The sequence below is a fragment of the Numenius arquata genome, chromosome 5 (genome assembly GCF_964106895.1).
Source record: "Numenius arquata chromosome 5, bNumArq3.hap1.1, whole genome shotgun sequence".
Classification (NCBI taxonomy): Eukaryota; Metazoa; Chordata; class Aves; order Charadriiformes; family Scolopacidae; genus Numenius; species Numenius arquata.
In genome coordinates, this window is record NC_133580.1 from 61623470 (window position 1) to 61695558 (window position 72089).

The window sequence follows — 72089 nt, forward strand, 5'->3', positions numbered from 1 at the left end:
GTCACCAGGACTGAGCTTGCCAGCACCAACTCCAACACCCTCCCATTCTCCCGTGGCATCCCGAGCCCAGCAGCCTGCTGTCCAATGCTGGATTTTACATCTCATTGCCACACTGCCCCGTGAATCAGAGGCACCCCTTCCCAAGGCTCCACAATTCCACTTCTCCGAATTACCTATTTTAAACTGTCAGCATCAAGCCAGAGATTCCTGAGCTACCTTGGTATTTACTTTATTTTCAACAGGAACAGCAAATACAAGCATCTGTCCGGACTGGGCATAACAGGAACATACTCTGATATTCAAAGCAGTCAACACACACAGAAACTCACTGCTGCTTTTGTCCAACAACCCAAGCGTGGATGGGAAGAAGCAACATGAACATAAAACCAGAGCCTTCCCTGAACACCAAAAATTGCTATATTAAAAACATACTTATCTCGCAACACCGCTCTCACATCATCAATCTAAATTAATAAGTAATTTCTGATACGAAAACGTGAAAGTAGTAAAAACAACATAGTGCACAATACATTGCCTGCTCAATACAGGATTTATTTAGCAAGTTTTACAAATCGAGATGCACCAAAGCCAACCTAAAAAAAAATTAGAACCCGAGGCAGCGGGTGCTGCAACCCACAGCTTTGCGCTCACGGAACAGACTCCTCTCCCTCCTGGACACTCAACGCTTTCTACAGTTCGGCTGCAAGACAGAGCTGCCTCCAGCCAACAGTGAAACCCCAGCCCTGCTCGACAGCATTGCCCTGGCACAAACCAGCAAGCGAATGGAAGAAATGACAGCCTGCGCAGCCTCAGAGAGTAGCTGTGAGGTACAGGTGGGAAGCAGACGCACGATCAGGGCAGATTTTAAAATCTGAAACTATTTCATTGCAAACACGGTAATACCGTTTTGGGCAAAACAGAAATATTTTCAAATGAACTACTGTCATTTTTGATTTTTTCTGTTATTAGAGCTGCGTGCTCAGTAAAGTTTTTTAGTATTATACGTTAATGATCCATCTTACAACTCCTCTGTTGGTAGGGTTTTTTTCTAAATCGGAGTGTAACCGATGCTGAAGTCCTAAAAAAAAGGTAGGAAGGCTCAGGCTAAGTTGGCACAGCTGATGAGCGACGCTATTCTCCTGGAGAAAGAGAGAAATGATGCGTTAGGTGTTTCTCATGGCCTTCGCAGTCTAAGCACCTCATACCACTATATTCAGAAAAAATTCCTTGACATAAAGACAGTTCCGTTGCACCACTTTCATGGTCCTTGTTACAGCCCCCTTTGCTTAGAATCACAGAATGGTTTGGGTTGGAAGGGACCTTAAAGATCATGGAGTTCCAACCCCCCTGCCATGGGCAGGGACACCTCCCACCAGACCAGGTTGCTCAAAGCCCCATCCAGCCTGGCCCTGAACACCTCCAGGGATGGGGCAGCCACAACTTCCCCGGGCAACCTGTTCCAGTGCCTCACCACCCTCACGGGAAAGAATTTATTCCTAATGTCTAATCTAAATCTCCCCTCTTTCAGTTTAAAACCATTACCCCTTGTCCTATCACTAGACTCCCTGACCCAGAGTCCCTCCCCATCTCTCCTGTAGGCCTTGGAATCTGCAGAAGTATCACAGAACAAATTTCTAAGAAAGATCAATTACAAAAAAAAAAAAAAAAATTACAAGTTTCAAGGGCAAACTTTTTTTCATCATCGTGAAGAGCGTTTCTGAAGCCATCATTACCCCAGACTGAGAGTTGGCACGACTCCCAGTTTAACCACAACGGAGCAGCCCAGATTGAAATGTTTTCTCTTACAATGTTTCGGGAGTTTCACAGAGTTTCATTACATTTGTGCTAGGATTACGTTGCATTCATCCTTGCTTACCACCACCAAAGAGATCCTCAATTATATATTCCGTAGCTGCCACTACTGGGCAAATACCAGCTTTAACAAGTGACCGTAGGAACTACGCCGACTTACAAGAAGTGACTTCTCAATGAATACTTAGAACATAGAAAATTTTGCACCACAGAAAACCAAGACAAAGTTGAAGTTTCAACAAACTCAATCTAAATTAAGAGGCCAAGTGAATTACCAGCGCACTTGTGATTGTAAAACTGCTCTGCTTGAGGGGAAATTCTGCTCGGCTGATGAACATCTGAAAGGCTTCGAAGATTAATTAAATAATCCTATGGAAAACACAGTTGTTCCTTAATGCTTTCATAATGAATAATACTAATTACGAATATACCCCATACTCTGTGTGTGCTTTTGGAATTAATTTGGCAACTGTGACTTTAGTTGAAATATCACTGCTTGCATCAGAGCTGCCAAGATTTTGGGTTTGGAGGGATTTATGAATTGAAGAACTTAATTTATTCACTACTTAATGGGGAAATAAATGAGTATCTGAGGTTAAGACAGAAGCTTTTCCAGAAAACCTCAAGAAATAAAGAACTGTATCTCTAGACTAGAAATCTGGTGTTGCTGGGTGGGGCTTTTTTGGTTGTTTGTTCCCCCTCAGCCACCTCTAGAGTTCTGAGAAAACCACCCAGGGTCAGAGGAGAAGCTGTGACCTCTGATGAAAGAGCCACTGCTAGGTATTCAAGGAATCCCTATTAATGAAGAACAAAAACATGAGCACAATTAGAGAGCTTGGAGCAAGAGAAAACAATGACGCTTCACGCCCTGCTGGGCCCCCACCAGACTTTGAGAGCTTCAGGAGAAACGTCGGGTTTGCGTTGCCCTCTCTAACCAATTCAAAGCCCTACAAGTTAATGGTAGGGTGGCATCAACACCTTCTTCCTAAAAGCGGCAAAACCCAACTGCTACAGAAATAAATTAGAAGTAAAGCCATTGATAACCCAGTTCTTACGCACATTCGTGTCCCACACTGATAAGAATCTTACTTAATGGAACTCGGAATTTAGTACAGTAAATACATTGCAAGGTCACCAACTCTGAATGCTAAGAAAGAAATGTTGACGCTGTTACTTTTCCTTTTTTAAACAAATATTACAAAATTGAATTTTATTGAGTTTCACACAAGATGCACTTATAAAATTGATACAGAATGTCATCCAACAGAAAAAAAAAAAGAAAGCAATTCCAAGCTTTCTTTAGCAACTGCTAAATAATTCAAAAATAAGATACACCAAATTGACAGATAATCTGAATTTCAATGTGTGAACATCTCCAATTAGTATAAAATACATCAAAAATTAAAGAATTTCAGATTTTTCCCCAGCACAAGTCCTCTTCTTTTTAGTATAATCCCTGAACAGTCACCACAGGTTTTGGCTGTTGCTCCGGCTGCTCCTGATGGGAGAGGAGAGGCTGTAAGACTGCAGCAAGAAGTTCCCACCAGAGCAGACCACACTAACCTGTACGGCAAAGCGACCTCATCACCAAAGGCTGCTCAGAGACATGAGAACTCTGTCCAACTGTCTCCATTTGCTGTATTACTGTAGTCCTGCAAGGTTCAGGGATTAGTTTTTCCATGTTCATAAAGCAAATGAACTTTGGCTTTCCCACCCTGACAAATCATGAAATTAGCAAAGAGCAAATTTTGTCTTCATTTGTTCAGCACTTAAGTATTTTTATGATACCTTCCCTTGGAAATTGGATCTGGTGCTTAAATATCTGAAAGGCATTTGAAGTTCATGCTGTGTTTTAACAACAATATATGAAGAATTTCTCATTAAAGGGTCTCTTCTGATCTAAGTCTCCAGCTTTGAGCTCAAATTTATTCCATTCTTGGTCTGAGGATTCCAAACCATCCTTCATCAATTCTCCCACAACTGCACCTCACACCAGAAATTAAGATGCACTGTAATGCTTAAATGCTCTTTATAGATCTAGTCTTTCTACTTAAGTTTGGCTAAAACCGATCAATTAAAATGGACAATTCTGATTTGATTATCAGTATAATCTTTTATAGGCATGTTAATACACAGATGTCATTCTTATCAGAGTAAAACCCAAAACGCAGCGTAATATTCTTTTCTGTTGCGTTAATGCCATACATACAGTTCCAACACGACACTTGCTTGCTGCAATTATCACTGCCTTTCCTCAACATACAGACGTGCCTCTTTGTTTTCCCTACAGCAATAAAATATCCTCAGCTTTTAAAAATAATTTTATAAATAATTTGTCTTGCAGGACACACAACTTAACACAAGAAATGCATATGCTTCATATTTGCGCAGTTAAGCAGAACCTTCATTATTGTGATCTTTCCTTGGCGTTTAGTATTTAGATAAAATAGTATGCAGTAAGTCTTTCATTTAAAGGCAAAATTTTATTCTGGTTACAAGATTTTCAAGATACATTTTGAAAAGATCTTTGTTGACAAGAATAACTATCTTGACTTACTGTTTTATGTACCAATGCTTTATGCGTTTGTTGATATAAGCACAAGTTTTGAATTCTGCTTGTGGATGTTTAATAAAACAAGGTAACTGGAAAGACAAGCTTCCGCTCAAGTTGTCATACATTTCCAGGAATATCCTTACACTGGAGGAACCTTCATGAGAAGTAGTATGTTCTGGAAGCATGGTTTCGTAACGCGGAACAGGATTATGCTTTTTTTCCAGTCTATTTTCCAGAAAAGTGATACTGCAGCTCTGCCACCAGGCTAGAGACTCACGATCCACCACATTTTCCAAGAGGCAACTTAAAGATCACTTACTTGACCTGACCAAGATACCAAGCCAAGTTACTTGTAGAAAGAAATTAATATTTTTTTTGCCATTAATAATTTAAGTTTTTAAATAAATATTTATGTGCCTTTTTTGGCAACTGTCCATTCCGGTAGCATCTGCTGTCCCAACAGCTCAGTATCCTTAGCACATTGATTTAAAAAAAAAAAAAAAAAATCTTAGTCAATTCTGTTTCCACAAATAGTAAACCTGTCTATCTCCAACAAGTCTTTCTTTGAAGACCTGTGTTTTAATTCTGAACTGTCTTGGCTTATATCTTTTTCTTCTCCATCAGGAGTTGTCAGAAATTGATCAGAATTGCTTGTTACAAGTAAAGATGGTGTGTTCTCCTTCTGATGCACAGGTTGATTGGTAACTGATGTAGATCCGTTTTCATCTGTGGAAATTCCTGTTGGAACAGAAGACAATTACAAAGATAATCAATTAATTTAACACAGACATACTGATGCATCTATAACATCCAGATTCATCCAAAGCTGTCCTGAAGAAGTGTGCTGCATCAAACCAGCAGCAGAAGAACGCTTTGTGGAAGCCACTACCTTTTCTTAATTTTACCATAAGAAAACTCCTTTTCCAATTTGGTAAAAGGATAGAAAATGAATGCTACAGAAGTTCAGATAGTGAGCAAGAGTATAAGCAGCAGATGTTAGGACATACACTACATTCTTCTGGATTACAGACTCATTTTTGTTGGCTTAGACAAAAAGATTTTTGACAGTCATTGTGTGAATCACACAAATATTTTCTACTGAACTGATAAAAAAGAATCTCTGTAGCGGGAACTAGATGTGCCTAAACCTCTACATATGTACAATAAACCTGGCTTCTCTAGGGATAGCTAATAAACGACTCATGCACTGCTACACACTTTAATAGCACTGGCTCCTAAAGTAGTTATATTGGAGATGTCTATTTTTATTCCTGCCTCTTACTTCAGTGGAATTGAACGCTGGCTCCATTAACCTACGATATTTGTAAGTAGTATCCATGTATTGCTTCCACATTTTGTTAAAACATTTAAAAGAATTAAAATGCACATGCAAATGAGAAGAAAATTAAATTTTCTTATTTATATCTCCTTGTAAAGACTGAGTTACTGTTTTTAAAGGAATCTGAAACGATCTGATGTGGAGAGTGCTACGGACCAGCCCGAGGGAACATTATTTGTCAGAATCGCAGCGCTATCCAAATTACTACAAACCCTTCTTTCTTTATAGCATCCCTCCACAGTAAAACATCTACTATGTGAAGGCATGTGGATTACTCTCTGCAGCCTTATGCAAGTCAAAGGTACTAAACTTGCATTGAGAAAGGAGATAAGTAATGCCAACTGTAGAACTTCCTTACAATGGTATTTTCTAACCCAGCTTCCAGAGAAAGCTGGTCAGCCTACAAACGGTTACCAGTAATTAGAAGTTCCATCCTTCAAGAGCAAGTATATCCTTCAAAATTTTAAACTGTTTCTATAGACAAGCTGGAAACTCCTAAGAAAATAAACTGACTTACATTATAAGCTGATATAAAGTGGACCAGAGTAATTCCCTCACCCTCATCCTAGTAAGAGGTGGGTTGAGAGACGTATTGAAAAAAAACCTGATAAGTGGGGCATGAGGATTAATCAATATTGCAGAGCCCAGCAGTAATAATGCAGACACACAGAAACTGGGGAAGGTAAAAACATTCGTTCACATAATTGAGGCTTCTAGTAAATAAAGAACCGTGAAAAGATGTAAGAAACTCTGCAAAAATGTTAAAATTTGAGCTTTTTCATCATCAATGGAAGTTAAGAATATTCTAAATAAAACAAGCAAAAGCTTTTTGATTGCTACTTTATAATCAAAATCTTTCCATTTGAGGAAATAAGCATCTCTGCTGACTGACCTTGTAAAACTGCTGCTGCTTCAGCTAAAAATAGTCTTCAGAATTTATTTGCTGTAAGTTTAAGGATCAATCTAAGAAAGTACAGCTTATTAAGTCTCCTATCCAAGAGTAGTACTAGAATCTTTTATTAAAACTTTATCATTGTAATAGTAATCTAGTGGAATGCAAGAGGCATTCAGACCAATCCGTAGTACATTCTTTCACGACAAAACTAAAGCAACTCTATGAATTTAAGCTATTTGAAAATAAACGTCTGCACCAAGTTTCTGTGTGATTTGCTTTGACACAGGTGAGACAGATTTATGACTGAAACACTGACAGATTCTTAACTCTACTATTGCTGGCGAGACACTATGACGACTAATAAGCACCTTACATTTCAAGCCATTCAAGCCTTTGGCAAGCGATAGAGTGAACACAATAAAAGCCTCACTGTTTAATTCTCCGGAGCTTTCATTGAGCTCTTCACAGAGGAAGACACACAATCCAATTCAGTTGACTGAAACAATGAAGGTTTGTTTCCTTCTCTAACATGTCACAGCAATATAATAATGCCCCATTCCAATTATGTATTAACCGCTAACGCCGAGGACCCATACGAGACAAACCCTGCTGCACAGACTGGAAACGAAGCGAGCAGAGACCAGCTGACATTCCTATTTGGATTTCATAAAGCTTTTCATTCGTGTCTTCATGACAATTATAAATAATTATATCTATTGTGTGCCATGTTTTACATTAATTTCCATAAGAAATGCATAGATTGCTACCTTATTAAACTCCAGCACTGCCAGAGATGATGTGTAAATATTTACTCATTTGGGTAGTGACACAGCAGAGGGGGTTGGACTAGACGATCTTTTAAAGGTTCCTTCCAACCTAAACCATTCTATGATTATGATTTTCAAACAAAAAATGTTTTGTCAGACATGTTCTGACGTCTCTATCACCTCCACATATCACAGTGGGATCTTATCAGAGATGAATATTTATAACCAAAAGATGCATGAACTAAAAGCAATAAATTTTATTACATTTACAGACTTGTGTTCACAGCTGTGATATGGTACAATTAATGTCCAGCAACAGGGCTGCTGTGCAGCTAACAATGTCATACATCTGGTATAATACTAAATTTAGTCTGAAAGCAATTTTCATTACAGTCGAAAACAAAACAAGGCAGTTAGGCTTACCTTGGGTAGATTTAAACATGCTTTGCTGTTTGCCAGCTGGCTTCCCTGGGGTGGCAGTCACAACAGGATTGAATAATTTCTCCTCCATTTTTGCCTCCTTTACGTATTGACATGATTTCCCCAGCAATACAATACTGTTAAGGACTTTCAGAGATATTAACCTGAAAAAAATAAAAGGATTTGTTTACATATTTGCATTAGCATATTGAAATAATTGCATATTATTCATACTGTAATTATTCATATCAAAATAACTGCATTTGGTTACTCCTGTATTGGAAGGATTAGCTAACAAATTAAAGCTCTTCAATAGCAGTATCAAAAGGTAATTTCCTTTTCTGAACAATTTGCTTCAGATCCAATGCTTAAATTTTCTAATTTTTTTAAAATTTTTTTTCAGAAGTTATCTACAGAAAAACATCAAGTTTTACCATAGTTTAACAAAAGGACTACAAGGGCAGTTAAGCAGCTGTTTAATACATCAAATATTTAAACAAAGAACTAAAAAAGGCCCTCAACAGCGCAAGTCAAAGTTAAATGCACTGCTGTTAAAACTGTAGCCTTAACTGTGCCCGGCCAAAGATCACTAGTGGACCTTGAGCCATATGAACGCAAATGTATCTAGCTTTCACTAATTACAGACTCATCATAAAAAGACAACACACCACAAAAGACAGTCCATGAAACTCAACAAATCCAATGAGGCGGCACTGCGTTACCACCATAGCACAGTCCAGTTGATGGCAGATTCCTTTTCTACTATTTGCAGCACAAAATTCAGCAAATCATGAAGTCCCTTTTAGGGAGGTCTCATCTACCATCAAGTGCTTTTAGATTTACAACTCAAACGAGCTTTGTAAAAATCTTAAGTTCCATTACTAGTATTACACAACATGCAGACCGATGTCCACTCCCAAGGTGAAAGCAGAGGTGAAGCAGGTGAAGACTCACTACAGGACAAGGAAACAGTGAACTACTCTCTGTAGGATGAATACAAATATCCTCCACACAAACCAACCTATGTAACAGAACTGAACCAAATGCAGACTCTAAAATCGTTCTCTACTCTCTGAAAATCTGTTTATTATGTACATCACTAATCGACTAAAAAGACGACGAAGTGGACATTCACAGATTAAAATCCATGAATGGGTCTAACTGCTTAATCGTAAAGTGACCCAAGCACACTTCAGCAGCAGCTTCGCTCTCTCACTGCATTAATGTAATCAGCACTTGTCAAACAGAAAAATAAAGCACACGGCACTTTGAAGGGAATTTTATGCAATACATTTACTTTTAGTAGAAATTTTAGAGAAATGGAAGAATGAGCAGACCAGACCACTTTCAGTACTCAGAAGAAACTGACATTTTAGTATCCAAGCAACCACAAAGAAGTTATAATTTTATACTAGTTGAAAGCCATTATTCTCTACGGTTTTATTAGGTTTTCAGGACAGATTCTGTTTCTGAGAGTTTGAGAAGCTCTCCTCCATTTTTAGTAAGTCTCAGAGGTTTTTTTTTTTCCCCACACTTTTTATGTAACATGCTTTTGTTCTGGGAGAATAGGTGTTTACAGCACGATTTGACTCCGATTTAATGAGATCAGAATTCGAAAAGGCCATAAATCAACACTTTGCTGTATCAGTTCCAGCTTCTGGGAAAATTATGCAAGAGTTTCTAGCGTTTCTCCTTTATTCTTTTCTGCCAGTCCACCCCAGGCTCAAATTTCTAACAACAATCTAAGTTTGCAGTTGTTCAAAACCCTAGAAAAAGAAAACTCAGGTTTCATATGCTGGGCAAGACTCTTCAATAGTGTAACTTACAGTATATTACAGTTGTTAAATACCAATAAAAAATAACATCCTCTGCATTATAATCTCAATCCTTTGCCCAGTTAACTGTTTCAGATTTTATCACATTGTTTCTCACACATCTATGCTATACTAATGTGAGTAAATATCTGTTCTCACTTTTCAATAAGGACAAAATCAACCAAAATACATTTACTCTTGTGACCTATGCCATCAAAACCCAGCATTTAATCCTTCATGTTAAGCACATTACTTCTTCCTGCCCTCCATCCTCTAAGCTGCAGTGACAGGGAAAAATCCAGGACTGGGCTGCAGCAGGGGAATGGCAGAAGTAGGGAAATATTACACAGATTGGGAAAAAGGAAAAACCACTGAGTAGAATCAAGGTCCTGAACTTGGTATACCACAGCTTGAACGCGACGATCAGGGACTAGTCCATTCAATTATACAGAGCTGGCTTTAGGGAGAACATGGGCACAGCACGTGGCATGCTGGGGAAGAAATCAAAGTATGGTGCAGAGGAATATGGCTAATATTCTAATATTTCACCTATATGCAATATCTCAAAGTCCTAGGTATCCGCCACTAAAGAGATGTCTCTACACTAACGTGGACAAGACACATCAGACCAAGTTCTACTTTTTTGGCAGGTCAAGGTCAGATTAAAGAGAAGAATCTACTTATTTATAAAGATGTGGGGCATTCCCATTCTTTTCATAAGGTATTATAAAACAGCAGCCTCCTCTTTTCCAGTGTACCAGCTGAACCACTGCCCCAGTCTTTTACTGCCCAAGTCTTGCTGCCTTCAGTTACAAACACACCTTGGTAGGGCACTGGAAGAGATATTCCCACATTACTGTAGGCAGCTTCTCTGTGCTGCAGTGATTTGAATCACTTAATTCTTTATGACCAATTTTAGGAGGACTCCAATATCAATTAGTACCGAGTGACAACAAACGCTGACACGGTGCAGTAAGCAGCTTTCCTCAAAACTGGTCATCCACACACAGTCCATAGCAAGCGCCTCAAGAGGGGCAAACTAGATTGGATTTAAACACACCTCAGAAGTATCGACTGGTGAGAAGTTAAGGACAATACAAGTATAAACTGATCTGGCAGTGAAGGAATACTTGTAAATCATCGGTTTTGGAAAATAAATTGCCATAGGACATTATATTTCTTAACTAAGATTATTTACCGGCCGCCCCCTTCCCAAAAAGTTGAGCCTTGCATATACTTTTTTTTCATATAGCAGTTTCCTAACACAAAGACACCTTGCTTTTAACTACCAGAGAGCAGAATTCATGAGCTGCCCAGAGCACTTAAAACTGCTTATTTTTGTTGGCATATTGAATCTTTCTTTCTTTTCACACAAAGTTTCATTCCTTAGGATTCAATTTCCCCTTTTATGCAGAGGTACAGTGCTTGTCTGTCATAAATTCTTTCAATCATTTTTCCATTAATTATTTTCATTCCTGAAGTTACTTATTGAGGGCTATAATCCCCCAATGCACTTATGGTACTTGGGGACCAATCTGCACTCTCAATTTCAGTTTACGAGCATAAGTGTTTTACATCTTTGTTCTACTGAACATAAACTGTGTATACACTTAAAGAAGCTTTTTTTCACGTCTGATCAAATAATGGTAAATACTTTTCAATTGCATGCATTTACTTACCCACAGTAGAACAGCACAACACAAACATAAGCTAAGACTCCTTGTACTTTTATTGAGCTTGTTACAACTCTGATGAGCTGTTTTAAGGATAAAAGTTAAACAGTTAAAACATATAGCACAAAATTATTAATAGAATATTTTAACAGATGTTTCTTATTTGGTAAATTCAAGGCAAAAGTAGAAACATTTACATTAACAGAAATTGATTCTGATGTTCCCCTTGGTAGCACTAAGTGTTCAAGATTTTGAGTTGAATAAGTATTATACTAGCACCTAGTTACAACTTTGCCAAAACTACAGTCTGATAATTTTTCCTTCACCGCTGACTTCCAAGTAGAATAACAAGTGAAAAAACCCTCCCCAAAAGTCAAGGGCTGGAAGCTGAGCTAACAATTTTTGAGGAAAATGTCAGGAGATGCTGATGCAGTAAAACAGAATCAGTCTTTCACACTATGCTAACATTTTGAATACAAAATAGCTCTGTGGACTGGACACATAAATCCCAAATTTCAGTAAGGGATGATTCCGAAATCTCAGTTTTACTTCAGTGTTTCACAGTTAGGGTTCCCAGTTCGCAAAGCACTTCAGTTCATTTTAAACCCATTAGTATCCAGGATAACATATCAGAACACAATTAACTTGAAAACAGCATTTCAATAGAATTCACACTGGATGTATTTCACTTAGTTATGAAAGAAATAATTATTATAATAGTTGGTTTAGGTTTTTTGTGGGTTTTTTTTTGTTGTTGGGTTTTTTTTGTTGTTTTTTGTTTTAAATCCTGGATAAAAACTAGGGAAAGCCTGTCAATAGTATTTTTCCCCATCTGTATGGGAGAACATTACATTTAAAAGTTAATTCATATTGATATTCTTCCAGGAAAATTATGATTTAGCATCTTTGCTGGCAAAGCAAGGACACACTCCCAGTATTACGATAACTACTGCTTGTCTACATGTGTGCATGGAGAAAATCAGAGCAGCTATTTACAGAAAACATTCTGCAATAGTTAATTCAGAACAGACAGCAAGTGGACACAATTCCAATAACGAAGTGATTCATTTTATAGCAGCATGTCCATGTAACAGGGTCAACTATTTCAGAATCATGTATTCACAACAGCTCAGAAACTCAGTGTCCCATATAAAAGAAAACTGAGTCATTAAGCATACCATTACAGGGACAACCACAAGGACTCCTATGAAAAAACTAAAAAAAACTAGTACAGTACTGCTAACCTTCTGGCAACCAGCTGCTTTGACTATTCCGAATGAATGACTAGGATAATTGCCAAAAGGAATAAATGTCTAACAAGCACAGATGTAGTTTCATTTCACTGCTGCAGTTCAAGTGCTTATAAATTCTATAAAATTAATATATATTTGATTTTCTATGAAAGGCTGATAAACAGTAACATATTTGTAAAGTCATAATTAGTACGTGATATAGTTTATAGTGAATGCTAACTCAACCTTGCAGCATCATTTCATTTACTTCAGGTGATCATTTCATCCTCAAAACATCAAAATGAGCTAGCTATCTCACAGGCATATATTCTCAGACTCATATCTTATTGACAGAAAACTGACAGGAAAGACAACTTACTAAAACAGCCAACGGAAGAGGAATGAAACCCATTCTTCTGGAAACCGAATCACTATAATCTGTATATGCCTAGGAAAAAAAAAAAAAAAGAGGAAGAATAATGAACTATTTATGCAAAGAAATAAGCTTATTGTAGCTTGGTACACCCTCTAGATAAGAATCAATCTCTGCTAACAAACACTATGCTGGCATAAAGTGCACCTATTCATATTTTGAAATTCAAATGCAGATAGCTGTACTGTCAGACAAAAAAGTAATACTACCATGACCAGTAAGATTAGCTTCAGAGCACTAAATCAAGAGTAACCAGAGTATAATACAAATCTCTAAATTGAGAGCAATTAGGACACTGAATCCAAATGCGCAACAATATTTCATCTGTACATTATTACTAGCTTAGAGACATTTTTGTATTAATTTCACTTTGATCCTCAAATACTGTACAGAAAAATCCATAAGAGACAAAAGAAAAATTATCCATTACACTAGCAATTTTAAATCATTCTACAAACATCTATAGTTAGCCTTAGTTTAATTGTGCTAAAATAATTTTGAAAATATGTTTGCATTTGCACTCTCAAAACACAACTGCTCTGCACGACCGCTTTCACGCAGTATTGAAGGTCATGCCAAAGTTAGGTAGCACCATACAGACACTCGTTTTCCACAGAGGATCATTAGGAAAAGTAATAGGAATCTTCAGAACTAATAAACCATTTTTTTTTTAAATTAACAAATGATTAATAATTAATTATTTGTAATTGCAGGTATCTAACTTTTTCATGAAGTATAACTACTGCCTTTCTAGCAATACCTACTAAACATGCCCAAGAAAACTACATAAATTATTATCATAAGTTCACTTAATTGTTAGAGCACTCATCCAGAGCACTCGCCAATAGGTAAGAGACTCATTCAGGAAAGGTGTGCTGTAAATAGTCTTCCAAAAAACAGTACTAATGAAAAACACAAGCAGTCTGTGTGTTCCACAAATACCAATGCCACACCAGTAACATGCATGGTACAAACACCCCTATACATCTGCATATGCTGTCAGTGAAGAAATAATATAAATTCTTAATGAACACTGGTTTTTGATCCAACGCAGTTAAAGTGAAAAGAACAGTGATTTAAAATTACCTTAAGAACATTTTGTTAAGTCTACTTACTTCCCATACATTTTAAAAAAGTTTAAGTTGTTACAATCACCCCCTGACTATAAGTGCATTTGGAAGAGGCTTCTAAACAATATATTAAAGCCTGAACTGATGTGAAAAACTGGATGAAAATAAGAATATAAAATCACAAGGAAATATTCCTGTTATTTCTAATTAAAAAAAGCAGAGTAGAATTTCAGTGCTGAAGGAGTGTAACAGTTTTATATTAATTTATTTATTTGTTCCAATACCTCTCCCCCCTCAATAACAATTATGTTCGTTAGGACAAGAAAATGCCTTTATTTTCAGGCTTACATTTTTCTGTCGACTGCTAACAAGGTCAAATGCAAGACTGGCTCTATATTCACTGTAGACCTGGAAAAAATCCAGAACATTGGATGCATGATTAATTTTTTATCACACTTTAGAAAAGCAACAGAGATACTAATAAAATATTTCTGTAAAAAATATTATAAACACTTATGCACAGACTGAATGAGTCAAAGCCTGTTTTTCTGATGTCTAATTGTACCCTTCAAGAGCTGAGTCTATATTTCTGCCATAAAGTAACCTGTGTATATAAACAAACAAACAACATCCTAAAAGCATTTACTGAATTTGAGGATCATCAGAAATAAAAAGCAAGATAAACCATGTTTACTTTTTTCCTACAGTTCATAATTTGTTTTAAGCTACATGAAAGTAGTGCTGGGATCAAACTAAATAAGAAAGCTTCCTTATATACCAAGCGTTTCCATGAAAAAAGCAAATTGTATCAGAAGATGAATGAAGCTTTTATTTCTCTTTGAAAGAGTTCTGCACATTAAGACAGAACAGTATCTGTTTTAAAGACAAGTGGCAGGGCAATTTGCACTGTAGGTACTCAAAACTTCTGAAAAAGTCTGACCTAGCAACTGTAAATCTTTAGAACTTCATACAAACAATACAAAGTTCATTAAATAAACCCTGCAAAATTGTCACCCCGCTACCCCCATCTTCCAGCTGTTTCAGCACACTAAAGCACGCTACGTTTTTGGCTATCGTGACTTTATTACTGCTCTTTTCACACTCTCTATGCAAAAGTAGGGCATGCATAAATGCCTCTGGCGTAAGGGAGCTTATAAGTACATCTATTAAACTTGTTTCCATGCTGCATAATGTAGTTATTTGAGAAATGCTGAAAACGATAGCACTTCCAAGTCCTGATCTCATTTCCTGAAAAGTGGTTTTATTAGCGAAAAAATGCTAACTCATCTCTCCATGAATTTATTGAGTGCATTTGAATTCACACAACATGCAAGGCAAATGGCCAATGCATCATGCCGCACCACACAAAAAGTTACCTCGTCTACTGCTTTAAAAGAAGGACTGCATAATATATATATAGCCTAAGAAATTTCAAGAGTGGGAAACTAAGAGATAACCCACTTCATATTAGTGCTCCAGGGACAGTGGAAAATATCTCTCTGATTTCAGATTCTACCTCTAACACACAGGCAAGAACAGAGATTCGGCAGCCTCACAAATACCCATTTTTCCTAAAGCCCGAATTTTACCCTACAATCCATTCTGCTAGGAAAAGGTACAAGCTCTGCCTAGACTGCAGAACAAGCCATCTTCTGTCAATGTAACCAGTGATCACAAAATCATCTGCCAGTTATGTGAATTGTAGTGATTATGTCAACTGTTACACAACACTTTCGATGATTTATGGATCTGGAACTACTAATTTAGAAGCACAAGTGTTATAAAGATCCTCAGAATTATATTGCACCAGGAAATTACCAAGCTTTCTCAAATGATATCCTCTATATGAAAATAACAATTTTTACACTTTGTGCACCGGAATCAAAAATTTAATATTTAAAAGAAATATTACCAAAATAAACAACTTAAAATAGTGCTCAGCATTCCAAACAGGATACCTACATCTGCTGTGATGTCATTGAATTTTGTTATAAAGGCATGTTTCACAATATCCACTGCAATTTCTGAAGCAACCACCATGCAAACATCCGGGAATAACACCCAAAGATGATCTGAAGGCCGGGAAGAAACAAGTTAGGTCATTTAATTTGACTCAATCAAGTATACAAATCAAAAATTGTAACACTTTTGCTCAACAGTAAAAAATCCTCAAGAGCCCGAAGAGTCTGTAACTTTACATCACCCCTCCGCAGGCACTGCACAAGTTCTCGCTTATTCCACTGCTGTTCTAGAATCCTATCAGTACCATACAATCACACCGCAATCAAGATCAGGTTCTAAAGCCTCTACTTTGTAAAGCTTTATCTCTAGTAGGAAAACAACCTTTGCATATCGAGTATGTACAAGAAGTAGACAGACCACACGCAGTTTTAGATGCTTAAGGTAAAATTTAGGTAGACTTGTAACATTCAAGCAAAATACACCACACAGATCAGGGTTCAAAATTACTAAAATAAAATAAATTCAATAAAATAAAGTAAAAGCCAAATTTTACTCAATATTTATTCAATATAGTATTAAAATCCTAAATATAATCAATATTAAATTATGAATGGAAATTTTTACATAATCTTCTATGAAATTTCAGTCTCACTCGCCTCAGAAAACAAAATTCTCTAGGGGATTCGCCATCCTCAATGTACACCAAGGAAAGGGAAGTGCTGCGAAGAAATCATTCAAGACACTACTTGAAAAATAACTATGCATGTTTGTAGTATAACAGCATATACTTCTAGTAGAAAGGATAGAGTCATGATTACAAGAAAGCCAGAAATAGAAAAATGAGAATCTAAGGTATGTGAGAAATTAAGATTCCTCAATTAAATGTCCTAGTTACCCTCACCTTTCGGATTGCAGAAAGGAGCAAGAGATACAGTTGTTGATAGCTCAGAATTTGTCATTTTGTATTTCATTTTTCTACTAGTTTACTCACCTGGATTCCATGAGAACTGTTCCATATTTCTTAGACATACAATTAGTAGCAGCACGTAATTGGTGAACCTCTCTTTAATATCTAGTTAAAAAAAAACAAAGCTGTCAACTACAAAGAAATATGTACTTGCATACCTAGACATCTACTCATTCTGTGGTTCTATCATTTATTAAGCCTTGGATTAGACAATCTTTTCCACAAATCATTTGATGGGATTTGAGGGGAGGGGATGTTGGTAACCTCCCCACGGACAGGAGCTCTGCCTGATGCTGCATCAGCTCAGGGTTCCCAGCATCAGAAGGGACTTAAGATGTGACTTGCTGCCACCTTTTTTAATTTCTAATAAAATAGTCATTTTTCTTGATAAAGTTTGTGCATTTCTTGTGCCATTCAAAAAGAACCAGCACCTCCTGGTGCGAAAGTGGAGACAATACACCTGTCTGTCATTTCAAGTTATTAGCAGGGCAAATTTCATTTTCTGCAGACCACAGATATGCAAATTGCTTTATAATGGGTCCATTAGCAGGCAGGGGGGATGGGGGAAGTGCTCCAAGGCAACTATTACACCTTATTTCTAATGTTCCTACTAGTCTTTTACGCTGCCACCTCAAAAGGGGACAGCAGGATAAGCAGGATACACCAGCTCAGTTATCAAAACCGTTAAGAACTGTAACACAAAAGGAGTTTGACTTGAGCTGGAGCCCTATGACTTCCCCTCCCAGGCGAGGCAGGGTCTTTGTTTTCTACTTTGGTACCCTGCCCTCAGAAACAACCCACACAGCTCGCTTCAGGAAGCATCACTTTAACATATTAAAAAACCTCCCTGAAACTGTATTACTGAAAAATGGGACAAAAGCTAAAACGTAAAGTCACCACAAATTAGCAAGACTGAAGAAGTCTTTTTAGAAGAGAGAACTATTATGAAAATCTGTGAAGATACTGTTATCGCTTGTTACACCCATTAATAATGAAGACAGTAATTTCTTTGCAGGTGAGTCATCTCCAAATCCAAAGGGTTCATTTCTTGAAGCACCTCAAATATTCTGTGGTGTTCTATTTACTAATTTTAGTCAAAATTGAAAGAAAATAAGGAGGTTCAGAAGAACACACAGGACTCGAGCTGACCCAAAACATATTTGACTTTGGCTTCGTGTCAGCAGCTTCCATCATCTCTGACTACAGACCAAGGACAGTGTTCATGGCTGCAGTGACTGTATTCTCTCAATATACAATATCTCTCATTGTAAAAACTTTAAAAAAGTTTCAAAATACTGGCAAGTCTGAAGGAAGGGAGTAAAAAGAAAAGAAAAACTCCTCCGCGAGCAGGGAATGAAAAACACACAGAATTCAAGAACCATGACACTGTATGCACACATGTAAAAATGCGCATTTTGGGGTACATAAACTCATCTCTCTGTATGTGCTGGGGAAGGGCCACAGGAAGCACAAGTTTCCAAAACAGAACAAGTGGCACATGTCTGGGGGAAGAAACAAGGAAATCCTTCAGTAAAATAAATTTAAATACCAGAAAAAACAGGACATAGGTGAAGTCCTAACCACAAAGTGTCGGTGAGAAGCGGATCACAAACTGTTTTTCCGTTAGAATATAGTACAGCTTTAATAACTCTTTCCATTATAAGACAGGGTTAAATGACAACCAGAAAAACAGGCTGAGGACATTTTAGATGGTCTTCAGCTACCTCCACAAGCACATGATTAAGAAGTTTACTTTATCGCTGTTTACGCTCCTAGGTGTTGAAGAACTGACATCTAGCACTAATTCAGATACACTTATCTCGCTGACTGGGCTCTTGTCAGCACATACCATGCATAGACTGCGTTCTAATACCCTCTTAAACTCTGCTCTTAACAGGGCTGGCCCTGAAGCCTGGCCACGCATCACACTACACGCTCACTCCCCACACACACACTCTTTAGACTATTTTGAAAAATGACAATTATGCCCCTGAATTTGCTTGTGCTTCCATGCAGCCACTGGTGGTGCAAGTGACTATGTAAGATTAAATCTTTTCAGTTTCCTTTAAAATATTTATTTCTGTATATTGAAAAGGGAAAGGAAGAATCAGACCTTCCAAGGCGTAGTGCATCAGGACTTCATGGTCATGTGTCAAAATCTAACCACAATACACCTTTTTTCCATGAAGGTAAGTCATGCACGCCTATTAGGGTTGTCATATGAATAGAGGTGGTAAACGTTTATTTCAAAGCCAGTAATGCACATATTGACATAAATGCAATAGGGAAAAAAGCAAAGTGTACTTTCTTCCATTGGTTCTGTGAAGTAAAGCCCAAAAAGGGACTGCACATACCCAAATCAGGTGTTAAATACTTTCACTCCACTTACGTAGAATCATAGAATGGTTTGGGTTGGAAGGGATCTTAAAGATCATGGAGTTCCAACCCCCCTGCCATGGGCAGGGACACCTCCCACCAGACCAGGTTGCTCAAAGCCCCATCCAGCCTGGCCTTGAACACCTCCAGGGATGGGGCAGCCACAACTTCCCCGGGCAACCTGTTCCAGTGTCTCACCACCCTCACAGGAAAGAATTTATTCCTAATGTCTAATTTAAATCTCCCCTCTTTCAGTTTAAAACCATTACCCCTTGTCCTATCACTAGACTCCCTGACCAAGAGTCCCTCCCCATCTCTCCTGTAGCCCCCTTTAGGTACTGAAAGGCTGCTATAAGGTCTCCCCAGAGCTTTCTCTTCTCCAGGCTGAGCAACCCCAACTCTCTCAGCCTGTCTTCATAGGAGAGGTGCTCCAGCCCTCTCATCATCAACCCTGCCATTCCAATTCAAATGGAATTCTATGTGCATGTTAATAACCCATCTGCCCCTCTACAAATTGTTTTGGAAAATGGAGACATTTAGTTTAAAGGACTGATAGCAGTAGTGGCCCAAAGTTTAATTGCCAATGTATCAGAGGTTATCATCACTTTTAAAAAACATGAAAAAGACAACAGAAATGGATGTTATTGGAAATAAAGGATGTTCCTAGGACAGCACCATGTTTATTATAGACTAGTGTAATTACTTAGCCAACATTTCAAACAATTCATTATGGAACTCATTCAGGAAGGACCCGAACTCTGAAGAACTCAGGTACTTTGCAGTGGTAACCAACAAGAAGGGCAGTGAGGTCCCAGGAACAGAGATGCAGAAGTGGCACTTCTACTCATCTGGGTAGAAAACAGTCTTTAGAACACCCAACTATTTCCTTCCAGATTCCTTGACACATCATGCAGGAATCCTTAATCAGGAAGGAAAAAAAAATTGATCATGTTAATCCCACTGTCTAGATGTGTAGATCAAAAGCTGGTGATAAATCATAGTGCATAAGTAGTAAAACAAAAAAAATAAATCTTTTGATTTACCTCTCAGCAAATCCTAAGTAGCTCTAGTGACAGCTATCTTTTAACGTGTGACCAGAGCACAAGAAAGGATCAGAGACTGAACAAGGAATCATCAAGGAAGCACTGATCTATCTTAAATGTACTCCTGCCTCCAAATCCCTCATCCTTAAAATGAATAACTAGATTACAACACTGGTATTAAAAAAAAAAACTATAGCCACATGAGAAAGCAGTTTGAATTCCAGAGACCAAAGGCAAAAGTGAAGGCTGTTCAATATTTTGATCAAAACCACAGAGACTGATAAATTGGGAACAAAGCAGGAAGAACAGAATTAAGGAAAAAAAAAAAAAAAAGAGTAAGAAATGACAAAGAAAAACACTGAGGTTCCTAAAGCTTCAGAATAAATGTGTTAAATTTTTGAGATGGGAGATTTAAAAAACAAGGAATAACCTGGCCAAACCCAGCCAAATGAAGTAAATAACATCCTGCATTACACCTAATGTACATCTTCATATGAAGTACAATTGTGTTTTGTGAAAAATTTAGTTTAGAGCACAGCTTGAAATTAAAATAAGACATTTAAAAGCATAAAGGAAAGCAGCATGCTGGGCTTTCAACAATGATGAAAGAGATTATCTTTATTATTTTGGTCTCTTTGTTCACTAATCCTGAACCCTACAAAATTAGCTTACAGGTATCTATTTGAAAAAGAGAACATACTATTTAAATTTAGGGAGATACTTCTTCCTGCTACAACAAACTAGAGGTTCTATGTTTTATGTGTAGAAGTCCTTTCCAATGGCCAGTTGTTCAGATTGCCTGTGTGTACATACATTTCCTAGTAAAAGCCAGGGTGACAATATGCCAGCAGCTTTTCTGTCACAAGTCAAAGCTGCAGGAGCAGATATGGCAGAAATCACAGGTTCTGCAGCTGCAATCTCAAGCAGCTATACAAACCCCAAGATATTTGTTCACCTCCTGCACCTGTAAGATAACAAGTTTGGGTTTATTAGATAACTGTATAACCAATTTATATCTCATGGGCTGTTCAGTTAGGTTTTAAGTAGGTGATTCACAGTTCTTTTAGTCCTGATGTTTTAACGAATTAGCTGCTACAGCAGAACTTTACACGGCCATACAAAGGTGAGAAGGATCACTGATTCCACTGACACTAATTCCAGAACTGGAAATACTGGGAAAAATACTGCAGTTAACACATCAGCTTCCTATCCACAAGCCAGTGCTGAGCACAATGCAAAGTGAAAGTGATTTCATGATTTCCAGTTCTTAACTGGTAGCTCGGTGGCACCTGATAGCCTGGTGCCTTACTACACAGTGTCTTCAGTGCAGAGTTCTGCAAGGTATTTAAATGCACAATACAGGACATAGCTTAGAAAGAACAACTGAAGCATTCATTTCTGTTTTCACGCTTCTATTCACAAGATTACTTCCTTTTAAACTCTATTTGTAGCAACTTCTCTTGAACGCAGTGTCCACTCTTGAGGTCACTGATATCTTACTTTTCTGGGAGCTGGGACTGTTTAGTTTGAGGAAGAGGAGGCTGAGGGGAGACCTCATCACTCTCTACAACTACTTGAAAGGACACTGTTAGAGAGGTTGGTGCTGGTCTCTTCGCACAGGTAACTAATGACAGAACGAGAGGGAATGGCTTCAAGCTCCAACAGGGTAGGTTTAGACTGAATATTAGGAAAGAATTTTTCACAGAAAGAGTGGTCGGGCATTGGAATAGGCTGCCCAGGGAGGTGGTTGAGTCACCATCCCTGGATGTGTTTAAGAGACATTTAGATGTGGTGTTGGGGGATATGATATAGGGGAGAACTTTGTAGTGTAGGGTAGATGGTTGGACTCGATGATCCCAAGGGTCTCTTCCAACCTGGATGATTCTATGATTTTTCTTTTGATTAACATGCTAAGTAAGAAGGGAGTTTCACCTACTCATAAAAAGTTCCTCAGATGCCTCTCTGAGACTGACCTTATTTTTCCACCCCAAGAATTAGTATATTTAGCTTTTTTGTACTAATCAGTACCTTTTCACTGAATTTAAACCATGTGTTTTGAGACAACAGTAGTATTTTGAGCAGAGCCCCAGAACAGGTGGGGCAAGAGGGAATCCATTCAGGCTAAGGTAAATCAGCCACTGTTGCCGTTGTTGCCCTACAGCCGAGATGGCAGACCCAAGCAAACAGCTGCAAAAAACTGAGAGAAAGGTGGGAAATATATGGGGGAACCTACGTTTAGTGCTTTATTTCAGCAGCCTAGTTCAAGCCAGGCATGTATTTTAAGCATAGGATGCACAAGGCTGACTGGAAGCTCAGTTCCAGCAGCAGGAGACAGCACTGGGATAGCACTGCCAAAGCAAGATGCGCTCCCGTTCCAGTTGCAGGAAATAAAACATTTATAAAGGGTAACAAAGTTATCAGAACACATGAACTGAAGCAATACTGATCCATCCTTACTGAAGCTGTGATGCAATAAATCTGTTCAAAAGAGGTGAAAATCTCTCCTAAAAACCTGCCTACGTTATTTACCTATGAGAAGAAAAGCTCTGCTATTTATAACCATATCGAGAAGTGGTTTCAGGAAAAGTTATCTGTTTAAAGGTAATAAATTAGCTTGTTTTGTGCACTCTTCTATGTATGTACTCACCTGCTTCCAGCCCCATATGGTGAAATGAACAGCATCACTTTTTCCAAGTGATAAAGGGAGATCTGATATTGCTATTATGGGTCTTCAATCATAATGTCTAGCAATAAAATATTGATATACATTTCTTCTGGCATACTGTTGCAGGTGCTTTTTATGGAGGAAATTACTAGCCATTTCTAATACCAGTCCCTCATTTATTTCAACATTTAAATCAAGAAAGAGGCCTGGCCTTTCAGTAGGAGAGCTGGATACACACTTGTAACTATTTTCTGTGAGTACTGGGAATAAAAAGAGAAAATTTATAAAAACTCATCTATTTTTTCTGTCAATATTTTAGTAAACATCAGTTTTGGATGTTCTCACTGTAAAGTTAAATACATTTAATTTTAAGAAATTTAAGTATTTAAATTTTGGAATCAAAAATACATGCTATTACCTCAGAATAAACACCTTACCAACCCGTCTGGGAAGATTATTTTTCATTTTTTTAAGAACTTCTATGAGGCAGATTAAAATTTAGTGCTAACTTTTCTGTTACATGATATATTTAAGATTTTATGTAAACAGTCTTTCATCCAAAGCATCACAAAACAATTGCCATTTAACATTTGCATGTAGCATCACTGCAGTTTGCAGATGAATTAGACAAAAAATGCATCAGCAGCCAGAATTCAAAACCTGAAGCAATTTGGCTGAAAGTTTAACTTTTGATAAAAAAAAAAAAATCAAAATCATCCATTTTTAAATAAGCAGCTATATTATTTTTTTTTAACCTATTGGACACTTGAGTTCTCTAGTTTACAAAACTAGGAGTTGGAATGAAAAACATATATTCTATTTACTTTGCTTATCTGTGTACATAGCTTTGACCAAAATGTCATATGCACAAAATAACAGAAACAAATATGTTGAAAGATCAGAAAATATTAGAAGCAAAGAAGCCCTAACACAACCTTAAAGTACAATATCTCCTATTAGTTTTGAAACCAAGAATTCAACAAATATTTCAGATGGTTTATATCAGTATTAGAAAGAACCACCACCGAAGGCTACTTACAAACAGCTTTTCCTCATGAAACACACATCCTCACAACTGCCAAACAACATGCATTCTGAGATCACTGTCAACACAGCACGCTACGAAGTCAACTTTTGAAAACACAGAAGACTTCAGAGACTTCAAAACATGGTTGTTTTGAGTATCATAACTTAAATCTGAAATTTGTATTTAATAATAACTTTAGCACCCAGCAAATAGGTTGTTTCAGCACCTAAAATAAAAACTAACCATTGAAGGAAAAACACTGTTCCTAGAAATTGAATCCCAGTTCCCACTGAACCAAAAAGTAATGAGGAAGATGAGGAATTCATGTCAGAATGCTCGAATTCACCAAGGTAAAGTAGTTTTAACATTAATATTATATTCAGCCTCTCACTTCACCTTTTCTCCTGATTAGCACAGCTATACGTACCGCTATTGGACATTTGAAAAAGATTGTTCTTCTCAAACTTCTTGAAAACACTTCCTTTTATTTCAACGAACTGCAAGTTTTAAAAACAGTCAGTTATTTTTTATGGATAAAAATATAATCAAATCAGCCAAATAATATGCAAATAGACATATAATATGTAAAGAAGAATGATGCCGAAAAATTTAGGGTAGCTATATAATAAAGCAACATACTTACGTTATTGGACATCATGATGGTAAGCAGTGATTTGTTGTGGGAATTGAAGGCCACATTAAGGGTTGTTGCTTGAACCATTATAAGAATAGCATGCAGGACTAGAGAGCAGGGTTAAGGAAACATATTTGGAAGTAGTTCTTCTGCACAACAGTACTGAACAGCACTGGAAGTCAAATTCCCTGTTTTGCTTCCAAAGCTTAACAAAAAAGTTTTTATCTCCCTGTCAACTAGATTTAGAGCAAGACAGTATGTAAACCTATGTAATGTACCCACAGTACATTATACCATTTAATAATTATGTTAATTTTTCTTGTTCAAAAAGAGCCAAATGACATTCAACATGAGAAACAGCAATACAACCTGCAGGAAAAAAAGCTGAGATGAAGAAAAGATTCTAAATTAGCCTAAATATTTCACAGAAAACAGGGGAAAGTACAAGAATTCTAAATTCATCACATCAATCGGACTATGCATCTCTTTACAGGTAATCTTCATCAGTTCACTATAAGGTTACTTCACACTAAACTCATTTCCATCCTGAACATGCATGAATTTATCATCCCTTCACGTCGAGAAAATTTTTCAAATTGGGCGTCTGTTCCACTAAATAACCAAAACCCACTGTCTTGATACTCAAATACAAATCAGAAATCAAAGTTTCCATGAATTACTGTTTTTCATTTTACTATACATTAGGTATTAAAAAAGCCATCTACTACTGTAATGGAAGGGATTATTATCCCATTATGAAGGGATTGTTTTTAAAGCAGGTTAAAAGGTTTTTTCATTCATTTTAAAGACCCATAGTACTGGCAATCTTACTTTGAAAGTAAAGGAACACTAATTTAGGAATACTATCAATTCTTCAAATATATTAAAAAAAAAAATAATGCAGAGCAATTACTGTGTAATTTAATTTAGAAAAAATTTGCGATTGATTGAAGAGAAAGGATACAGACATACAGCACTGCCATGAAGAAGTGAGGAATCACACCTATGTGAGCTCTTTTTCTTTCCTTAGGTTCTGTAGCTGTCCAATAAAGAGCATCCAAAATATCTTGTCCAAATGAAGAAAAGAGACGATCAGCCACCTAAACAAGAACAACGTTTCACTGTCTTAAAGCAATAGTTTTCTCTCCGACATGTGAATATGCCACCATAAGTACAGCTCAACCTTAATAAAAGTTTCACATATTTATCACTTTCCATCATTTGTGCATTTCATTTCCACTCTGGATTTCACAGTAATACTGTTCCTTTGGTACAGTCAGCAGCTTACTTTCCCCCTCAAATTTACTACCCCCGTTTCAACAGTATTTACAATATATAACCATGTAGTGTTATCTTAGATGCTTCCTTGGAAGACATCCAAGTACAGTTCAGACTTCAGCCTTTGATAAAGCAGTATGTAGGCTGCCTTAAACTGTCCTAAACGTTTTTTCCCATCCCTCTGGGTTTAATAGGGGAAAAAAATAATGAAAAGTGCATTTTAAACATGTGATAGGGAACAACATCAGCTTACAGGTATAAAAAAGGCTGAAATTAGATTTGGCTGTACTTTCTCCTTACATCTTGGAATAAAGCATATACTCAATACAAATCCCTGCATAAAGCAGAATTCAAAATTAAAAGTACTATAACACAACAGCAAGTGATCAAGAGGGACTAGAAAGTCTGTCAAAAAGGGAAAATTAGTTTGAAAAAACTACAAATACTTGAAGTGTAATCCCAAGACTATATGCACAAGTAGGAACAAAAGTTGCAGTAATTCTAAAGATAGGAAAAACACGGACAGCGACCCGAGCTTATAATTCAATACCACAGCAAGAAAGGTCACAGGGCCTTCCACCAGTTCGCAACACTTCATCATCATCAAGCATGTAAAACTGAAGATCATTACAAGGAAAGACTTTTTTTTCTGCCTTTACACTACAGTTCAGTAATTTCAAGACTAAGCTGCACAGGACAACAAAAATAGCACTTCAAAAATTAAATACAGTATCACAAGGCTGACGTCTGGCCAAAAAAAAGACATTTCTCTCATCACTTACTAACTGAACCAAACAGAAATAGTTATATATGAAAAACTGATTGTCTCTACATGATAAAGACAACTGATAATTCCTCTGTCTTTCTGTAAGACAACAATTTTGGACGTGTTCAAACAACATGTAGCAATATAGAACTAGGTGCATGATGTACCTGCAAATATTGAACCATACCTATTAACTAGAAAATAAGTTCTTTGGACAACATAAGTAAACCGTAAACCTAGATTTGGGAATCATTTCCAGACTTTGTTAATTAAGAGTTCTAAAAGTAAAAGATACTGAAGGGAGAAAAGTCATAGACTTTAAATAATTCAAGCCAACATTTATTGAAGTTTCCTAAAACATGAAGGCTGAATTAAAACAAATTTTTACTGAATGTCTCAAGCAAACTGTACTGTATGCTGCTCTTTAAGCATCACCTATGAAATAAAATGAACAAAACCATGAGGTGATGAATTATAATAAATCTGAAGTTCAAAAAACCCATCAGTTTGAGAGATATTTACAGTGGTATTGTTTTCGGCTTTTAAATTTTGTAAATTCAGGTGTTCTGCATTATTTGGTTCCTGCTCATTGTGATGACCCATTGAGTAATTACACCTGGTGTAGTAACACCAACTACAGAATGCTTAGAGTTTGGTAAGTTTTTGTTCACAATATTGTGAGGGTTTTAATAGGTAAAATAGTGGCTTTGCTTTCCTTTTTATTTAAGCAGTCGTTGTTTCTTAGCTGATAGGATAGAAAATATTAAAACCCACCACACAATATTGTTGTTTGCTTTTCCAAATACGACTTACCTAAACCCTACATGCCGGCTCCAGACTCCAGCAGAATTCCATGGTGAGTGCTGTCACCAGCATAACGCACACTGGGGCTTCACAAGGAGCAGGAGCCGGTGGGTCTGAATCTAAAAAAGAAAAGTGTCATTTTAAGCCAAACGTGCTGAATGCTCCCCTCAGGCTGTCCATCTGGAGCATTCAGCACATGATTTGAAGATTCTGCATTCCTCCTATCTGTCCAGGACAGTATTCCCTGGACTTACCAACAGCCGAAAACATTAGGACATTGTAAACATCTCTGTTGCTCAGTGATTTAACTAAACTAAAAAGATCTTCCTATTTTGAAAACTTGTGAAAATGTGAAGTTTATTACTTAAAAAACTCCACATATTTAACAGTTTCTTAAAAAGCATTGCTTGCATTAGTAGCAAAGAAAAACAAAGTTCACCCAAGTACTCTAAGCAAGGCAACACTCAAACTGTTGAAAGCTGACTATCAACCAAGTCTTTCAGTGGGATCCCATGACATTTTCCGCCAATACTGTGGCTGCAACCTAGCATGGTAAAAGAGGCCCTTTAAAAATATGCCCTCTGCTTGGATTTCATGAGACATAATGGAAATTAAATAGTTTCCAACTTCGAAGTCTAACATAGTTTTCCTAGTAACTATGAGTGGTAAGAGGTCCCCCTTTCCTAAGAAAAAAACTCAGGGAGCACTTCTCAGTTGAGAGACACAATTTTGGTTCTGACAAACGTAGCAAAGAAACTAAACTCAACTCTTCATTTAAAATGGAATTCTTCCAATCTTCCAATTCACAGCAAACACTGCAGTCTATCTTCAAATTGGTAAGCACATAGGGCTGTACTTTCTTAGCTTTAAGAGAAGCGACTTGAAGTAGTCTTGAAATAAAGAGAAATCACTATTTTGAGCTCATGTATTTATTTAGTAAGTGAAAATCTCTCACAGATTATACAGCTATATATGGATGACTATTTCCCAACACAACTAAAATCCACACAGTAACTTAATTTAATATTTGTTCGTGTTTTTTCAGCAAATCTAAAATCAAAGGAAACAAAACCCTATGAATAAACAACTGAGGTGGCCTGTAGGATATTTATTTCACTTAGGATAATGAAGTGTGTTCCTTATGCAATATTTTCATATTTTATGAGGAAAGAACAAGTATCTTCAGACAAAATACTCAGATTTTGCATAAAGCATAGCCCTGTTTTAGCAGTCTTCAAACAAAGGTGCAACAGATGTTCAAACAAGGATTAATATCTTATTCAGAGATCCCAGAACCCTGGTAGAGTAACTCTTGTGTACAAAGCTCTGATTGAGTCCTTTTAAGAGGTCGTATTCCTCGTATGTCCTATATTTGCAGGACACAGATAAGATTGTAGCTATAAAAACATTATTTACTTTGTGAATCATTGATCATAGAAGTAAAATTAAAAATCTCATGCTTTACATTAATAACAAAACAGAAAGACTTTTTTTTCCCCCCAGAATTTCTCTTTATCTTACCTCCTAAACCAGAATTTCCTTTTCTTGTTTCACTATATTCATTCAACTTACTGCTTTTGTACTCAGGCTTTTGCCCAATAGCCAGGACTGAGACAGGTTAAGCAGCAACATCTGTCCTTGCATACAATGAAAGCTATATTTCCATCACGAAGAATTAAAAACCAAATTCCACGTCTTCTACCATCTTCCTTCTCTGCTCTTTCAGTATCTTACCACTGTTTCAAATCAATAGTTTTGACTTTTCTCAATGAGTTCAAAATGTCATTCATTCCACTTCTTCATTTCAGTTTAAGAAGTTCTTTAAGTTTCTTCTTCCATTTCCAGTTCTCAATTTTCATTCTACTAAATTGATTGATAAGCTCCAGGAACTAGGTAATATGAAACAGTATCTACAAAATATATTTTTCACAAACTTGTCTGTTTCACTGCATCTAGGCTTACCATGGCTACGTGCCATATTCTACGAACAAATACAACAATATTTTAGATAATCTGAAAATAAGCATGCTTGATATTCTGATGCCACCATTCTTACCTCAAGCATATTATAGATGATGTAGAGCTTTATGACAGACTGTCCCCTTATCAGATGATACATCATAGAGTAGTCAACATAGTGCATCATGAAGTAGCAGATGACCAATATAACTCCTTTGAGAATGTCACATACCTGAGCGGGTTGTAGCAAACGTCTATCACTGAAATACAAAGGGCAAAAAGTTCCACTAAATATCATATACCCACAAAATACAAATGTTACTAAGTCAATAGGAATTTACAGAAGCTGTTAATCAAGGATGTATTTTTAATGTGGTTTATTACTGCCCCTTCCCCCGTCCCTCGCTCCAACACGTAAGGACCATCACGACTGTGTTACACATTTACAAGATCACACTCCTGAACAGGATCACATTTCTCTCATCTGCCGCATCCATTTAGTTAAAATACTGCATTTGTTGGGTAAGAGTTCTCACTTGCTAAGAACCTTCTGCATGCACATCCTTTGGTTTTTAATTTACCTTCCCTCTTCCAGCCTGTTCTACTTATTTTGACTCCCTCAGTTACAGAAACTGTATTTGTTATAACCAAAAGAAAAAGAAATGAAGCAGTCATCTTCAATTTCAGTATAATGAACTAGATGCTGAGGAACAGGTTCTAAACGCGATTCCATATCTTCTTTTAGCTCTATGCTCTGCAGCAGTAAATGCAAACAGTTTCACATCAGAGCTTGGGTTGATCTTGAAACGATGCAGAAGTTTTCTATCTATAGCCCCACAAGTAGATTAAATGAATCATTACACAATTTCATCCAATAAACTAAAACAGACAGAAAAAAACAGCTTTACCTCCGTTCCCACAATAGCAGCCATAAGCATAATGAAACTGCAAGGCAGTATTTACTTGCCCATTTACTTAGTTTAGTATTAATAGGATGCAAAGCATTTATAAAGCCTTCAAAATCAAAAGGTTATTTGAGAATTAAATATCAAAAAAATAGAGAAATAATTTCTATTACATGTATGTATTTTTAATACACACTGAAAGGCTTTCACAGAAGATAACCTAGTGATTTAAGAGTACAGAAAATGAAAATTCCTAACTTTCATTTTGCTGATTGGTTCCGACTTTTGTGAAAGGTTATCTAGAGATTAGACAATTCTCCCATAAACTGATAACATGTTTAGAAAAAAAAAATAAAGTAAGTTGATAAAAATTCATGCTTTTTAAAAAAAAAACACATCCAAACAGTTACTTATGACCTCAGGGAGTCAAGAAATTCTACAGCCCCTGCAGAAAAGTCAAAAACCCCAGCTACAGGACTCATTCTATTTAAACACAACATCAGAACTAGAGTGTTTTACTTAGGGTTTCTTTGTCATCTTCCATTCCAAAGAAACAAGCCCCAAAGACAGCATTCACGCATTAGAACACTCTCAGATAGATCATGCTTGTTCTAGAAGTACGAGCGAGAACGTTTCCAGGACTCTCAGATTTAGTGTGTTACACTCTGAACGGAGTGCAACTGCTCCTTCTTTTATATACTTTACACTGCATAATCTGTATTAAAATTAATTATATTCTGAATAGAATTCAACCTGATGCTGCACACCAGAACTGCTTAGAGTAGCTTTCTCACCCTAAGAGACATTTTCTTGCTCTCAAAAGTCATCCTGTAACAGCAACCATTTTATTTCAGACTAAGTCCTTGGCAAAAAGCATCAGTGAATTTTCTCCACACTTCCCCCCCAACTCAGTTTTAACTGAAAACACCAATTTACAAACTTTAAGAAAACTGAAAGTGCCTATTTTCCAGCACACCCAGTATTCGCCTGCATCTTCATTCTTCCAGCCAACACCTACCTTATCATTAGAGAAGTGGTATCTGGTAGAGAAAACCTGGCTAGCAAGAGAGAAACCCCCTTCAAAAGGCTGTTTTAAAAGCATGGCAAGGTACCGATTTTTATCACGGGATGGTCTCTTGTTGAAATGCACTAGTAAGCAGAACCTGCTCAGGAAGTTCCCTAACCAGTCCTTCAGAAAGATTTTCACAGGAAAATTACTTGATGTCCATGAATCAATACAGACTGAAAATTACCATGTTAAAGTTTTCTGGCTTACAGATAACATCAAAGATGCTCAACCACCAGCCCAGTCACAAGCTGCAGTTATTCTGTGCTGTTAACCCTATCACTCTTCTGCTTGTGTCGATCTTCATCAGTGTGACTTCAGCAACTCAGGAGAGGCCAATTTAAAAGCAGGTAACAACCATCACGGGGGAATACAAACCCTAAGAACAGACTACACACCATCAAGAGCCCACCTGCTCTTCTAAAGGTGGTCTCAACTCTGAAAACTATCTCAGGAGAATAATACCATAACAAAGGCGCATCCACACTCGCACACAGCATCCTACGCACTGGAAAGATGAAGTATTTTGAGAATATGTTGTGTACAGCACAAATTCAGCATCACTGCAGTTCAATTCAAAGGCTGCCCAAAAGGGTCAGATCAACTACACTTGATGGCTGTGCCTTACAGAAATAAAGCTTTTGTAGAACAGAGTACGTTCGAATAATGTTTTTAGATAATTTTGTTTCTCAAAGTGACTTGGATTTAGTTTCTCAGTAGTTTGTGTATCTTGAAGAAACTGCAGTAAACACTCAATTCTTCCCCCTGAAGTTTTCACTAAAAATACACTCTATTAATGTTCTATTCAAAGTTGTGCAGTAACTTCTTGTGCTTCTCATCTATGTGAGAAGCAGAACCAACAGTAATACTGTGACAACTTCTTCAAAATACAGCTTTAAAAGAAGTCACAAAAATATCCTCGCAGTTTCAATTTACTGAGTTTGATGACAGAAGAGCTCTCAGCACCTCTAACCCTTAGTCAGTACAAGGGATTACTGCAAAGGCTGACTACAGAAAACTGCTCTCTATAAAGCAAAAAGAGAAAGAAGATCCTGGCATTTAAAATATATTCCAGTGTTCTTTCATCATACACTAAGAAAGACCCCTTCCTATTGACTAGGCAAGTAACGTATGGTCTACAACTAACATGTATCTGATTGAAAGAGAGATTAACCACGACTACTGCGTAAATCCACAAAAGCACTTTTATTGCAGCTGAATCCTTTTCCGCTCTGGCTAATGACATTTACAAAAGGATTTTGAGGTGTGGCTCTGAATATAATATGGGATAGGGATAATTATTTCCTACAAAGACAAGGAAATCAAGTAAGTGGATTAAGTCTAATCATTTGTCACCTTTTGGCAAATACACAGAACTAACTGCAAAGCCTGCAGTTACGAACTGAGGTAGTCAGTGTTCGGTGAGAACTGAACGTTGCAGTTTTAGTATATGGTCAGGCTCACATTGGTTTAATCTGCATTTGTCACAAATCATTCCTATCCTTCGCTTTAAACTGTTTAATACACAGAAACACACAGAGGCTGATGTTATTTTATGCCTGTCATAGAAAGTCTTAGCCTACCCATTACACACGTTTTCCACATTCACTTTTCTCAATATATGTTTCTACTTATAGTCTCCAGTAACTACTCAGTGCCAACACAAAAAGTATTTTCAGCACAATCTTGAGTACTAAGTAATCAGACCTTGTGATTAGTATCACTTACAAATTCATAATGCTGTACTTATCCATACCATGAGTACTACAGATTTTCAAAAAAAAAAACAAAACCAAGAAAAAAGCCAGTATCAGCCAAGCTATGACAACTATACAAATGCCAAGAAACAAACAAAAAATACATAGCATACTGCTAATAATACTTTCAATATCTGATTTCAAAGTAGGAAGCCAAGAGGTAAAAACTAGACAATACTGACCTACTATGTAACTCCAGAAACCACTGAACAGAGATACAAGAAGTTGAAACAGCTTAGCTCACTTCCAAAGACTTTGAATTTTTAGAGTTGTGCATGAAGTGCAACAGAGGGAAAGATCTCACATGATAATTACTTATGGGTGCTTTTTCTCATGAGCAAGAACATAAGAAAAATAAAGAGCGAGCACAACAATCTTACTTTGTATTTACTCATTCTGGTTACAACACTGCAAGTAGGAGAATCTTTCTATCTTTCTTTTCTATCAATTGGCCTTTTCCTTCAAAGCTATCCCATGCATACAGTCACGTTGCAGAAGTGAATTAAATATTAACACTTTCTTTAGTGAACTCCACTCTTAAAAGATAGCATAATGAGAGCCTTTTTCCAAGCCGCAGTTCTTCTGATTTCCTACTGGATTTCAGTTATGTGAATTGTTTCATAATTAGGCTGATTGCACAGCTGAATGTATTTGAAATTGCAAGTTTCACATCTCATAAGCCAATAAATACACGGATTCAGGGCATTTGGGTTGTCCTTCCAATGTGCCTTATTAAGATATGCGACTTCTGTCTTTTCACCTAATTACTTTCTGCCATTATTCCATTATTACTTCTAATAGTTTTGCTATATGTCATGTTCTCCAAGATGCTCTTAACAGAATTTTACAAGTGGTTTCATTATGCTAAGCCTTGAGCTCCCATGTTTAGCTGTACAGACTACCAAAGAATCAAATTTTTAAACTAAACTTCTTCAAACATCAAAGTACCTTAATAGTGAAGAGTAAGGCTTATCCACTCTTTCTATTATCCGCTACATAAAATCTTGTATTGCTTTACTATTACTACCACTGAATACACTGAGCTGTTTAAACATGAGATGATCCTTCAATCTGCAGGAATTCGGTGAAAATCCAAGCATTCCTCTACAGATAGACTCTCTCACATTGCAAGACTAAATAGCAAGTTAAAGACAACACAGAAAAACGCATGCAGGGACTTCAATATGCTACAGCACGTACCTAACAAGATGTTCAAACTCCTCAGCCTTTGGGTACATTTACCATTACATCTACTAATTGACAGAAAAATCTCCACTGAAACAAACCCTTATGGCTCCAAATAATGTAATTATACAAATGCATGCTTACGGGAATATACAAGCTTATTATTAATATAAGAAAGTGATGTGCAAGCTTTCCTCCTGTACCACCCTATTCCACCCCAGCATGCTTGTGTTTCAGCCCAGTCAATTAACCAAAGGAGAAGCGTGCCAAGCACAATGCTTATCACGCAGGGTCTGAGGCAGCTGAAAGTACAGCAAAATTTATACACTGCGCTAATCGACATCAACCAAGAACCAGGAATTCAGACAACCTGTCTGTTAATTACTTTTTTCAAGACTATTTATAAGCTTAAGGTTTAATGCTCACATTTAGAAAAGTGTGAACTTAAGTCTTTCCTGTTAAGAAAACCACTGTAGCTGTATGTGTTTTCCCTTTAGAAAGCTAAACCCAAGCAACTTTCCTTACAACCACTTAGGAAGAGTTACTTTCTACTACTTTATTCTGTACTTTCTACGGAACAAAATTAAAATACTATCGAATTAGAATAATATCAAATATTCTGGCCACCCACAAGTTTGTACACAAGTTTGTTCTTTAGGAACAAAAAAAAGAAAATCCAAATTATTTTCTTGATTACTAGTGACATTTGTAAGAAAATCCACTGTAACTGTTACAAAATTGAGTCAAACTTACTTCAGGTTATAAATACACCAGCTACCCAGTGAAGAAAAATTTGGTGTGAAAAAACAGTGTTTGTCATAGGCAATCTCCTCAGACAAGTGAAAGCTTAAGGAATCAGTTGCCTGACTCTCATTTTCAAGGTATGTCTATTTGATATCATACTCTAAAGGCCATGATCCCCATTTCACATAGTAATAAGACTTCTGTCTCCACCTACTGGCTGAAACCCATTAGGTTAAATAATTCATAAAGGATATGACCATACAAATGGTCATACTACTGATGTATAATGTTTGCGACTCAACTGAACAGCATGTTGGATTTCACAGTATTCTTCCTTTAAGTTATTAAAGAAGCAAAACAGCTCAAGACTTTCCATGTATCAGCACAGAATCATAGAATGGTTAGAGTTGGAAGGGACCTTAAAGATCATCGAGTTCTTGTTCCAACAGCTGTACAATTAAGTTACTTAGCATTAAGTAGAGCATTATTAAAAATAAATCACAGTTTACTGGTATTTGGCCTTAATGTTACAAATCACAAGTAGCTAATGCACAAGTTTGCTTAGCTGATTGATTTTCAAAAAACCCAAGATCGGGTGTTAAGTGTTTTAATAACCCTTGCTTATTGAATTTAAAGTGGTTTAATCATTTGGAACATAAAATGCACCCCAGAACGGGAATTTTTTCTTGCTGTATGAAAAAAAAAAATAGTCTAAAACTACCTCACCACAGTTTTCTATGGTCTGCTTTTCCACAACTGTCATTGCAAAATGAACCATGTTTTCACTCTATTGTATACAAAGCATTCTGCAGACAAGTATACTTGCCTGAGTACTTAATTATTTTAGCATCCGATGCGTAAGCTCGGTATATATTATTTTAAACTTAACTCTGCACAGACTGTCACATGCTACTATACACCTTATTTACTTTTGTCTTTCAGGCTTTCTGGTGCTCTTCACTTCTTCACTAGTTTGATTACATAGGGTTTTCCAGTCACCTTGCAGAGATGTTTGGGTCTTGACTGTTTTGGTTTTAGGTTTTTCTTGTTTAATTTTACAGTGTACTGCATTTTTAATTGGTTCCATTAGTACAGTCTCATCCAAGTAATTCAGATTACTCTAAACAATTACTCCTTCATAGTTAGCACAGATAAAATTTCCAATACTGATGGCACAGGTACTGTAATTTAAAGACATGAATACGCTATCATTGCAATAATGCTTTAGATGGGTATTTTAGTCTTAATAAAAATAATGAAACCACCTGCATAAACATTTATAAACTCTTAACAGTATTATTTCTATAAATATTATTGTACTTCACACTACTAAAAAAAGCTTTTCATTTATATAGGTTAATTGTTTGGCTAATAATGCCCTGAAGAAGTGTTTTAGCGCTGAGATTACAAGTTTGAGGAAGTATTTTGAGGCAAATCTTTTCTAACGTTATTATTTATTCAATACTAACACTTTGAAATAATTAGACAACCACTGAGGTTTATATTAATTAATGAACTAATTAAGTTATTGAAATGGTGGTCTAGTTAGAAGTTTTGTTTAGGTATCTTTTCTTTCTCCATTTTTACATCACAGATACTTGTATGGAACCTCAACTACAGGATTTTGTTTTACATGTAGATATTCAGTCGTGATCAAAGTCCTTCACTAATGAACTATGGTATCATAAATTTCTAATATTATATGAAGCATTAGCAAGAATGATCAGATTAACACATAAGGGATATTTTGCTGTTAGCAGACTAAGTAAAGATACCAGGGAAAACAAAACCTAAGCAAGTTCGTCTGAAGGGCGCAATTGCCGATAGAGCTACACACTAAGAATTTTCAAAATGCACAAAATGATCTCTTGGAAATATTTTCCTACAATTACGCTCAAATTTGGCATTAAGTTTGGCTTCAGGAAGAACAGCTATTTTGATCAAGTCTAATAGCCAGTTTGAGACTTTAAAAAGAGATACAGTTTACAGTGTGCAGGACTTCACTGTTGTAAAATTGTTAGATATACACACTGAGTGTTCATAAAAATATGACCCAAATGAAGAATTCTAAGATATGGAGAGCTAAATTTGCCAAGATTAGATGGCATTCAATTTCTCAAACAATAAAGAGCCTCTACATGCACACAACACAGCACAAAATCATGCTAAGAATGAAACAAAACCAACCTTGCTGTTAGGCCCCGATGAGAGCTGTCTCAAAATAAATAAAAAAAAAAAAAAAATGAGGTTTCAAATAAGTGACAACTAGAATTAGCTTTCATTAAGCTTTGATTTTTTAAATAACAGAATCAACTATAATTGAAGTCAGTAAATGAACACGTGCTAAAGTGCTGTATTTTATTATGCAGAGAATCAACTTCAAATCTAATACTAAGATACCTGGCAATGAACTTTCAGAACTCCTCAAAATTTATGGATAAGCATTACAAAAAAACCTGCTTGAAGTACACACAAAAATATAGCTACGAACCCGACTGAAGTGTTACTTAAAATAATGTAAAAAAGCTTAAGGCACTATAAACTAAGTACAGCAGGGGCTATAGTTTTTCCAAGATACCCTGTTTTAAATTGGGCTTAGCTGATGCGCAGGCGCTCTATGTAAAAAATGTTTCACATCTATTAAGATCACAACCTATTTCCACAGTGATGCAAAGTTACATATGGAAATATACCTACCATAAACAGCACTGAATCGATTTCATGTGTTGGTTATTAAACTAAGGGTTGGTTACTCCTTTGAAGTATGTTGGTTAATTTAGCTATACATTTGTAATCAGTCTTTTTACCGATTACATGTAGATGTGTGAATTTGGCTGACAGCATAGAATGAAAAAGAAAATCAGGATTTACTCACCAAGGAGGAATCCCTGTGACACCACATTCCATCCTATAAAGGAAGTGAAAGTGCTCTTCCCTTCGGTCTGATTTACAAGAAAGAAAGAAAGAGAAGGTTGTAATGTTGCTACACTATGCACTGTTATGGAAAGGAGAAAGGAGTACTTGGTCTGAGAGTTTACTACAGAAAAAAAACCTGAATACACCTGCCTTTTTTTTGGTTGGTGGAGAGCCAGACATTTTGGTGGGCAGGTGCACTACTTTCTCAATGAACTTAACCAGGCAATAGGAAGTTTAGGTATTTAACAGCTATAGCTCATAGCAAAAAAAAAATAAAAAGTTAGGCTTGGGAGTAAGTGTGCAACAGAAGTTCAAATTTATTTAATAACCTGATAATATGAACAAAGAAATAATGTCTATAATAAGAATTCCAGGTTTGGTTTGTTTGGGTTTTTTTATTCCTGAGATGTTTTCTTTCTACAGTTTCTTTCATGAAGTAATGCTGTTCTATACTTCCTACTGAAAAGCACAAATCTATGATTTCACAGGAGGGCAATGGGAATTTTCAGAGGTATGTATAATACAAGTGAAGTTAATGATGTTATTGCTGACAGGACCTAAATTCACTTATTTCGGAGACAAGAGAGCGGAATAAAAGAAAAACACAGACCACATATTTCTAATCTATATCTATTTCCACATGGAAAAAATTTAAATATCTTGTCAATCAATCTTCACATATAAGAAAATTCATAATCTACTGCTGTATTTTCCTGAGAAAACTAGAATTTGGAGAAAAAAAAAGAGTCTCGCTTTCCATAACAAGTCCTTACATGCTTTGTGGACAAGATGTAAAATGCCTTTAAGTCTTATTAAATTGGGAGTCCCATCAGAGTTTCACTAACATGCAATTTTAGCTTTCATGTGATGGTGGTTTTCAAATAATACATAAGAGCTTTTCCATATTCCCATAAGAGCTTTTATTGGTGTGCATCGTATTTTCAAGAAAAACAAGAAGTTAGCTCTATAAAAGGGTTTCAAATGAAGCAGAGATATTAATCTGCACATAATCTCTGTCTCTGAGGTATTAAAAAAAAAAAAAAGTGTCTGAATTTTGAAAGAAAACCGTACCTTTCAACCACAGGTAGAGTTAGTTTCAGGACCCTGTCATCACAGACTGTACTTCTGAAGAGAACTCCACCAGGTCCACTTCTCTCTCTACCTTATATGTGCTGTTCCAGCAAAGTATGTGCTTTTATGTTGTCAAAGAATATTTTAATTAAATGATTCAAAGAGAATAATTTAGGAAACTTCTTTCCATGACTTGGAAGAGAACACAGCAGAGCTGATTATTATTTTTTTTGTGATTTCAGGGGATAATTTAATTTTGTGAAGTGTTTGTTAATTTTTTTAAGAGCACCCTAGTATTTACAGAGCATAAGAGCAATGGAAGTTGCACCTGCCAAAACCACCACAATCTGATGATTCAGCCACTGCCAGTTTGACCACGGCAATTTAACCAGAAGTTTAGTTTACTTAATGACAGAGTGTTGGATTCTACTGACTGAAGTTTTCCAAGTTTTATTCTCTCTAAAATAGCTATGTTAACACCAATATAGCTCTGACAAATACACAGAACTAAATTTACTCAAAAGGAAAGATCAAGTGATGAGGAATGATGACTTAGCAGTCAAACTGAAGCACTCACACTGTCTAGGCAGAAAAAGGAAACAAATTTATTTAAGATACATTACTCTTTGTTCCCTTTCAGAGCTCTGTAAGATGGAATATTAAAACACGTGGAAGATGCTTTTATAAAGCACTCCCCCTACATTTAAGCACTGCACACAATACCGTAGTCAGGAATTAGCCCATCCTACATCAAATGTGTTTTTACTGTTTTAAAGAAATCATGGGTAATACAACCTTTTTCTGTACTGAAAAGAGCAGAAGGAGTTATGAGGAAATAAATGAACTGAAGCATAAACTGGAAGGGAGACAGAACACTCACTGCTCAATCACTTCACTGAGATGTTGAGAAAAAAGTCAAGATGAAGGGAGGAGCACTTTTATTTACTACACAGAATGGAATATGATGTGGCAGGTTCAAAGAACAACTAGTCATGTCTCTCAACACTTGACATTTGTGAGGAAATACAAGCTAAAAGAAACAGCCACCTGCTTTGAGTACCAAGTACCTTTTTTGGTACCAAGTACCACCTTTGAGTACTCAAGTACCTTTTGCAATTACAGATGTTTTAGCTATTGAGCTCTATTTTGTCACAAATACATAAAAATATATTTCACATTATAAAATAAAATCCAAAGTCTTTTTGCCATAACAAATCAAATCAGCATAACTAGAAAAACAATTAAAAAAAAAACCCCAAAGCAAAGTGCAGGCTCTGAATATTTGGAAATAAGAATCATTACATCTGAAAAAGTTCCATTACATACTATAAACGAGAATTGTGAACCTTTCAATAAAAAGCCACCAGCTTTAAAACATTAATGAATTAGACACAGTCTCAAGCAGTGAACAAGTAAAGCGTTTCTAGGGAAATAAATTCCATAAACATTCGAGGGAACTGTGACAAAAGAAATTGCTTCAGGAGTTGTTATAAAAACAAAGCCGCCTTCACTGAAGATAACCTCAGTTTCACTGTATCTTACCTGATAACACTTTAAAGTTAACATAGTCAAGTTGAGCAGATTAAACTGAATTCTATACTACCTCACACACTAAAACTACTGTCAAGCAAGCAGACTAAGTTTTAACATTGCAAGAGTGTGTACACATGTACACGCATAAACACGCAGGTGTGAGCGTATATGGTATTATCAGTGTTGCTTTCTTCAGCATATAGACCAACACCCAAAATCAGCAACTGGTCTTTCAAATTTTTAATTGGAATTTCAGAAGAGCAGAAAAATTGTTTGTCAAAAGCAAAGCTGAGTTTATAAACAAGGAAGAACACTTTTTAAACAGAAAAAAGTAGTATGAACCAAATGACAGGGTAAAATCCATTATTTACCTGAATTTTAGTATTTTAGCAATAGCTTCCATACAGATATTTACAAATAGGCACATAATTTGACTTGTGATCATGTTAAAACTGAATAGCTGAATATTTTTTTACACAGCTAAGAAAACTCTCTTAACATAACAAAAATCTGAGATTTAGCTCAAAATCATCAGCAATAATATATTAGAGACTGCCACCTAGTGCCTATACTAAGCATCAAAGTACAAACATTTCAATGTAACAATATACTTTAAAACATTATTTCTTATGCAACTAGACTAGCATTTGGTCTAACCTGAACATACATTCTAAACTCTGCACCTAAAAGCACTTCACATATAAAAGACTATTAATAATGCAAATGCAAGCAACTAAAAAAAATAATTAAAAAAAACCAATCAGCTAACATTAATCACCTTCAAGTTTGGGGAAATCCAGAATCAAAACCCTGAAGTCCTTATTTATTCAAGGAAAAATTACGACATCAATACAAATACTCCTTTTCTTTTAGACTACAATTAAGGCTTACATAATCAGCTTTACCATGAAGTAGCAACTTTTATGAAGGAAATTAATTCTATCCGATTCTTGATGACTATGGCAGAAAGGCAAACCAAAAATCCTATGAATTAGCAACTACTTCTTAGTATTGATCTGAACAAAAAAGCAAGCGGTTAAGATCTAAAATTTCTTGATAATATTCTGATTAATAAGTCCCATCCAATTAGTTTCTAAGATTCTTTGAGAGAAATAAAGCAACACATTTTATACAAGGATCATGTGGGCAAAGTTCACCATGGAAATAAGAAAAACTTTTGTTGTAAAAAAATATAAAATAAATCAAATTTTTCTTTCAATATCAAAGAGCCTATCAAAAGACATGAGCCAAGTCATTATCTCAAGTCCAAGAAATCTTAAAACACTGTTCAAATAGGTATTAGTTAAAAGAACAAAACTATAGGGTAAGGTTACATCCCTGTCCTTTACCAACCTGAATACACGTATCTTTTTAAAGTACATTTTACTTTCTTAAAGTACATCACTGTTACCTTAACCTTTGTGTCTGAAGGAAACAACACCACCAGTTAGTGACTGGTGCAAAGCTTAAAGGTCCCCCACACACCTTCGCTTTGGCTAGTTTAGACCAAAACATCTATTTGACAGTGGAAGAAGTCACTAGTAGTTCAAAAGGCACTGAAAGGCCATAAAATTGAGTGCATTATTTAAGAGTATCAACACCTTTCTCTTAAATCAACTTACCGTAAGCCATAGCAAGGCAACGTGATGAACCGGAACATTGCCAGAAACACTCTCAAAGGAAGCAGGGTGAATACATACAGAAAAGCATCCAGGCACAAAAAGATTCCAAAAAACATCAACTAAATTACAAAAATAAAACAGAAGTATGTTAGTAGTTTGTAAAAGTTACAAAAAGTTCATAGAGAATTATCTTATTCTATGAAAAATACATTTACATAAGACTAATTAACCAAATAAGCATAACACTCTCACTTGTCCAATCAGCTGAACAGTAAGAAAAATAACATGCTGTGCACTCCAAAGACTACTCAGCAAAAATTCTGCATCACAAGGTCCAAGCACCAAAGGCTTTTGCAGACTTCCATGGCTCACCGAACCCAGACTTTATTGAATAGATGAATTGCATTTGGATATAACTGTAGCTTATTTTCCAATGGTGACTTTCCTCTCATGTTACAAAAAATGTTTTGAACCTTGGGAAAAAAAAAACTGTAGAGCTGCGTGTATATGTGCACAGCCATTTTCTGCTATATCCTTTTTAATATGCTTTTTCTCAAAAAAATTGTTTTACTTTGTTAGTTGTCTATTGCACAGCTAATTACAGCTGTGACAGTTCTCCTTCAGAGAATATCCACCTTTTTCATACAAAAAATAATATAAAAAAATGAAGAAGTAAATTTCCAGTCACCCTCAGTTTAAATGCTTTATCCTTAATTTACAGAAACGGTTAAAGCCATTTCATTATAGCCACAGGTCAAGCAACACTGTGATAATTAAACTAGACCTAAAGTCTGCGGTTAGAAAGCTTTTATATACAGACTCTCCCCACATGACATTTCTTCTTTATCTGTTCTTTGAATGTATCTAAGATTTACCTGAATGGGACTCTAAGCATAAGCTTTTATGCTTCTGTCAGATCAGAAGCTAGTGATTTTTCCTGCAAGGAAAAATCTCATAAAAAGGCAAGCTTAACTGGCTACACAATTAAGACTAGCAACATCTAAGCAGGCCTAGATATCCATGACAGATATGCATTTACATGTGAAAGCTGTACATATTGCTGATGGAAAAGGAAGACACTGGTTTAGGAGGAGAAAAAGTAAACCAAAGCACAAGTAAATTACTTTTATCTCCCACAATCTCTTTGCCTTTCAAAATTCCTTCTTCACCAGCTTGCGCAACAGGCAGTTCAACATCCAGTGAGCTAATATCACTGATAGGTACCTTCCTCTCACTCATCCTCCCAACTCTGAAAGCAATCCCACCGAGTACACTCCAGTATATCTATCTGCAAGCCACATAAGATGACTGGATCAAGTGTGAGAGCCCTGCTATCATCTCTGAGCTGTTGCTTTCCCTTATAACAGTATTTTTCATTCAAAATTATCAGGAGCGGTGGTTACAAATAATGGATGAAATTACACACTGCATTTTAACATGCCATTAAGCTACCTATTTCTCTGCTAGTTTTTAAACCAGGTGCTGAATATCCAGGCACTGAAGATGACTGGAGCTGAACAGGCATCTTCCTTGTTTGTATTTTTTAAAAATTCTTAACGCAAGCAAAATAGAAAGATAGGCTGTCATTTTGCCCCTGTATTCTTTGAGGGCATCTTTATAATCTAGAAAACAATTCTGCAATATTTTGATTCATTGAATCAACTTTTTGATTCAGATAGACTTTTTCTCTACCTGAGTGTAATCATGGTTTTTCACATTTTATAAGCTCATGCTAAATATTTGCAATTACTGTTTAATGTCCTCGTTTTCCTAATTTTTTTACTACATTGCACTTGCACACTTACTTGCTCCCATTGAAACGTGATCAGCGCTGAACCTTCCACTCATTTCTGTAAACATTATTTTTGCTGCTACACTTCAGATACTGAGGAGCTAACAGAAAAGCTTATAGAGCTTTTCCATCATCATAATTCTATTTTAGCAAAAGAGCACCAAGTTTAATTTGGAGATCAATTGACAAGTGTTCCCTTAAGATGGCAGGAACAGAGACCACCTTTTCATTAGTATAAATGAGAGATTTATACTAATGAATCTATTCCATTATTCCACTAAAACTGCAGAAAAACCTTGAGTGGGAGTAGCATTTATATTACAAATTATCTAGCTTCTCTAAATAAAAAAAGGTATTCAGAACAACAAAAATACTACCCTTTTAACATCACACCTAGCTCTACAATTATGTACCTGTAATAAGTTCATGTTAAAGATCTCCTGAGATTACAATTTGATATTATTCCAGTTTATTCTCACTCTACCTGATTATGATTTTCATTCCTAGTCTGTAATTATACTATTACGTAGTAACAAATACAAGCTGTTAAGAAAATTCTTCTCTCCCTTTCCTAGTGTCTCACATGCTTTATTTCAATTAAGCAGACTTCTGAATCACAGTCAAGTGATTCCTGCAATAGGTGATGATCTGTACACTATTTAGTTCCTTTCTACATGCTCATCATTGTACTTTTTCAATTTTTTCAACAAGTATGATTCGATGTGATATAGCTAGTATGTATACTAACCTGGACTAAGCCTATGCAGAGAAGAAATTTATTTTATAATTTCTCTGTAAAAAGATAACTATCACTTTTTAAGTCTATCTACTTATTACTCAGTTTCATATTCTTTCATATTCAAAGTACAGACTGAAGTTTGATTTACCATTGAAAAAAATACCAATTTCACCACTTACAGCATCGACCTTATTTATAAAAAGACTGTTGGCCTTCACTTGTTCTTACATGCTGAAAGTTTTATAGGAAATCTATGGTGATCCTTCAGAATAATTTCTGTGGCATGTAATAGTCTACATAGGTACAATGGAGATAATGCAGAACTGTTATATTGTTCAACTGAGACTCTATCATAACTGGAATATTCTACCATGAACTGCAATGGATAAAGAGTGAGGACGTGAAGACACCATCCCTGGAGACGTTCAAAGCCCAACTGGATCTGCTCCTAAGCAACCTGTTGTACATAGGTGACACAGCTTTAAGCAATGGCTTGGACTGTATCATCTCCAGAGGTCCACCCCAGTCTCATCCATATGGTGATTTTCTGCAGTAACTGAGATTTTATTTTTGTAAAACCAGGTCTCATCATGGTCTAAGGATGAATTCAATGATACTCAGGGGGGAATCTGACTGCTGCTGACAAAGGGAATCCTACTCTCCCTCTGTCCTCCACTGCTCTTCCATCCTCCTACCCCTACTCCAAGCTCCCCTTCTGCGCTAGTGGTGTAGGCTCTGGATTCTCAAGAACATCAGCTGAGCAATTCAGCTCACTATCCTAGCACAGAACAAATAGGGCAAGGAAAGTGAAACATTCACTGCCAAATTATGAGTTGATTTAACTCTCGGAACAGTCCAACAAGCACCACAGCTCATGCAAAACCTGCAGCGTGCGTAAAGCATGAGACTGGAGTGGGAGGAAGAGTGAACAAAGACATGTCCTTCAACATAATCAGAGTAAAATTGATTTAGGACTAGCATGTAACTTCATCCCCAGAAGTTTTGAGATTTTTAGCAATGTTATTTCTAATGTTATCATTACACTGTAGCCTAGCCAAACCTTATTCCCAACATTGCCTTACTCTTCATCCTCATCATGCTGCATCCCAAATCCGACACCCTCTCCTACAGGGTTTCAAAATGGTTAAACCAGAATAAAACTCTCATGTGGATTACCGCACAGGAACTGGCTCACTGCAGGACCAGAATTATATCTAAGCTGACACAGAATGGCTTGGGTTGGAAGGGACCTGAAACATCACCGAGTTCCAACCCTCCTGCCATGGGCAGGGACACCTCCCACTAGACCAATTTAAACATAAAGGAGGTCACAGGAACACCTCAGGAAGGGCCACAGTACTGGGATAGAGAAGGAAGATGTGGTAAACAGTAGCAAGAAGCAAAATGGAAGGCTATGAAAATTAAGAAAAACACCTTAGTCAGAAACCCATTCATCACTGTATTTTTAAAGGCCTGAAATCTTCCCACCCTCAAAACACTTTAGGCTGGAAAAATCTTTAGAATTTTTTTAAGCTAAAATTACATTTTGCAGTAAAAGGTCTTCTCTTGCTTGACTATTCCATTAAGGATCAGTGACATCTTTATATTTGAATTAATCTGTTATCATCTGGACTTGAAAGTTAGACATGTCCATCTCTGCTAACACCATCAACAAGTGGCCATGAGTTGTCAGCAGCAACAAGCAAACATAGGCAAAAAAAACCTGAAACACAAACGTTTAAGTTACTGACACTGAAAATCAATCACTACAGATGTTTAAAGCTTTTTTAGTAGCAAAAGTGTTTGAAAAATAAGCATTTCTTTAAATAATTTAACACAACAGATTTCATCTCCTAATCAAAACAAATCTTAAAAGTGTACTTCACCTTTTCCAGTTCTTTTGGTATCCGCATGCACGTGTATACTCTCTCTCTCCGCTCTGTGTATTTTGCTTCATTGTGTTCAAGGAAGTAACCTCTTGTTAGCTCAGCACTGATGAATCTCAGCAATGAAAGATCTACATTGAGGAACACAAAAGCAGAAGGTACTTCAGGCATGACCTCCAAAGACTAAGACAACTGCTATGCTTTTATTACTTGATCCATGTTTCGTTTACAGCACATCTAACCCAGAAGGTTTCTGCTGATAGTAACCAGAATGTCAAATAACTTGGTATGGAAGGAGCTATGTGAAAAGCAAGTCCTATGTTCTCCCATTCCCCCGTTGCCTCCCAACAAACAAAACAAGATACTTTTTCCCAGCCAAACCTTTTCACCTGACACCCCACTTCTCCAAAACATTACTCAAAGCAGCTACAGTGAATGCAATATTCTCAGTGAGTCTAAATTTTAACGTACTGATAGTACTCCTAAATTTACTAACCTCTATTTTAGACTTTTTAAAAGCTACTTCCTCTGTCAGCAGCACCAGCAACTTGTTCTTCATTTTAAAGAACAACTTTCTGTAAGATCAAAACGTTCATGGATACATGATGCCAAGTGATTCAGCGCACAAACAGTACAAGCATGCTGATCATTTGACGATCAGACTGAAGTCTTTCAAGACCAAAAAGCCATCAAGCACGTACGAGTCTTCTGCATTTTAATGGCTCTAGGTAAATAAGGCAAAGCCTGACTGACCTATCTTTAGTCAACTCATACAGCTTCTAAAAAAAGACTTTGTGAAGAGTAGTCTTGCAAAAGGAAATAAAATATGAAATTGTAATTATGCAAATTCAGGCTGTCAGCAAAAGGACCTTGAACTTAAGCTTCAACACTCACTGACAAGGTCTGACACTACCACCTCCTGGTAACACTCAAAAGTGACAGAACACTACAATAAAGTTCAACATTTCTGGTTATTATTGGCATTTTAAAATAGAAACTCTCAGTGTTCACACAACAACCAGAAGATAGCAATCACTTATCTAGACAGATAGGTGAAAAGCTACAGTGCATGAACATGCTCACAAACAGTAAATTCAGATTTTAGCCAGAGTCTTAGTAACTACCGGGGGAGGGTGGACCTTGTAAGGTATAATGTTCCACATATTTGGGGGAGGAAGATGCTGCGCAACACACCTTTAATAAAACAGCCTAGATAACAGTTGTTGAGAGCAATGCAAGTATAGATGCTATGTGTGAAGAGTTCACCCAAAACCGTCTGAGATACTGGCTTCTCAATATTCATCACATTGAAGACGATGACAACTATTAGCTGGAAGAGTAGCCAGAAAACTACAAAGAGTTTTAAAGCAAAGAAGGAATAAGCTCAAACACAAGTATAAAAGAAGCAGAAGAGGCAGGGCGTGCTTATACCCCACACTGCCTTGTGGGGTGGGGAGGGTGGTATGTGTATTCGAGTGTGATTAAAACTTGTGGGGATTACAAACAAGCATTTTGAAGTTTGCTGGGGTATATTCACATTCTGTGTTTGTCTACTATTGTGATTTATTATGTTGCTGATATGGATCACAGCCATATAATTCACTGACTGCTGGTTAATAAATCATTTAAATTATGATTTGCTTTAAACTACTATGAGCTTGTTTGGACAGTGATTTTGATGATTTATATATTACTGACCCACTTCTAGTAAGTAGGCCAAAGCCACTGTAAGCCTTAAAGGCATTTATTTTAAAACAAACAAAAACATTAGTAGTTTAATGAGTAGTGAAAAACTAATATTGACACATAAAGTTTCAATCAAAGTTCATTCCAGTGAAATAAAGCAGAAGTTCATACCACTAAATCATTTTAGATGAGTTCAAATCTCTTGCATACTTGTTTTCTGGAGTCTTTCTTTGTAACACTATGACCTGTAACTGGTTTTGTTTTTCCCAATTCTTCCTTGTTTAAAAAGTTAAAAGTAAAAAGAGATAACCTTAGGTATAAACATACAAATCAGCTACTCTGTTAACTGCCCAGGTGTATCTTCTTTGACCTCGGACAACCAACCTTCTCCAACCTGAAGATAATGCGGCTCTAACAACTGAAGTTTCCTGCAAAGGAAATATATGCATATGGGCAACCACCACAGAGTAACTGATGGGTGCCTTCGAACTTAAGATATGACTCTAACTAATGAGCTATTTGCTCCCACTCCTTCTTACCTCACACACACTGTTTCACAGGCTTACTGTTGAAAAACAAATGATGTTACGTTTCCTTCACCTGGCTAGACTTTCATGCCCCAGCTACTAAAGAGATAATCACTTCTCATGACTGAGGCTGACAAACACAGAAGCTCCAGACTGTGACCGCTAAACAATCTCTGCAGTGACAGGGGATGCACTGAAGCACACAGTCACTCAGCCACCTCCTTCCTGAGCACTTACAGCCACCCAGCATCAGCCCTAGTTCTGTGCCAGCTGTGAAACAGATCAGTGGCTTACCCTGCAGGAAAAACACAGTAAGCAAAATAACAGGATGAGACACCGAGGCAGGACAGAGTAATAAATCATCTGAAAAATGGCTTATTTCTGCTATCAAAGCACGTTTTCTTTGAAAAATAAGTAAACACTAATTCCTACTTCAAGTTCCTTTTCTAGTTCAAATTTCCCTCTGCAGTCAGGAAGTTTTAGACTGTGGCCTAAGTTTAAACTGTTCAGATAGCATACTCTTAATACTGAAAGTATTCTCATTCATACCCCTACCTCAGGACAGAAAAGCACAAGCATCTTCAAAACGTTAAAAACCACTAATCCCTTCAAGGCAAAAAGATAATGATTTACCTAAGTTATACTTCAGTGCACAGCTACACAAAGGATAACCATTAACCAGAAATGGAGAGGAAAATTTGTGGAAATGTGAAACGCACTGCGCCTCAGTAACTTTCTATTGTTATATAACCGGAACTTTAATCCTAAACGCAACAATTCCAGGCGCTCACTTCACTCCCATCAATCCTAAATACACACTTCTTCCGTAAACACTCGAAACACATCAATCAAAACAGCACTTTTTTTTTTTTTTAATATTTCCTTCTCCTCTAAACAACTCCTCTGTACAGTACTGGTCCTGCTTTACCATCTTGAAAAAAACCTACTTCTATGTACTATATAAAATATTGCTACCCTTAGATGACTTAGAATTTTTAGATGCTCTATCAAGAAGCCTTTTCTTCTAACGTTTTCTTGTCCTGAAGAGTCAGAAAGCACCAATGATTTTTAACTGTTTTAATTTGAAATCAATTATTGGAAGATAGTTAGGAATTACCCCTCCCCCCAAAAAAAAACCCCAATTTCCTTACTTTTTATAAAGTTATTTGTTCAGCTGTCTTTCAGGCACATCAGTATGTACCTTGACCATTCTTTTTTTCACCACAAAGCAACTCATAATACTACAATTAAACCAATTCCTTACAACTACAGAAATTACATCACTTTCATCAATACCACAGAACTGCAGACAGTGACGCTGCACGCCCTATGACACAACACGTCAGAAATGGACACAGCACCTGTCAAGCTTAGAAGGAAAGCACTCAACTGTTAGCAAACTATTTAGGTTAAATGCTAAATCCTATTTTTTTCTTTTTTTTTGTATTTGGTATGACCTGCAATATCACATTCAAGCCAGCACTGAGGCAGAAAGCCTGAAGATTTGTACACCACTTTGAGCACCTTCCAGATTTTCAGCAAACCCCTCAATTAAGAATATGGTGTTAATAAAGTTATTTATAACCTTACCAACACTAAATCAACCCTGCCACACTGAGTGACAGTGTTTACAAAAAAGGCAGGGTTGTTTTCAAAAACTATTCTGTAGGTAACTGAAATAACCAGTTCAAGTGTAAACGCAGATTGATATCAAAGGCCATGACATTTTCTCTTATTTTTCCCTATGAAATCCTCTGTTAGTAAACTACATGTACTTTAAAAGACTTCTAATAATCTGCATACAACTTCGAGGCTCTAACAGCAGTAGAGCCAAAGACTACTGGAATGTGTATGTAAAGCGTTCAGCTTGGAGAAAAGAAGACTGAGAGGGGATCTCATCAATGCTTATAAATGTCTAAAGGGCGGGTGTCAAGAGGATAGGGCCAGACTCAGTGCTGCCCAAGAACAGAACAAGGGGCAACAGACACAAACTGGGACACAGGATATTCCGTCTGACCATAAGGAGAAACTTTTATACTTTGAGGGTGGCAGAGCGCTGGAAGAGACTGCCCAGAGAGGCTGTGGAGTCTCCTTCTCTGGAGATATTCAAAGCCCACCTGGATGCATTCCTATCCAACCTGCTCTGGGTGAACCTGCTTTGGCAGGGGGGCCGGACTAGGTGATCTTCAAAGGTCCCTTCCAACCCCTGCCACCCTGTGGCTCTGCGAACAAGAACCGTTAAGGCGATGAAGCATTTCTTGTCCCCCAGCAGGAAAGCAAAGCGGGCCAGATGGTCGCATCGGGCCCCGGCCCGAACCCCTCTGCTCCCCTCAGACCCCGCCGTGTGCCGGGGCTGGCTGCGGGCACTCCTCGGCAGGCGTGGAGCCGAGCTGCCCGGGCTTCAGCGTACGGCACTTCCATGGATGATGCCCGTGTTGTTTAAAGCCACCCACCCCCCCCCGGACCGTTTACCCGTTAAAGGCGGCGTGACAGGGCACCCACAGGGACCTCACCGCCCCGACTCCCCTTCCCCAACACGCTCCCGGGGACAGCAGCGAGGCAACCGGCCACGCTGAGGGGCTTCATTTCACTGACACGGCCGAGCTCGCCGAACTACACTTCAGGGCAGGGAGAGAGGAGGCAGCGCAGCCGGCGGGAAGCTCCCCGCCCGCCTGCCCCCGCCGCCGGAGCGGCCGAACGCCGCCGCTCCCCGGGCCCGCCAGGTCCCGGCGCACTTTTTGAAGTCGCTCGCCTAAAGTTTGCACGGGCGGGCGGCCGCGGCACCCTCAGCCCCGCCTCGGGCACTCACACCGGCCCCGGCCCCTCAGGCGGGCCGGCCCGTGCGCCGCCGTGAGGAGCCAGCGCTGGCGGCGAGCCCCGCAGGGCACCGCCCGCCCCGGGCAACACCGCCGCGGCCACCCCGGTCTCCCGTGGAGGGGGGGGATACACAACCCAGCCCAGCGGCCCCCGCTGCCTTCCACCCGCCCCGGCCTGCGGGAGGAGGCCTCTCGCCCCACCGCCGCCCCTCACCCGAGAGGCCGCGCTTCTTCTTCCTGCCCCGGTCGCTCTCGTAGAAGCCCAGCGTCTCCGTTCGCTGCTGCGGGGAAGGCTGCCCCGGGCCGGCAGAAGGCGGCCGCGGCTCGCTGCTCCCCCAGAGAGTTTTCGGCTCCCCGCGGCCGCTCTCCTGCTGCTCCGGGGCGCCGCCGCGCCGTCCCTCCCCGCCGCTGCCCGGCGCGGCGGCGGCAGCGGCGTCGGCAACGCCGGCCATGTTCGCCGCCCGCTCCGCGCCCGCCGCCCCCGAGCCGCGCGCCGCCCCGCGCCCCGGGCGGTGACGCATCACCGCGCGACAGCGGCGCGGGCCGGCGGCCGCGCGAGTGCCCAGCGCGAGGGGGGAGAGAGCTGAGGGGGGTGGGGGGAGGCGGGGGCAAAGGCGGCGCGGCGCCATCTTGCCGCGGTGCCGCCGCCAGTAACCGCTTCGGTGCCGGGAGCCTGGCGCTCACTTCTCGCTTTCTCTCAGCGCCTTCCTCTGCCCGGCCTCGAAGCTTACCCCGGTGTTATAGATACTGAGCGTAAAGATATTTGTGTTAGGGGAAAGTAACTGCCCATGCGGCAAGAAACGTGTGTCACGGCCGCGGTTTTTACCTGCCACACGGGCTGGGGGGACAATAGTTCAAAACAGCTGCAAATGACGCAGTTAACCTGCCCAGCACCATGCAGATAAAGACCTCGTTCGAAAATGGAAAGTGAGAGGTGAATTATTAACTCTAAAACCAACAGGGTTTCAACGAACGGCCAGACGCGCCTTGGAGAGGAGCCGGCGCTGGAGGTCACAGGCTGGTGTTCCCTTGGCTTGTGTGGCTCTCGCCACAAGAGACCTCTGGAAGGAGTCCGTGCCGCCCAGCCCACCTGTGGGAAGGATGAAGGACGGGTGCTTTTGTAGCCACCTGGCTGGCACGGAGCCCTCACAACACCCCACCGGTGCTCGAGGAGCCCGCAAAGGTCACCAAGCCCGAGAACCAGGCTCTGACATCTTGTGGTTCATGAAGTGCTGAGGCTACTGTTAGTTACTGGCAGGTATTGGCGGCGATAAGGCTTGTCAGAGGCCATGCTAATGCCTGTCTGAAAGTGCTTAAAATTTACACAAGAGTAAACGTGAATGTAAGAAGCAGGGAGCTCACGGGAACAGCAAAGCACTTGTTTGCAGGGGGGAATTCACATGGGCACAAGGACAAAATACCTGGCCTGAATTTCAAGTACAAGATCTCCTTCACATTCAGTTCTCATGTTCTTATCATGCATTCAGAGACCAAATTCAGTCGGCTTAATATTTAGCCACTCGTCCTGGGAAAACAAAGACTGCTTTATTCTTTCTTTGGAAGGCCATAGTAGTCTTCCTCTATAACTGTAAGTTAATTGTACAGTTGTCTCAAAGAGCGTTTCAGGCTTTGGATAGACTAGAGGTGGCCATGTCCATTAGTTGTTCTAAATGCCTAAAATCTCGTAGGATTAATCCAAGTCTTGATATTTTTCAGGCAGTGGAGGAAGCGCTTTTTACTGGCACTCATAATGTGTAATAAGAGTATCATACAGGGAGCTAACAGTGACATCTACTACACATTATCAGTTTGGCGCTTCTTCTCCCGTCTTTTGTCTGCAGGTGTTAAAAGCAGTTGGAAAAATAGGATGCAGAACAAAGAGCTCCAAAAAAAGCTGAAAAATTTCCTCAGCAGGTGTGCTGTTGCAGTGCATGCAAAGTTACGTGACACCCTGAGAGATATTCTGCTTCTCTGCTTCCAACTGTGCATAAAAGCTATGTCCATCCATAAGATGCATTACATGGACAACAAATTCTTACAACCTTGTTGTCATTCTTACCCAAATGAAGGCGTTGGTAGCATCAAGCATCATCTAACAACCAGCTGAGTTGTTCTGCCTTCAGGCCCACTGAGAAGCTACCTAATGAATTGCCAGCACCAGTTGTGACAGCATATACATTTTCTGTTCAGGGGTTGACCCAAGATAACCCTGCTTAGTCTACAAGTTCTTCCAGTTTTCCGCTTGCAGTAGTTCAGCTGAAGGCACGATAATAGTGTGACTGCAATACAGTTCAGCTGAGAATCCTCTCATATTTTTGATGCTCCAAAAGCACATTGGGCAGCTACCCTGAAGTTCCTACCCACCGAGTCTTTCTGTATGTTTTTTCTGTACTTTACATCCAGTTTGTAACCCATCATTGGCTAGAGTTTTAATGTGTTCTTTTCCACATGCAAAGATGTGTGTATTTCAACAATTACATATGGTATTTTGGCACGGTGGCCACTTCCATAAGGGCGACCCAAGTGCAGCAAAATCCAGTCTTCAGATATTTGAGTCCTGGAACTAGCCAAGTCAGAGGGGAAAAGTTGTTTAATGAAAAATATTAGCAGTGTTGGTATAGGAAGTAGTGGTTCATTACGATATCTGCTGTTTATCTGGGACCATCTGCTATTTGGGCATGGGACACTGTATTTTGTTGCTTTTCGTAGCTTATCTGCTCTGCGACATGCTATGTGTGACTCTGCAGCGGGTCAGAATCCACTTTGCAATTTCATAACTGTTCACCAATCTTTTTCCTGAAGCGATTTTCTTAGAACAAGACACAGCCCTGTCTGTGTTCCCACAGCTGGAGTTTCACTTTTTTATTCCTCAAGAGATAATTAGCAGGTTGTGGGGGAAAGGGAGGATTGTTTAAAAATAATGACTGTCACCAAGGAGAAAAAGCAGTTTCATTCATACAACAGCAAAAACCACTAGGATGGTCGTGGAGTGAATACAGACTGGGAATTAAGAGTTATTTGAATTTAATTAGAAATGTCAGCACTGCTGATCTTTGGGGATTTGTGCAAGCTACTTCATTTTTTAACTTAAATTTTCCATACATATCCTAGAGTAATGATTATCTGCCTATAATATATCTAATCATCACAGAGGGACTTTTGCAAATTTGATATCAGGAAAGTTTCTTCTGGCACTGTCAAGTATTAAGACTTGTGTAGTGTGTCCAGCTGAGTTGTGCTTTAGTCTCTGAGTACTCACTGCTGCAACTACTCTGTCTCCTAAATGGTCCTAGGACCATCTACTGATGGATCTAGGACCTCCTAAAAAGACCTCGATGGTCTTTTTCTAAAGAACATTTTTATATGGTCTAAAACTGCTCCTTTTTATGTAATGATTTTTTTTTTCCCTATAAGACCCAACAAAAGGTTATTAAGAAGAAGACTCAGAAAATGGATAATAATTTTTTTTGGTGGCAGAACTTTGTTGTCTTTTCAGACCTTGCCATCTATGTCGTTTACCCCCACCAACCCTTAACGTAGATGTTCTATCAGTGAAGTATGCTAAAAAGAGGTCAAATAACATCTTTTTAGAGAGCAATACAAGCATGGAAGAAAAATCTATCAACAAAATGATATCTCATATGGGAAGTAAATTATGGACTAGTTTAGGAAATACGAAAAAAGACTAGAGAGAAGTATGGGAACTCAGTGTACTGTACCGAGCAGAGGTGAGTGAAACTGGAGAATACATTAACTAGCAGTAAAGAAGAGGCAGGTGTTAAAGTGGTGATAATAACAATGCAATACTCATAGCTGTATGAAACAGTTACGAGTAACTGCAATACTCATAACCCTATGAAAACATCTGGTATCTATCTTCCCTTGTAAGCTTTTTGTCAGTGAGGCTCAAACGTCTTTAGACTTTTCAATATCATTCAAAAAGACTGCATACTAAAAATGTGTGGTTTAATGGTTTAATTTCTTGAGTCTCCTGCAAGAATGATAGTGAGTTATAGTCTTCAATGGGATTTTCAATAATTCTTCATTTTTAAAAATGTCATCACTGAATACACCTTCTCTGAGGAGGCAAGTCAACAAAATTCATGATGAACTCACAGTGCAATGATGCTGATTTTTTTTCTGCAATAAAATATTTTCAGTCCCTTCTGTAATATAAACACGTTATTTTGTATGGGGTTTGTGACTTTTAGTTTATTGATCCACTTAGTATGTGGGTGCATATTCATTCTTTTACTAAAGGCAATGCATCTCTTAGCAACAACTGATATTAACAAACGTGGTTCTAAATCTTTTGGAATCACAGCTGTCATATATTTGCAAGGTACAAAAGTATTGGTTGGAAGTATAATCTAATTCTGTCTCAGTCAGTTCTGTTTGGTAGCTGAAGTTAAAAATATCTGTTTACGCCCACAGGAGAAAAATCATGTAAAGATTCTTTCCTCCATTTTATGTTCAACATCTAAGCAGCACATGATTTTTTGCATGGGATAATCTTCATGCATGAAAAATAATCAGTGTAAGAAATTGTTGTATACACATGAGCAACCTATGTGTTTCACTTATAATTTTTTTTCTTATCTCAATATAAAATTTACAATGATAGAGTTTACCATAATTTTTCCTGAGTTGTATACTCACTAAAGATTAGGTTGACTCTTAGGTAAGCTAAGGACGTTACTCAACATCAGGATGGCCTTGAATAATGCAAGTACAAATCATGTTATGCAATACTACGGTACCTGAAAGTCGGGTTCGACTTCTCACTGGTACATTTCCATTATTTGTTTGCTTTGGATACTGTATTGTATAGCACAGGAGCTGCTGCACAGCTAAAAATCAGTGGTGCTTTCCAGTGACAGCATGATTTTCCACACCTGCCATCTGTGAAAGTTTTGAAAAAAATAATTCTTTTGAGATACTTTTATGTGGCATCTTATCCTGGGACCATAGTTCAAGGAGAACTGAAGGACAGAGGTACAGAAAGTTAGTTCAGAATTACAGGTTTTTAAAAACATGCTCACATTATCTTAAAAATAATTTTCCTGATATTATTTGATTGTTGTTAAGACTTCTAGGAGTTCCCTAGTGCAATATCTTTACAGATTTTTCCCTGTCAGATATCTTGGATGTTTTTATCAAGATAATGCTTTTTCTGTGACTGTTGGTGACAGCTGTTTTCTGCCCATGATCTGATCTCCTGTTCTCAGTGTCAAGATTTCTTCAGGATTTAGATCTTGAGCAAAAAGCCACAACTAATGCTTAAACTGCTGCCTCTACTGGAGTGCAGGTACCTGAACCTCTGACACCTATTATGTGAGAAAAGCAGCGAATGGTCTTTTCAACATCAACATAAGTGAACTCAGTGATAGGTGGGGCGTTTCCCCATAAGGTTCACGCATGTGAAAGTAAAGTAGCAGGGAGATTCCTAAATCTCTTAGATTCCAAGTTAATTTGTCACAATCTCTATCCAGAAGTGCTGGAAGAAAGGTTTTGTAATCTGTTCTTTCCTCTTTATTTCTCGTTACATATCTGTAGCTGTATTACATAACATATAAAGATGGCTCTGTACACGACAAGATGGTTTTTAAGTGTTATAAAATAAGAGTGCAGCTGCCTTTGACTCCATCCTCAGCTACTTCCTCAGCAGAACTAAGCCAGACATGAGGTGTGAGGGGAATAGGTGGGAGGAAATCAGTGGAGAAAATGAAGATGGAAAAACGGTTCTGAGAGCTCCAAAAGTCATGAACTGGGAAGAGAAGCACGTCTGGGAAAGAGGGTCTCAGCACCTGAACATGAGTTTCCTGTACCTAAGAATGAAATTCCCAGTATCAAACAGAAAGTGGTTGGTGTTTTGTTTAGTTGTCAGAAAGTAAGTTACCTCTAAAAATTGGTTTCCGAATGTACAAGTTTCAGTCTGCCATGTCTTCGTGTTTTTCAGGTCCAGGGTGCAGAAGTGAAATCCCAAACTTCAAAAGGTCTGGATTTTGTGCCTGAATTGACAATGTGAGTTTTCAGTCCTGCCAAACCCAAGTGGAGGTGGAAACGTCTGTTACAAGAATTAGCAATCAGAGTTGCTGTAAATGGTTCTATTGACTTTAATAAGTTGAAAATCTCAGCTCAGCAAGAGCCTTTCTATTATGATAAAGCATGCAGATATATACATACATACAAGCTTTGTGCCTAAAATTAGATTGTGAGATCTCTAGATAGGAGCTTAAGTCTCTCACTTCTGGGAAGCATCTCTACTCAGAAGAGAATTCAAATGTGTTAAACATAAGGGTAAGTGCTTTCCTGATTTTAGGCAGCAAAAATGTGTTCTTCAAAAATGTTGAGCCTCCTGTAGGACCAAATGAACCAGTTCAGAGGTTCTGGGACCATTATTTTAGATTACTATTTCTGAAAATCATGGCTTGTTTTGTAATTATAGTTGCACATGAACTATAGCATACATAGAAAAGGAAATGTATTACTTAGAAATGTGTAACTAATGGCTCTAAGACCAAATCTCCAGTCATTTTAAGTCAAAATTGTCATAACCTTCAGTGAACTCATGCAGTATTCATGAGGTTGGGATTGGTTTTGAATTATTTGAAGTTTGAAAGAAGAAAGTTTTTATTGTTTAATTTAATTGTTGTTTTCTATTTAAACGATGCTATAATAGGTACCTATAGATACACCTGATCCACTGTGCACAATATAGTGAAGGTGAAAAACCATATGCAGAACTGCTCTTCATGAACACAGGTGTTGTTTTTATATATATAAACACATGCAAATGTTTATTTACATATACATGACAAAAGAATACTGGAATCAAGATCGACTTTAGGAGCTCAGTATTGTTTTGACATTAGAAATGTTCTAAAAACAGCTAGTCTTTTTCAGGCAAGGGTTCAGTGCTACATTTCTAATTTTTGTCATCCCTTGAGACTGGTTTTTGCTTTAGTTATTGTTTTTGTGATTAACTCCTATAATCCAGCTGTTAAACATGACAACAGCATTTGGATCAGATTCAATTCTGATTTAATTCCAGTAATGCCAACGTAGTCTGCGTGATCTTTTATATGTTAGTGTGCAGACACACATTTTTGATGTATGCATGCAAACTGTGTCTATCAATGTATCAAATTGTGTCTATCGCTAGCCCAGTTACAGCATCAAGAGAGTGATTTCTTATGTCAGGCACCAAAGACCCTCTGTAGTCGCACAATGAGATAGGAATTCGTTGTCAACTGGAACTCAGAATTTCCCCTCCTTTTTTTGTTCAAGTTTTATATTTTGAAGCAGGCAATTTCAATTTGGCAGGCTCCGTACAAATCCAATTATCATTTGGAGCTCCAGAAGAATTGCTCTACCTTGATGAGTAACAAGATGCACTGGAATGTGTTTGTGATTGCTCTTCCAGCCCTGGCAGACCATAAAGGTGCTTACACTGAGAACGCTTGATATTCCTGCAAAGTAACCCCACCTGCCCTAAATTTGCCTCGACTAGCAGAGCATTAACTAAACATGTTTTTCCTTTCTGTTTTCAAATTATTATTGTTGTGAGATCCTGTCACTTACAACAAGTTATATGTACCAAAGCCACATTAAGAGTTGACATCAAGAGTAAAAGCTGAGATTCCCTCTCTCAGCCACAGAGTTCACATTTGGGGATATCAGAACATAGGTATTGGGGAACCTGTCAATTGGTTAAAGAATCCAGCAATTTAATTGAAGCAATATGAAATATATTCCTTTTTGGAAAATCTTATGAAAGCACATTTTCAAACATAGGCAGCTGACTAAGAAGTCCTGTGAATGATGTCTCATCACTATTACGTTTAAAGTACTGTCAGCATTTCTGTTACTGGGATTTTACCGTGGAGTACTCCATTAACTTCTAACTCAAGAATATATGCTTCTTTACAGTCTAAGGGCTTGGTTTGGCCTAAAAATCAATGCTCAGGTATGCACTGATGTTCATGTGTTTGTGGAGAGCACCTGCACGCAGAGATGTGTGTTCACAGAACGAAGTGTCCATACATTCTATAGAGATGTTTATAAGGAAAAAGAACCGTTGACAAGCAATTACCCAATGAGCTTGCACAAAGATGACTCCCATGCATACGGATATTTTTGTGGGCATTAGTCAGCCACTTGGTTATGATAACTTGATCCAAAGTCTGACTCTGGAGTTATTTCAGTGACCAGGATGCTCTATTTTAGTTCTGTATTATAAATCCCTATAATATAATTGCTGACAGAACCTTTATCACAGCATTGCTAGCAGATCATTTATGATCATTATGATCTGCTAGCAGATCATTTATTCATTCAACCCAGGAGTAAACGCTTGATACATTAATTTTAATAATTGCAGCCCTGCCCAGTCAGGACGACCCCTTTCCGAATGACTGGAAGTTATATGACTCATTCCCTCCTTTGTGTATTCCCAGCTGGCACATTCAGTTCCCTCCCAGTACTCCTATATTTCACAACCCATAACAATCATTCTCCCCTTTTCTTAAGTGAAATATTTGAAATGAATTTAGGAGAATTGTCAATTAAAATAAGAACAGTTGAGTGCCTGACTCTTGCCCCTTTTATGAATGTGGAACTATCATATTAATTGCAAGCAGCGTACTTTATGGTAATAAAAAAAGCACACCTAGTTTAATAGAAATATTTCACACTTCCACTAAGATGGTTAAATTGTATGTCATGATTTGTCTGCAGAGCACAAGCATACGTTTAAATTGGAGTCCATGATATGGACAAACCAGACTAATAAAGCAATGCCTGAGAATTAACCGAAAAAAAGACAATGATATTCACAGAACTACTGTGTTTTCTGATTTACTCTTTCCTACTCGCAGCATGTTCCTGGCTTCTGAAGCTGTGAGTTAAGATTGCTCTTGGTGCCAATCCACCCTTTTTTCCTGCGGTGTGTCTCTGTGGCAGATCTTGTTCTCACCTCCTTGGCCGTGTTTGGCTCATGTCCTCAGTAGCCAAATTTTTAAAGCTTTGCCTGAGCATTATTGTCGACCTTTTAGACCTCTGGCCCAACTTGAGTGAGTGAGAGTAATGCCTGGCTGAACCAGCCGCACGACCAGCATCATAATCTCCTGAAGGCACAGCCAGTTGAGTGGTTCTCTCCGGAAAAGAACTGGTGTCCTGGGAGAGAGGAACAGAACACCCTCCCATTTGTTTGCAGGGACCACTCAGACACTGTGATGCTCAAAGCTGCCTGGTTTAGGAAGTTAAGGTATAGACTGATCCTGAGCCAGCTCTTTCTGTGAAAAAAACCCTGATTTCTGTGGGCTTTCAAGGAAGTAATTGAGCAGATAATTCAGCACTGAGAAGGTGGTATCACTGGGTGTTACTGGGTTAGAGGCTGTAGGAGGTGACAAGCAGTTTTGCAAGGGAGCCACTTGAATTCAGAATTTTAGGCCTGGGCTGAGGAGTGTCATTTTAGACACACAGGCTTAAAAATTGTAACTTAAATTCAGGAGTGGGTTAACAACTGAATTTCTCTTGTGGGAATGGATTTCCGGGTTGGGAACACTTAGGCAGTTTTCCCATTTACTAAGTATAGCTGTTCATTTTAATTTGCATTAAGAACATGGATATGTAAGTCCCCAATTACTTTAAAAGCAATATTTCAACTGATACAGTGAAGTAATTAGTTCGGTGAGGAAATGATATTACGTAGTGGAAAGCTTGATTTGCCAAGGATCAATTTGTTGACATTTGAATCCAACTAGAAATGAAATGCACAGAACAAAACGTAGACTATTTTAGTAAAAAGCCATCTCATCAATTTGGAACAAATGAAAAGCATGCCTGCTTCTCAGCCAGAGGGGCTAAGGAAGGGGTTTCTCTGCAGTAGAAGATTTAAAAATGACCATTTAAAACATGAGGAGAATAGAACAGTTTATGATTAAAGCATGGGGAATCTGCATGTCTCTTTTGTTATCCCAGAAGTAGAATCATTATTTCTATAGCACTTTTTTCCTATATATAAAATGTTGCTTGATTCAGCAACATCTGTGAATCTCCGAAAGCCTCAAACAGGAAATATAACAGGAAGGCAAATACCAAACCTTTGATTTACATCTGGATTTCCTTTGCTTGATTGTGGCAGTTGTTTGCGTACTGTCACATAAATTCATAGCATCTCCCCTACAAATAAAGCACAACAAGATTTTGTTCCAAGAATTTTCCTGTCGAAACTGGAGATTATAATAATAACAAATCAAGTGATGACAATGAAAAGTGAGTGAGCTATAAGGGAATAAAGAATATAGCTGTGAGAAGTAACAAAACCTTTACTATTACATATGTATTTTATTAGTTCATCCAAGTAACAATGGGAAAGGACAAGGTGTTTTTTACAAGAAAGGAGGTTTTCTCTGTCAGTACAAGATGGATGTGAATGTTGCTGATGTAACAGGTAAATGTAGGATTATTTAAATTTTCCAAAGCACACTGGCTAACAGTTATTCTTGAAAATTATAGCAGGTTTTAGTCTTTTTTATCAACACAAGATTGGATTTAAAATGTATAGGACCCACATGAAAATTTTATTTTTGTGTTTTTTCTAGTCTCACATAAACAGGTACAATGACAAGAACGATTAATTCCTATTCTAATTAAAGAGAATGGTGGTATCTAAATCATACATATCAGTGTCGGATAAACACTTAGAAATAAGCTAGTAAGAGTTCACTTTGTCCTCTAGAGATTGTGTAATCCTGCCTGCCAGAAATAACAATATAAAAATAAAAAAAACTGATGAAAAGCATAGGGACTGTCACGAGAACTGAAATTCAGTCAATATAGGGGTAAATAAAAGCCTCTTTTAGCAGCATATAGCTATGCTACACCATAGCTGCAAATCGAAAATGAAGACATAATATGCAGAATTGCATTGGTAGAGATTCAGTTCTGTGGTAAGGATTAATCTTCATTCTTTTGGACATCAGCCAAATCTTAAGTGATGTGAGTTAGAAAAGTCTGATGATAGGAACAGGTTTTATTCCAGCCTGGTATGCTTCAAGATTTCTTATTCTTTCCTCTTAAGAAATCAATCAGGGTTGAAGGTGGGATGTTGGAGACAGCATAGAGGTCTCATTAGCTGTGGCAATGGTTACCTGTTTGTCCAAACCATGGACAGATGTTATGAATTCCAGTAGGATGGGTCTTTTAAGGACTGCACAATGAGTTACCAGTAACTGAGGAGCCAGCAGAAAAATTCTCCACTTAAAACACAAAAAGTGGCTGTGTGCTGCCTTTCCATGTGTGACTATGAATGAGCTGGGTCAGGTAGAGGACTAACTCTGGCACACCTCGGCCCTGTGCTATATTCTGATTTTGCCCCTCTTGCAGCTTTGGTAAAATTAGCACAAAAGGATTTCAAGCTGGTAGAGATCATTCCTGTCTCGCTCATCAGCAGACAGTGGTCTGTGCTTCACATGGGCTTCTCCTGCCACGTGGTCTCGGTGGCTTTCTTTGCATCAGCAGTCAGAAAGGGAAAGTTGCTTCTGGGGGTCTCACCCAGCCACTCGCTCCTTCCTAATTTGTAAGTTCTGAATTTATGCTGTTTTGAAGGAGAAAAACGTGTAGAGAGACTGATCACTTCTTTGAGGAAGAAATTCCATTAAGTTTGAATATACATTCTCTATATGGATGTTTTGGAAACATTAGTGATGTAGCCTATTGAGCTTGCATACCTGGAATGATAACAAGCCAGCAATCTATGTTGACATTAAGTGATTAACATCTTTAGTAATAATACAAAATGTTGTGAACTGTGGAAACGATCAGCAGTTAAATATATTTTGTATTCTGGAGACTCGCCACAGCCAGGTTAACAAAGAACAGCTGCAAGGGAAAACCAAAAGGCTCCCCAAAATACCTGGGTGCAGCGAGTTGTACCAACAGACCGAGTCCACCCACCATTTGCAGAGGTCATTGCAAGATGTGTCACAGCGTCCTTGGGTGAATATTTGGAGCAAGAGAAAAATATGCTCTGGGTAGTCTATCATCTTGCCTATGGCTTGGCTCCTGCAAATTCTGGCGGGACGATGAGTGGGCAGGATAAGACCTTTAAACTGGGCCACCACACTCCAGGTACTGCACACACCTGTGGTAGGATAGCTCCTTTTTAACTATGGCGTTTTTTAGCTCTCTGTTGACCTCAGGGACTTTCCGTTCACTACTCTGTCTTATTGATGCATCCAGGCTTGTATTTGTGAGTAATCCCCTGATTTTTAAAAATGCATCTTTCACTGCACCGTAATTTTTGTTTTTAATACAGACTGCTATCAGATCTGTATAGTTGCCAGTGAAGAGTTCTTGCCAGCACTCTGTGCTGTAATTCTGACGTGGATATAAATTGTTTGCGCTTGTCTGCTTATAAGTACAGTTTCTCTCTGAAAGACTCACTAGGACGAAAATCTAAAGATAACCAGAGTTTGAAAGAAAAGCCTGGAATTTTGTAGGAAAATGTGAAATAAAAAAGTGACTGTGCTTCTGGAAAACACTTAATAAATTTAGCACCAAAGGTAAATGTTTTTGGCTCTGCTAAACTCAACATTTGTAGTATAGAAACAAACTGAAATCCAGCTAATACACATAAGCAACAAATACGAGTACTCTTTATTCTATGCTGCCATCTTGTGACTGTCGATGTGACCTGCTGGCATATACTAGCTAGAATACCAAGCCCTTTAAATACGACCTGTACAGTTCGGTAAGGACATTTTATTGAAATACTCTTTCTGTTCTTACATCGTCAGTACATACTGAACCAACAGCAAGGAAAGAACAGAGAAAATACTTTGGCAATATTTCGGCTAATGCAGTCATCAGTGAGGAGTCCCAAGCTTGGCTGTTATGGATAGGATGGTTACACAGTGAAGTCATTGTCCATGAACACTTCTGAGAAGGAAACTCCTATAAGCATCCATTAAATCAATTGCTGCCTGTGGGTAACCAGATCCACTGAGCAGCCCTTCTTCAAAACTCTCTAGAGAAAATAAAAAGTTAGCTTTTCTATCACTATGGAAAAGCAACGTGAAATAACAGCCGGCCTGTGAGTTCCCTCTCCTCTCTGTAAGATAAAGGAACAGACATTTAGCTTGGGGTGAAATTCAAGGTTGAATAAGAAGATATTATAGAGCATTATAATAGGAAGGACATGGACCTGTTGGAATGGATCCAGCGGAGGGCCATGAAGATGATCAGAGGGATGGAGCACCTCCCCTATGAAGACAGGCTGAGAGAGCTGGGGTTGTTCAGCCTGGAGAAGAGAAGGCTCCAGGGAGACCTCATAGCAGCCTTCCAATATCTGAAGGGAGCCTACAGGAGAGCCGGAGAGGGACTCTTTGTCAGGAGATGTAGTGACAGGACAAGGGGTAGTGGTTTTAAATTGGAAGAGGGGAAATTTAGATTAGATATTAGGAGGAAATTCTTTACTATAAGGGTAGTGAAGCACTGGAACAGGTTGCCCAGGGAAGTTGTGGATGCCCCATCCCTGGAGGTGTTTAAGGCCAGGCTGGATGGGGCTTTGAGCAACCTGGTCTAGTGGGAGGTGTCCCTGCCCATGGCAGGGGGGTTGGAACTCGATGATCTTTAAGGTCCCTTCCAACTCTAACCATTCTGTGATTCTATGATTATATCCTGTTGTTCCTGCAGCTTGGCTTTGAGGAGCCTTTTGAAGATGAGTGAATGAGAGCCAGTCGAGAAGGTCGCTTTTGGCTGCTAAATGTGCGGTAAGATAGGTAATAGCATGGACTGTATCACTAGCACAAAGCAATGCTAGGCTGGAACGCCTCTGGGTTTGGTGATGCGATTCAGGATGAAGTTTTGCATGTGAAGGCACACTAGCTTTACAGTAAAGGGTAGATGGTAGAGGAGATATTTACATCTAACAATTCCCATGCACTGTACTGTAGAAATAAACTTTCAAAGCTGGAGGACATATTACAGAATCACAGAATCACAGAATGATACGGGTTGGAAGGGACCTTTGGAGATCTCCTAGACCAACCGCGCTGCCAGAGCAAGTTTACCCAGAGCAGGTTGGACAGGAATGCATCCAGGAGGGTTTTGAATGTCTCCAGAGACGGAGAGTCCGCAACCTCTCTGGGCAGCCTGTTCCAGTGCTCTGCCACTCTCAAAGTAGTTTTTCCTCATGTTGAGATGGAACTTCCTGTGTCCCAGTTTGTGTCTGTTGCCCCTTGTCCTGTTGCTGGGCACCACTGAAAAGAGTCTGGCCCTATCCTCTTGATACCCACCCTTTAGATATTTGTAAGCATTGATGAGATCCCCTCTCAGGCTTCTCTTCTCCAGGCTAAACAGACCCAGGTCTCTCAGCCTTTTCTAATAAGAGAGATGCTACAGCAATAACTCAAAAACATCTGAAGGTTTGATCTGAAAGATCAAAAAGATCTGATAGGACAAACTAATTTCTTGTGCAAATATCATCCAATAGACTACAGGGCATAAATTGTCCAAGTATAAATTTAGCCTAGAATTTAGAGAAGAAAAGTTTCTAACCACTAAATCAGTGAAGTTCTGAAATGGCCATCCGGGAGAGCAAAGGGAACCTGGGTAGTAATAGGATGAATCTTGTTAAAGTTGTTGAAAGCTTGCTGGCCAGAATTCAGGAGATTGCCTGCAGTCCAGTCCCATGGTTGCTGCAGTTAATGAAACACCAGATTTTGAAAGCTAAGGTAAAAAAGTGCTGTATCTTAAAAAAATAGTGTAAAAAATCCCCAACTTGAGACATTTAGATGTAGCTTGAATTGGAAAAGGGGACAGGTTGAAGGGCATAGAGCTACATGCACAGCGAGGAATCCGCTTCCTGTCAGGAGAGGAAATGGCAGAGAAATGGAAGACCTGAATAGAAAACAGACCTCAGTTTTACCCATGCTGAGTTGGAACTGGCAGATTCAAAGGTTAATTCAAGACCATTGGACCTTCGTGTGCCTAAATTAATCTCTGACACTGGTGAAGCCTGACAGATTCACTCTTTCCCAGGGAAGTGCACCTGTAGTGATGAGGAGGAACTAATGGTCAAACGAATTTGTGGTGTGTGGCTCCAGTTTGGAAGTTTGCATAGGGAAAGGTGAGAAGTCCAGTTGAGAAAACCCCACGTTGTTGAAATGGTTTAGTTATTTTCTGGTTTAATGTGGTGTTCACCTTCAGTTTTGTTCAAATAGTACGTGATGACTGTGAATTAAGAAATAACATTATTTAGAAACTAGGTGGAGCTATTTGTTTAGCACATGCAGTGGGTTTGTTACGTTGCGCTCTGTGTAAAGTACATGTTTTATGCACACAGATGGTGCATGTATCACCCATATTTCATGATGCATACATTTGCTAAATTTCAATGGATGCAATGATACATTTCAGGATGGATCTGAGAGCTGACGTACTGTGCACATAGTGTACATTTGCAGGGTGGCGGTTCTTTTTATGTTAGAAGGTGTTTTCAGACAGCTTGAAGAAGCCCGTGGCAACTAGTTAAGTGAGTGGCAGAGACGGAGATTGCAATGGAGACTGACTGGTGAGGAAAGTCTTAAAAGGAGCCAGATATTTTGAAATTATTGATTTGCTTCACAGGAATATGTCAGATTAGTGTAGGAGAGGTGTGGCATTTAGCAGATCTTTTGAATATTCCACTGGATGTAGCAAAGTAAAAATAAATACACTGCCACTTACAGGTGCTTAGAAAGAAAACAACAGGGTGGAGGTTGAAGAGGAGTGTCAGAGACAGGAAATTCGTCTCTTGAATCTGTATATGCCATGATGCTTCTGCTTTCTCAAGGTTTGCTTTGACAAATGCTGCCAGCATAACCTTTCTCTGAACAGCAGCGCGCTAGTGGTCAAATACACCATCTACATCCTTTTCTAAACCTACTTTATCATTAGAAGGCAAAACCGTGTAGTAAGAAAACTGGGTTGGGTGCCACTAAAGAAGGCCTCACGGCCCTAAAACCTCTCCTTTACCCTGTACCATTCCCCCAGGAGCTCTGCATGCCTGCTTCATTCTGCACCTTATGGATACCTCCAGAGTCCAAGTGGCACTGAAGGGTGACATGCAAGCTGCAGCGATCTCAAGAATCCCAACTTCTCTACCTCAGCCCCTGGAATTCCCTGCATCTTTGGCAAATCAAGGCTGTGCTGCCGCTGGATGTGCTACACCTTGGGAGAACTGGGAAGCTTCTACCTCTGCTCCTTCCATAAGAGCTTGAACTCGCAGGAGGAAAGCATTTTGATACTCAGTACAACTGCTGACCTTACAACAATGAATAAAATCATGTAGGGCTGATTTTTGGCTGTGGGACTTTGCAACTAATTCAGTCACCAAAACAGGGCACTGTTGGCAAAGTAATATACCAATTATCCACCATGAGGTTGCAAATCAATTGAGACTTCTCTAATTTAGTACGATTTATTGTTAGTTTGGAGTGGTTAAGCTTGTTCTGGTTTTTACAGACCAGATGATACTGCTAGTTAAATACTCGTTCTTAAGGTGGATAATATTCTGGTAAAAGATCTGAGAATTCAATCAGAATTATTTGATTGGGTCAACCTTTTCTGTCCCACTGTTTCATAGAATCATAGAATCATTTAGGTTGGAAAAGACCTTTAAGATCATCAAGTCCAACTGTTAACCTAACACTGCCAAGTCCACCACTAAACTATGTCCCTAAGCACCAGGGCTACATGTCTTTTAAGTACTTCCAGGGGTGGTGACTCAAACACTTCCCTGGGCAGCCTTTCCAATGCCTGACATCTCCTTTGGTGAAGATTTTATTTCCTAATATCCAATCTAAAGCTCCCCTGGTGCAGCTTGAGGCTATTTTCTCTCGTCCTATAGCTTGTTGGGAAAAGAGACCGACAGTCTCTTATTTCTCACAGGTTCTATTCTATTGACTTTGCAAAATAAGTGTTATTTGTTAAATTTTTTTTCTCTTAAGTTTTCTGAGAGTTTGCAATGCTTGCAATGCTGACCAGTGGCTCATTTAACAAAGGAGGCTACTCTCCGTGTTATACCTCTACCAAGTTGAAAACTTAGTAAGAGCTTTCATTTCTGCTTGTGTTTGCCTTTCCATAAAGCTTACTTCCATAGCCTGAAATTTGCCTGAAGTCTTCTATTACTTCTTATTCCAGCTCCCTCCTCCATAGCTCAGAGCTTTCATCCCCTTTTATAAGCATGGCCAGTCTATATGTTTCTTCCCCTCTCTACAGTCATCTTTTAAAGTCAGTTATCGCTTTTCTTTCTCCTTTGCTGCCTTAATGCTTCTTCATTTATGTTCTCTTTGCCATATCAGCTTGCAAGAGGCAAATAATGTTATTTTTTTCACTCCATACAATCCATCACACACTATCTCCTCTGCCCAGATTCAGGAAGGTCAGCAAATAAATACTTTTTGTAAGATTTCCATCTTCTGCTCAACTTTCATTAAAACAAAAGGGTAATGCCCTCAGCATTAGGGTTAAGAAGAAGAGTACGTGAATTTGAATGAAGTCCAAAGATGTTTCTGTGATGAGAAAATGACCAACTAAATATGCTTGTATAGTAAGTGTGTTGATACAGTAACACTATACAAACGTGTTTTCATCTTGCCAGAATTAGAGTTTTCTTCCCTGGTTTAGATTATGTTGGCCAAATACAACATAGGTAGATTAGCAGTAATACAGCAATGTTTCCATAAATTATTTCCAAGAGGTGTTAGCTACCTTGCCATCTGTGTAAGAAAAAAGACAAGCATGTTACGAAGTTTTACATCACTTACTGTAAAAGGTCTTTCCTTGGGACCACTGGCAAGAGAGATTTTTTTCTTTTGCCACTGAGAATTACATGAACAAAACAGAGCAGACAAGGGCAGCTTTTGAATTCACAGCTGTGCCCCATCTGGGCCAACCTGGGCCACAGGGTCTGAACCCTTTGCATGTCCACACAGACTCTGATGCCGGGCATACTAGAGGTCAAATCAGTGTGATCAACAGGTACTTCACTACCAAGCAAAAATATTTTGAGAAGTTCGGGAGCCTTGAATAACACGGATTGATTAATCTTGATGAAATATGAGTTTGTTTTAATAACCATGCTGATCAAGGACTACCTACCGACGCCCCGGTTGTTTCACTGCAGTAACTCACTGCAGAGGTAGCAACTGATGTAGGTACACAGTTAGAAAAGAGCGAGCCACATGGTGAAGAGCAGGGCAGAATTAAGCAAGCATTAAGTGAAAAGGCACTAGCTAAGGACTTAAAATTCACCAGACCTGCAGCAGGAACCTGCAGTCCCCTGGCAGGTGAGGATGGGCCATGCTCCCAAACCAGAGCTTTGCTAGTTCATAGAGTAAATTGGCAGGTAATTATGGCATTGCTTGCCTGGATCTCATGCCGCTGCCTTGATAGAAGGGTATTCCTTGTCTTTCTAAGCTGGAAGGGTCACATCTCCACTCCTGATTAGGGCTAAAAAGTTGAAGGTGACTCTCACAACCCACTCTTCAGCAATACATTATATCTAACTCCTGATGTACTAAACATGGGCAAAATTCATCACTGCACAACTACATTTTAACCTTCTGTATTATCTACTATTGTATCTAATTGTAGCATTTCAAATAGGATAAGACTAATTTATTGCCCTTCTCCCAATTCAAGCTTTATCACACTGTAACGTTCTCCAGTCATACTATCAAGATAGTTCATTCAGTACCACCTTACTCACTTTTCTTGTTGTGTCCGGATTTACAAAGGCTTGAGCAATTCCTCGTGTCCCTTAAAGAATTTCTTTTTGTGCCTCCACAGGCAAAACAGTTGACTGGCAAACACACATCTGTACTGCATGGTCATCATGCATCAGGTGAGTTTGGTGCTTTACTGGAGAACTACAGCAAAAACACTTTGGTTACTTGCTACAGGCCAATCTCTCTCCCAGCCTCCTTCACACTCTAAATATTGTTCCTGGCAGTAGAAGAACTGAAGGAACGGAGAGTAGGATTCCTTTAAAGAGAATTTATGAAAACCTCAGAAGGTCTATCTACAGGAGAAAAGCTTCCAAAGATAAGATTAAAGTTGGCACTTTAATAGTGAGGTATCTGAATAAATTAGTGGTCCCACAGGTGCTGAGCATCTGCCACTGATGTTAACTTCCATAAGAGCAGAAACCAGGCATGTATGAGAACTGAGCTTTTTGTAGGTACTTAAACATGCCAAACCCAAGACTGTGCCCCACGCTTCCCATCCCTTTGACTGACCTCAGTGTGGCAAACCTGCCTTCCATACACTCAGTTACTGCTCATCACAGCCACCCAGGATCAGGGATGGACATTCACACAGCTAAGCCCATTGGAATACTCTCTCTCCCACAGCTTTATGCTACTTGCTTGTGCTGGAGATTACTGTACTCAGGAGGAATCCTGTCAGCATTTGCTAATCTGCTTCAAACAAGCACAATTGTGTTAATTTAAACAGCTGGTGAAAGTGGTTTGTATGAGCAGGGCTAAGTTTGCCTGAAGCATTTTAGTGCATCCGCTCAAGATCCCTTCCAGGAGCAGAGCTGTGGGGACAGCTTCCAGCTGCTGGCCGTGCAAACAGCTGGGGATAGGGTGGTTGAACGGGCACTTAGGATCTTGAGGAGGATGTCTGTCCATGGCCTAACATGGAGTTATCTGAGACACTGGGAAAACAAACACGAGTCACAAGAGCACATCGAATAAGGATAGAGTCCAAATCAAGGGTTTGTCTGATTTGTTTACCATGGATGGAGATTTCAGCTAGAATTCACTGATGGTGTCCAAATGTCCTTCAGCGTCACAAGGAGACTAGTCGCTTGTGAAAAAGTCTCTAATGCCCCTAACATTACTGACTTTGCCTGAGTGTCCAGCTTTGTAACCCAAGCACCCTCTTCTGCTTTATGATTCCAGAAGACAAAAGAAAACGAGAACAAGCAAATAAAATGAAATCTCTCTTCAGTAAAAAATTATCTGTATTAAATGCTCACAAATATATCTGTTAGCTCTCAGGCATTATTCGCAGCAACAACATCTGCCTCTTATCCGTTCCCCTCACTAGGAAAATGTAAAGCTGAAAAACAACCATTCCTTTTACCTCTCCCCAACACCTAATATTTTCACCTCCTTAGTCAAGCATATGTCTCAGTCCTCGTATCCGTATTTTCACAGTTGTGGTAATCCAGCATTCTCTGGGCTGCCTTTCGCTTTTTTCCAAGATACATTATTACCTCCTGTATATTGCGCTCTTTTCCTTCCCACCATATTTCTGGCACATTGCATGCCCCATGTGCTGGATGAGAACATTAT

General features: G+C 38.4%; 1 protein-coding gene across 1 annotated transcript; it reads right to left on the reverse strand.

Annotated features, from left to right (window-relative positions):
* Positions 1 to 2998: 2998 nt before the first annotated feature.
* Positions 2999 to 52203, reverse strand: TAPT1 (transmembrane anterior posterior transformation 1). Its single transcript, XM_074147836.1, has 14 exons — positions 51950 to 52203; positions 46707 to 46837; positions 42290 to 42408; positions 29588 to 29750; positions 25648 to 25783; positions 24693 to 24790; positions 24477 to 24546; positions 16963 to 17043; positions 15972 to 16081; positions 14358 to 14417; positions 12886 to 12954; positions 11281 to 11357; positions 7791 to 7951; positions 2999 to 5104 (listed from the first exon to the last, which is right to left on the reverse strand). The coding sequence occupies exons 1-14, from the start codon at positions 52185 to 52187 to the stop codon at positions 4875 to 4877; spliced, it is 1743 nt and encodes a 580-aa protein (XP_074003937.1). The 5' UTR covers positions 52188 to 52203; the 3' UTR covers positions 2999 to 4874.
* Positions 52204 to 72089: the final 19886 nt, after the last annotated feature.

Bases quoted from the DNA above. Each gene is read 5' to 3' on its own strand.
- TAPT1 (XM_074147836.1), bottom strand. From the start codon at position 52,187: ATGGCCGGCGTTGCCGACGCCGCTGCCGCCGCCGCGCCGGGCAGCGGC. The intron at 46,838-51,949 runs GTGAGGGGCGGC...TCCTCAATGTAG, and splicing joins GAAGAAGCGCGGCCTCTCGG to ATCTTTCATTGCTGAGATTC. The intron at 42,409-46,706 runs GTGAAGTACACT...TTTGTAATTTAG, and splicing joins TACCAAAAGAACTGGAAAAG to TTGATGTTTTTTGGAATCTT.